This window comes from Arachis stenosperma, chromosome 5 (assembly GCF_014773155.1).
Source record: "Arachis stenosperma cultivar V10309 chromosome 5, arast.V10309.gnm1.PFL2, whole genome shotgun sequence".
Taxonomy (NCBI): domain Eukaryota; kingdom Viridiplantae; phylum Streptophyta; class Magnoliopsida; order Fabales; family Fabaceae; genus Arachis; species Arachis stenosperma.
Window position 1 is genome coordinate 122,969,412 of NC_080381.1, and position 62,784 is coordinate 123,032,195.

At 37.0% G+C, this 62,784-nt stretch overlaps 2 protein-coding genes across 3 annotated transcripts; both read left to right on the top strand.

Annotated features, from left to right (window-relative positions):
* The first annotated feature begins 6,870 nt into the window (after positions 1 to 6,870).
* Positions 6,871 to 23,921, top strand: LOC130982615 (bark storage protein A-like). Its single transcript, XM_057906657.1, has 5 exons — positions 6,871 to 7,200; positions 11,770 to 11,837; positions 11,930 to 12,085; positions 12,762 to 13,022; positions 23,422 to 23,921. Exons 1-5 carry the CDS (start codon positions 6,978 to 6,980, stop codon positions 23,767 to 23,769), a joined length of 1,056 nt encoding a protein of 351 aa, XP_057762640.1. The 5' UTR covers positions 6,871 to 6,977; the 3' UTR covers positions 23,770 to 23,921.
* A 362-nt stretch (positions 23,922 to 24,283) lies between these two features.
* On the top strand, positions 24,284 to 31,944 carry LOC130979395 (putative E3 ubiquitin-protein ligase LIN-1). Of its 2 annotated transcripts, XM_057902827.1 has the most exons (15): positions 24,284 to 25,269; positions 25,472 to 25,897; positions 25,987 to 26,072; positions 26,195 to 27,322; positions 27,405 to 27,549; positions 27,988 to 28,245; positions 28,326 to 28,632; positions 28,819 to 28,943; positions 29,024 to 29,140; positions 29,383 to 29,514; positions 29,602 to 29,724; positions 30,034 to 30,144; positions 30,226 to 30,372; positions 30,775 to 31,029; positions 31,340 to 31,944. In XM_057902827.1, the coding sequence occupies exons 1-15, from the start codon at positions 24,499 to 24,501 to the stop codon at positions 31,355 to 31,357; spliced, it is 4,149 nt and encodes a 1,382-aa protein (XP_057758810.1). In that variant the 5' UTR covers positions 24,284 to 24,498; the 3' UTR covers positions 31,358 to 31,944. The 2 variants fall into 2 exon arrangements, with proteins under 2 accessions (XP_057758810.1, XP_057758811.1); XM_057902828.1 differs by lacking the exon at positions 25,472 to 25,897.
* The last annotated feature ends 30,840 nt before the right edge of the window (positions 31,945 to 62,784 follow it).

The window sequence follows — 62,784 nt, forward strand, 5'->3', positions numbered from 1 at the left end:
TCTCGAAAATTAAGAAAGGCTTCTGAGGGTATGGCCTTGGTGAGGATATCTGCTACTTGTACAGCTCCTGGGATATGGCTCACGTGAATTTGTTTGTTGTTGACATGATCTCTAACAAAGTGGAGGTCTATCTCAAAATGCTTGGATTTGGAGTGAAGTATGGGGTTTGCTGCTAGGAGCACAACACTCAAGTTGTCACAATAAATCATTGGTGCTTCAGAGGCAGGCAGCTTCAACTCAATCATCAAGTTTCTGATCCAGATTAGCTCAGCCACTGTGTCTACCATGCTTCTGTACTCAGCTTCTGTACTTGACCTAGCCACAGCTGTTTACTTTCCTGAGGCCCAAGAGACTAGGTTGGAGCCAAGGAATACACAAGCACTCGTTTCACCATTCTCCAATGAGAGTTCAGAGGAGACTAGACGAATTGTGCCAATTTGTTAATACAATAGCAAATTTCAGGCCTAGTGATGGTAAGGTACTGCAAACTTCCAATGACAGACCTGTATAGACTTGGATCATGAAAGCTTGCTCCTCTAAGGGTTGTGATCTTAGATGTGGAGGGGAGTGGAGTATGACAAGTGACGTTAGGATTTTTGCTAGTAAAGAATTTTGTAAAAATATAGTCGCGTTGTGAGTATAGATTCTAAACCAATAGAAAATCCCTTCGTACAAACGTTTTGGTTGTCACAAGTAACAAACCCCTAAATAAATTGATAACCGAAGTATTTAAACCTCGGGTCGTCTTCTCAAGGAATTGTAGGGAGGTGTGTTCTTATTATTGGTTATGAGTCTTGTAAATTAGGGGTTTTGAAAGTAAGGAAGAAGTACGTTAATTGACAGGTAAAATAAATAAATAACTGTAAAATAAACTTTTGGCAAGATATGAGAAATTGGAAGTCCTATCCTAGTTATCCTTATCGATGGTGATGAGAATTGAGTTTTAATCCCACTTTGTTAACCTCTAACTATGAAGGTAAGTTAAGTGATGAATTAATTTTGATTCCTCATATCCTAGTCTTTCCTTGGGAAGGCTAGAGTTATTGGAGCTTGAATTAATTCTAGAAGAATTTCAATTTTCAGTCAACAATGAGTTTGACAACTCAAGAGTTACCAATTAATCAACCAAAGCCAAAAGGGAAAAATCTAAATTATTTATATAAATAAAAGAAATAAATCATAGATCTGAAAATGCCTCAAATTATATTTAAATAAGAAAATCATAACATGGATGTCATTAAACAAATAAAAGAGACAATAAATAGAAGAACAGTGAACCTGGGATGAAGAAAATGTTCCTAATTTCTAAAAAATCCTAATCCTAAATCCTATCTCTCTCTAAAAACTACATCTAAAACTATGAAAAGTGAATTATGATCTGATCTGAATTGATTCTGCTCCACTCACAGCCTCTAATATGTGTTTTTTGGGCCGAGAATTAGGTCAAAAACAGCCCAGAAGTCACTCCCAGTGCTTTCTGGTCCGTATAGGTCGCGGCAAAGTGACGCGGAGGCGTCGTCCATGCGTTTGCGTGGAATGAGATTCGCAGATGCGAAGCGTCCGCGTGGAGCGCGCATTCGCGTCGTCTATCTGTATGGCCACTATGACAAATTATATATCAAATCGAAGTCCCAGACGTTAGCTTTCCAACGCAACTGAAACCACATCATTTGGACTTCTGTAGCTCAAGTTATGTCCGTTTGAGTGCGAAGAGGTCAGGCTGGACAGCTTAGCAATTTCTTCAACTTCTTGTATTCCTTCCACTTTTGCATGCTTCCTTTCCATCCTCTAAGCCATTCTTGCCCTGTAATCCCTGAAATCACTTAACACACATATCAAGGCATTGAATGATAATAAGAGAGGATTCAAATAAAAGAAAATAAAAGCCAAAGAAGCATGTTTTCAATCATAGCACAAAATCAGGAAGAAAAACGTAAACTCATGCAATTAGTATGAATAAGTGTACGAAAGATTTATAAAATCCACTCAATTTAGCACAATATAAACCATAAAATAGTGGTTTATCAACAAGCTGCACATCCCACCATACCAGCTTTCTTCAAGAGCTCGCCAACATACTTCTATTGTGTGAGAACTAAACCTCCATCTTTTGTCTTGTTACTTGTATTCCAAGAAAATAGTGCAAATCTTCCAGGTCTTTGAGAGCAAACTTTGAATTTAGCTACTGTATTACTTCCTTAACACTCTCAGCTGATTCATTAGTTACAATTATGTCATCTACATATAAAAGGATGTAGGTTTTTATATTGGTAGCATTTCGAATGAACACTGCTACATCTAAATTTGTGGCTATAAATCCAAGCTTTTTAAGGCCATTAGCAAGCTTACAGTACTACTCTCTTGGAGCCTATTTCAGTCCATAGAGAGCTTTGATGAGCTTACATACTAGTGAAGGGTCCCCTTGTTCATAGTCTTGGGGTTGCTTCATGTACACTTCCTCAACTAGATCACCATGTAGAAAGGTATTATTTACATCTAACTGCCTGATTATCCATGACTTTGATAGAGCAACTGACAGTAACATTCTTATAGAAGTAGGCTTCACCACTGGGCTACAGGTTTCTGAGAAATCAGAACCTGGCTTTTGAACAAACTCTTGCGCAATTAGTCTTGCTTTATGCTTTTGCAGGGAGCCATCTGCATTATACTTGATTATGAAGACCCATTTGCTTCCAATGGCATATTTGTTTGGTGGAAGCTTGACTAGCTCCCAGGTATTGTTCTTGATCAAGGCTTCATATTCAAGATCCATTGCTGCCTTCCATTCAGGTACCTTGAGAGCGTGTTTGACACTTCTTGGTTTAACATTTGACAAGAAGAGTTTTGGCTTAACAATTTTAGCTTTGCCTTTGGTTATCATAGGCTGGATGTTTTGTGGAGCTGTTGTGGGGGCAGGTTCAGGTTCACAGCTAGTAAGCACAATTTCAAAGTCATTTATAGGAAAGGGGACTAGTATTGATGATGCTGCTATGGGAGCTTGTGGGCTGGGTGAAGGGTTTAGTGATTGGAGGGTGTTAGTAGTACTGTTATTTACAGGTTTTTGTTGATTTCTTGAAGGCTAGTTTAGGCAGGAGGGAGACTGATGGTGATTGCTTTCAGGTAAGTTTGGTGACAGCTTTGGTAGTTTTGGAATTGTAGGCAATAATAGTTCATTTACTGAGGGTTCTGGGTTAGCTTTGATAGTGTTTTGCTTATAGAGAAATTGATCTTCGAAGAACACAACATTAGGAGTGACTATGACCTTGCCTTGTTGAGTGAGGCACTTGTACCTTTTATGTACTATTCCATAGCCAATAAAGGTGCAAGGGGACGACGTAAAATCTAATTTGTGCTTGTTATATGGTCTTTGATGTGGGAAGCACAGGCAACCAAACACACGCAGGTTTTCATATGAAGGCTTCCTTCCAAATAACTTTTCTGCCGGGGATACACCATTTAGAACTAGTGTTGGGAGGATATTAATCAGCTTTGTAGCAGTGCAAAAAGCTTCTCCCCAGAATTTGGTAGGCATAGAGGCTCCAGCTAGTAGAGTGAGTCCCATCTCTACAATATGCCTGTGCTTTCTCTCTGCTGATCCATTCTGTTGATGGACATGTAGGCAGAAAAACCTATGCAGCACTCCCTTTTCCTGCAGTATCTTTGATAGACTAATGTACTCAACAGCATTATCACTTTGTAACATTTTGAATTTAGTGTTTAATTGCAATTTAACTGTTTGTTGGAAATTTTCAAAAACTGTTTTCAATTGAGCTCTAGATTTGATTAAATAAAGTCAGGTATATTTCAAAAATGCATCAATAAAGTTGACAAAGTACCAGTTTCATTACTATCTAACATAGAAGCAGGCCCCCAAATGTCTGAATACACAAGTTTTAAAAGGTGTTTATACAAGGTTTGTGAAGAGGAAAACGGTAATTGATGAGATTTTTCAATGCAACAAGCTAAGCAATTAATTTTCTCAGGTAAGGCAGCAATTTTACAAGCTTTCAGGCCTTTAGAGACAACCAAATGGTTGGCATGGCCTAATCTAGCATGCCACATCACAAATTTGTTCTTGTTTCTTACTGAAGAGGTATAGGCGGCTAGTATTTGTAGGTTGTAAATATTAGTAAATCTATAAAGACCTTTGTTTATAGTGCCATGAAGCACCACCTCCCCTGTCTCTTTAGTCTTTATACAACACCTATCATTATGGAATTCAAAGAAAATTTGATTGTCACAGCATAATTGATGCACACTCATTAAATTCTTTGTAATTTCAGGCACACACACACAGTTTTCTCATGTGCAGTAATCTAGAGCTTAAATTAGTCTTAAAACATGAATTTCCAACAAAAGAAATTTGCAAACCTATGCCATTGTCGATTACAATCTCCTCTTTGTCACAGCATTCTTCTTTTTCCATCAGATTTTTTGCATCATGTGTCATGTGATGTGTAGCACCTGAGTCAGGATACCAGCTGAAATCTTGCACTGTTGCTAGTGTTGCAGAAGTTTGCTTCAGGTTGAGACACCTGATTATTGCTGTTATTGTAGACTTCTCTTTCATAATCCTCCTCTTAATATTGATCTTCACTGTATCTGTACCAACAGGTTCTTGCAATATGTCCAACTTTGTCGCATAATTGACACTGTGGCCTATTACTATTTTTCCTTGCATTGTACATTCTTTGTCCTCTGCTGTATTGACCCCTTCCATTTGAAAATTGTCCATCATTGTTGAACTGTCCACTACCTGTTCTTTCTTGCATCTGTCTTCCTTCAGAGTAACTCCTACCTCCTTTGAATGTTCAACCTCCTCTTCCTCTGAAACCGCCTCTGAAGCCTCTCCTAACTTGATAATTTTGATCATAGTTCCTGAACTGTGCTATATTAGCTTGCATAAACACCTTAGGTTTTCTAAATTTTGCAAGCATGCTTTCATGAGCAAGCAATAGTGCCTCTAATTCTGCCACAGTAATGCTTTTAGATCTAGCTAGTACTGATGTATATACTGAAGAATACTCCTCAGTCAAGCCATGCAAGATTGCATTAACATGATCACTTTCCTTCACTAATTCACCTACTAAGGCCAATGCATCACTTGTACCTTTGATCATTAAGAAATATTTAGTTACAGATCCTCCAATTTGGAGAGTGTTGAGCTTGTTCTTCAACTGCATCACCTTAGCTTTGATCTATGAGGAGAAATGATCTTCCTATCTTTTCCATACTTGATGTGTATACACGCAACCTACCATTCTTGTAGTGAAAAGTTTGCTCATTGAAGCCAATAACCACGACTTAAGGAGTGCATCTTGCCATTTCCATTGTTGATAATCTGGATTGATTGTTGTGTCTATGCCATTCTCCAAAGCTACGAACTGCTGAGGAATTCCTTTCTCTTTGTGACATGACTTAGCATATCATTTCCTTCTATAGTTGAGATTGCTTGATCCTTCCACTGCAAGAAGTTGTCCTCATCTAGTTTTATGGAGATTGGTGTTGCAACGAAGCCTCGTGCCATTGTTGATTGAACGGCTTGTAGTTACTTGTAGCGTATTGAATGTTGTGAAGCCAATGGCTCTGATACCATAAAAGGTACTAGACTCTAGAGGCAACTTTTAGAAGAAGAGTAAATAGAAAGGAGAGAGTAGAGTTAAGGGTAAATGGAATTTCATTGAATTGAAAAACTTGAGCAGCAAGTTACAGAGAGTGAGAGCATTTATAGATATTTGAAACCTTCTGGCACATGGACTAATTAACTTAGCACTCTGATAACTAACATCTATTTGTAACTAACTGAAAGCTAACTGAGACACACTTCTAAAAGCTTTTGCAAGTACAGCTCAACAGAAAGCATAAAAAAAAAACAAAATAACCGAAAAATAGAATAACTAACTGAAATAAAGAGAGGCAGAACTAGTGAGCCTTCCTTGCTGCTAGCTTAACATGACCTCTAACAATAAAAAAAAATACAAGACCAAGTCAAAAGTTATGATTTTAAATAGAATATATATATATATTATAGGTGAGAAAAACTTAAAAGAAAAAGTATATAATATCACAGTTTTGGTCTTGGAAGTTAGAGCAAAGTATTAGTCTACTCTTGCATAATAATTCTTTCAAGGAATCCTTATGATTATTGATGTCATTTAGTTTAGTGAAGTCCTTAATAATGTTTAGAACAAAAACTTGTGTATCTTACATTCTCATATTTCAATGATTAAGACCGTATATATATACAAAGTAATTATCAATTTTATTTAAAAACTTTCGTGTCCTAATATATATTTCTTTATTTTCAATGGACACTAGCTAGTTAGAGGTCAACTTCTATCACCGTGAAGGAATGGACAATGGAGAGATACAATTCAAATTGTTCACTACGTCATCATTATCAAGTCTTCTCCATTAGGCTGGAGTATTGATAAACCTTGATTAGGACATAGCTTGGGGCGAAAGAAATGATAATACATTATATTTTATTTTTAAAAGATTTGATGATTGGTCTTTGGAAGCTATTGGCTTGCTCCTGTTTTCAAATATAGCCAGTTGGAATTAAGGACACAACGTAACTAATTAAATTAAAAATATTCCCATTTTTTTTTCCATAACCAAAGGCCACGATGCTTTTTGCTTAGTACGTAGTCATAGGTTTATATATATATATACGTGGACACGTGATCAAGTTGTATACTTCTTCTTATACTATATATGCATGAGATAAAATAAACTGGCATTATTAAAATATTATTAGAATTGTTAGCGGTTGAAAATGAAGTTAATAATTAATAAATGAATATTTATGAGGGTAGTTGATAATATTCTATATTTATTAAATTTGTAGTTGGATTATATTTATTTGCTATATTTTCAAAATATATATAGTTAGTTAAAGAGAACTAGGTATCTATAAGGTCATCCATATAAGGTTTGGGGTTATTAGGATTATTAGGAGAAATAGAATTAGAAAAATGGGGTTATTAGGGTTACTATATGGTGTTGTGGTATTGGGAATAATGATGATCTATGTGTATGGTTCAGTTATTCCAGAAGCTACATGGAAAGAAATAATGAATGTGAATAAGGAAGGGACATATATTGGAATAGTGGTTCCAAATGCCTTTGAGCTCAAACCTCTTCTTCAATCACCTAGCTTTGTGCCTCATCACAAGTTTCCTAACCTTGATTTTGCCGGTAACATTTTATAAACTCTTGTTAATTATTTGATATTATTATATGAATTTAATTATTATATACCGATAGTGTAAAATATTTTACATAATAATCATCTAATTATATCCGTTTTTTTAGATAAATATTTACATAATTAAAATAAAAATTAAAAGATAATTATTTTTGTTAACGCTTTGTATTGGATACATATGTAATAAACTGACATTCACGCATCAAAATTAATTCTACTCAATATTGTTATGTGTGCTTTTTAACTATTTTCTTCCTCTTACTTGTTCATGCAAAGTAAAAAGCTGGTTATTGTTCTTGGGAAGTTGGTCTTTTTCATAAGTAAATCCTTAATATCGTCACTTGTTCGTCACTAAAAGTAATACCTCAGGATCGAAAAGTAAAGAAAAAATTGTTCATCATCAGAGAAATTTGTCTCTAGTTATTTTTTTTACTGGATAAGTTTATTTGCCCTTCACTAATTGATCAAACAAGTGATATATTTGTTCTCTTCATACATGTATGAATTTTGTACCATATGACTAGCTAACTTGTTATTCTTTTTCGAATGGTGGGAGTCAAATTTATTGTGTGGCACATGTTTTTCTTTTTTCAAATTATATTTTTATTACACATACATTTTTTAACATATTTTGTACGATATGACTAATATTGTATTATATTTATACTTACATAATTTTAGTATTTGAATTAAATAAATTATATTCATATCTAAATATATAAAAGTTAGCCCATTAATAATTATAAATTAGATAAACACTCAATTTTGTTCAATCAAAACTTAATCCTAATCATTTTTATTATTCTAAAATTTTGTAAAAATTATTCATGTCACAAATTAGTCTGATTTATCTGTTATTTTAAAGAGAGACTAATTTATCTTATAATAATATTTATTATATTTAATAATCATCTCATAATAAAATTTATTAATAATTATTTGTTTAATATACATATATTGAAAATCTTAATGAAAGCGGCAAAAAAATCAATTTGTTGAGAACGTTTAAAAATAATAAAAAATTATTAAAAATAAAAATATTCAATCTAAAATTATTAAAAGTAATTTAAATATTTACTCTTAAGAATTTGTTTGATCTCATTGATTTTTAGGGTGTAGATAATAATAATAATAATAGGGCAAAACACTAAAATAAGCCAAGGGGAAGAAATTTTTACGTAAATCCGCCAAAACAAAATTTAGTTCATGAATCAACCAATGCATGTTTATATGTAGTTTGAATCAATTAGATTCGAACTCAATCTACACATAATTCGAATCATATTGCTTCGAATTATACACAAAACTCACACACACACTAATTCGAATCAACTTGATTCGAATTACACACATACAATAATTCGAATCAAGTTGATTCGAATTACATCCTGATTTATTAAAAAAATTAATAATTTATTAAAAAATTTATTAAAAAATAATAATTTAAAATTAAAAAAATATATATTTTATTTCATGTATTAAAAAAAATCTAACAAAATCTTTAATTACGAGACTTTTTTTTAAATATTAATGAGCTATCAATTCAAATTCCATACAATACTCTTTTGTCCATTTTTAATAGCTCATGAATATTTTTTAATAAATTTTTTTAAATTATATGGTGAGATATTACATGATTCGAATTACGCATGGAAAGTTCAATCACTCTGATTCGAATTATATGGTGAGCAATTCGAATTCTATACAATACTCTTCTGTCCATTCTTGATAGCTCATGAATACTTTTTAATAAATTTATTTTAATTATATCACAAAAAATATTTTATTCTATGCAAAATAATTTAAAAATGGCTTAAAAGATGTTAGGAGTACTATAAAAATTTGCAATGACTTAGGACATTAATAATTTAGAAATTAAAGAAAATATATTTTTATCATGTATTTACCTAAATCACTAGAATATTACAAACTTTTATAGTACTCGTAACATTTTTAAGCCATTTTTTTAAATTATTTTGTATAGAATAAAATATATTTTTTAATTATTTTGGATGGAATAAAATATTTTCTTTAATTTTTAAATTATTATTGACTATCTAGAGTATTTTATTTAAAATTTGTGTACATGCATGTATTTACCTAAATCATTAGAACATTACAAATTTTTATAATATTCCTAATATTTTTTAAGTCATTTTTTAAATTATTTTGCATTATTTTTTTATGGTTTATATAATTAAAATAAATTTATTAAAAAATATTCATGAGCTATCAAGAATGGGCAGAAGAGTATTGTATAGAATTCGAATTGCTCACCGTATAATTCGAATCAGAGTGATTGAACTTCTCATGCATAATTTGAATCATGTAATATCTCACCATATAATTTAAAAAAATTTATTAAAAAATATTCATGAGCTATTAAAAATGGACAAAAGAGTATTTTATGAAATTTGAATTGATAACTCATTGATATTTAAAAAAGTCTCGTAATTAAATATTTTGTTAGATTTTTTTTAATGCATGAAATAAAATATATATTTTTTTAATTTTAAATTAGGGCAAAACACTAAAATAAGCCAAAGGGAAGAAATTTTTACGTAAATCCGCCAAACCAAAATTTTTTTCATGAATCAACCAAAGCATATTTATATGTAGTTCGAATCAATTAGATTCGAACTCAATCTACACATAATTCGAATCATATTGCTTCGAATTATACACAAAACTCACACACACACTAATTCGAATCAACTTGATTCGAATTACACACATACAATAATTCGAATCAAGTTGATTCGAATTACACCCTGATTTATTAAAAAAATTAATAATTTATTAAAAAATTTATTAAAAAATAATAATTTAAAATTAAAAAATATATATTTTATTTCATGTATTAAAAAAAATCTAACAAAATATTTAATTACGAGACTTTTTTTAAATATTAATGAGCTATCAATTCAAATTCCATACAATACTCTTTTGTCCATTTTTAATAGCTCATGAATATTTTTTAATAAATTTTTTTAAATTATATGGTGAGATATTACATGATTCGAATTACGCATGGAAAGTTCAATCACTCTGATTCGAATTATATGGTGAGCAATTCGAATTCTATACAATACTCTTCTGTCCATTCTTGATAGCTCATGAATACTTTTTAATAAATTTATTTTAATTATATAAACCACAAAAAATATTTTATTCTATGCAAAATAATTTAAAAATGGCTTAAAGATGTTAGGAGTACTATAAAAATTTGCAATGACTTAGGACATTAATAATTTAGAAATTAAAGAAAATATATTTTTATCATGTATTTACCTAAATCACTAGAATATTACAAACTTTTATAGTACTCGTACATTTTTAAGCCATTTTTTTAAATTATTTTGTATAGAATAAAATATTTTTTAATTATTTTGGATGGAATAAAATATTTTCTTTAATTTTTAAATTATTATTGACTATCTAGAGTATTTTATTTAAAATTTGTGTACATGCATGTATTTACCTAAATCATTAGAACATTACAAATTTTTATAGTATTCCTAATATTTTTTAAGTCATTTTTTAAATTATTTTGCATTTTTTTGTGGTTTATATAATTAAAATAAATTTATTAAAAAGTATTCATGAGCTATCAAGAATGGACAGAAGAGTATTGTATAGAATTCGAATTGCTCACCATATAATTCGATCAGAGTGATTGAACTTTCCATGCGTAATTCGAATCATGTAATATCTCACCATATAATTTAAAAAAATTTATTAAAAAATATTCATGAGCTATTAAAAATGGACAAAAGAGTATTGTATGGAATTTGAATTGATAGCTCATTAATATTTAAAAAAAGTCTCGTAATTAAATATTTTGTTAGATTTTTTTTAATACATGAAATAAAATATATATTTTTTAATTTTAAATTATTATTTTTTAATAAATTTTTTAATAAATTATTAATTTTTTTAATAAATCAGGGTGTAATTCGAATCAACTTGATTCGAATTATTGTATGTGTGTAATTCGAATCAAGTTGATTCGAATTAGTGTGTGTGAGTTTTGTGTATAATTCGAAGCAATATGATTCGAATTATGTGTAGATTGAGTTCGAATCTAATTGATTCGAACTACATATAAACATGCTTTGGTTGATTCATGAAAAAAATTTTGGTTTGGCGGATTTACGTAAAAATTTCTTCCCCTTGGCTTATTTTAGTGTTTTGCCCTTTAATTATTATTTTTTAATAAATTTTTTAATAAATTATTAATTTTTTTAATAAATCAGGGTGTAATTCGAATCAACTTGATTCGAATTATTTTATGTGTGTAATTCGAATCAAGTTGATTCGAATTAGTGTGTGTGTGAGTTTTGTGTATAATTCGAAGCAATATGATTCGAATTATGTGTAGATTGAGTTCGAATCTAATTGATTCGAACTACATATAAACATGCATTGGTTGATTCATGAACTAAATTTTGGTTTGGCGGATTTACGTAAAAATTTCTTTCCATTGGCTTATTTTAGTGTTTTGCCCGTAATAATAATAATAATAATAATAATAATAATAATAATATATAACAATGCAGGAAAGCGTTTTCGCATTGGTGAATTAGAAAAGAAGAGGGTTGTAGTTGTTATGTCAGGTTTGAGCATGGTAAGCTTCGGTTTAACTTTTGATTTATATTTCCATTTTTTTTTAATTGTTTGTCTAAGTTTTTTTTTTTTTTTTTATTTCTTCTTATGTAGCTTAATTCCGGGCTTTCAACTCAATTGTTGCTTACTCTCTTCAATGTAGAAGGAGTTCTTCATTATGGAATTGCAGGAAATTTGAATCCAAATCTCCAGATTGGAGATGTTACTATTCCTAAGTATTGGGCCCACACAGGACTTTGGAATTGGCAGGTAGACTTATATTACATACTTGAATAATTATATATATATATAATCTCTTAATCATTTTCCTAATTAATAACTATTCTACTAATTTATCTACAAATAAGTAAATGAGACAAAAAATTAAGATATATTTAATATTTTAGAACAAAAAAATTAATCAAGATTTTCCTTGTTTATTAATTAGTAATTAGAGTGATATATCATTATCGTATTTAAAAGTAACTTATAAATAAGTTATTTTATGTTTAGATTTTTAGTTCTAAAAATATTTATTTTAAGAAAAAAGTGATAAAAAAAAATTTATTTGAGAAATAAGTTAATCATCACATGGTAAATAAATTGATCTAAAAGCTTATTATCATCACAATATTTTTTCTTTATAAAATTTAGTAGGGACTCTATTTATTATCCATAACACAATCAATTTAGTCCTAGTTAGTTGTATGTTACTAGTCACCATTATTCAATAGTCAGAGCAATAGAAAAGTTCTAAACTTAGAACTGAAAGCCATGTAAACCAGCCAAAACTATAGTTTATAGTGTAATAAATGAGAATTCTTGGGACAAGTAATTTTTAGTATTTTTTTATTATTATTTAGTTAACATAAATATTAAATTATTTTTAACATTATTCATAATAAATTTGATGTGACTACTAATCTACTATGATATAAGTGAGCAGAGGTTTGGAGATGGTCCTAATGATGAACTTGCTTTGGAAGTCAATGGTGATTACAGTAGAAAATATGGTTATCTTAAATTTTCCAATTACAATAACTACACAAAAGATTCCAATTATTCTAAGCCAGTGAGGAATCTTCTAAACAATGTATGGTATCAAGCAGAGGAAATTTTCCCAGTGAATGGTGTTCCTGAAGTTAGGCAGCATGCTTTCTGGGTTCCAGTTCACAAGAAATACTATCAAATCGCAAAGCAGCTTAAGGTAAAATATAATTTCAAACCCAATTTCACCTTGTAGGAAAATGTAGAATTTTTTTTGCTTAAATTATTCTAGACATGCCTATAATTTTATTTAATTTTTAGTTAGCTATTTCTAGTTTAAAAATGTGTAATGATGTCTTTGTATTGTATACATGTTTTTTAACCTAATCTCTATAGTGCAAATTATTAGAGTATTATTAGAATTGTTAGTAGTTTAGAAATATAGCGGTTGATAATTCTAGGTTTATCTACGATAGTTAGTTATGTCTCTATAAATGACTTTGTATTGTCTTATTATTATGAATATACAATCCATTTACTTAGTCCCTTCTCATGAGTTCTGTTACGATGGGTAACCGGAGATTAGTCCAATGGATGGCGTTCGGCGGCCCAAGTGTATGATGGAGGAGGACTCCGTGTGGGTCCGCAACTCGGGAGGCTCCGTCCGACTTGTGCTCGCGTGTGAATGGGGGGTGGTACCTGCAAAGACACTCCGATGCCTAAGTTAGCAAGGGTGTGAGCAGGTCTTAGAGAGTATTGGACTTAGGAATACCTGAGGTGTGTCAGTGTACTTATAGTGGTGAGCCAATAACCACCGTTGGAGTAGTGCCGTATCTTTAGGATAATAACCGTCCCACTATCTTAGGGAGGTTAAGATATGGCTTTAGGAAGTGGTTAGAGAGATTTTAGGGGCGGTTACTCATTTGAATGGGTGTTTACCTGCCAGCTAATCTCACAACCGACTTCTTCGTACCAAGTCGGGGTGGACACCGACCTCTTGAGTGGAGGTGGGTGCTTTGCTAGGCTTAATCTAATGGATCAGGCCTTTCGATCGGACCTGGGCCCTTAACATTGGGCCAGGGTATGAACAGTGCCCCTACTTGAGCCCAAATCTTTTTAAAGTTTGGGTTCAAGTATTCAACTCGGGTTCGTAGTCGACTTGTTTGAAAGAATACGGATGGTGAGAACCGACGTGATTTTCGCGACTTTTGGTTTCTGACAGTTACGTCAATTCAAGCGTCGTGTCCGTTGAAGGATCATTCAGGGATTGAGGACTTTGGTAACGGTGCAGTCGCATTAATGACTGCCTCGTTTTTACCATTATGCCCCTTAGCCTATTTATAAATACTTTCCCTCTCTTTCCATTTTTCGTTCTGCAATCTTTCAAACTTCTCCTTATCCTGTTTGTGTTGCATTCTTGTGTTTGAAGACTTCAGTTCTCTCCAACCTTCATTTTCGGCTAAAGGTTAGTTCTGCTTTTCCCATGTCATTTTTGTTTGCATGTTTTGTTTGGCGAGTAGATAGGTTGACCCGTAGATTCTAGTTTCGAATCTTTCTTCTTAGTGGCCTTGTTTTTGATTTCTTTTTTCCTTTTTCCTTTTGTAGGTTTTCTGCCACTTTCTTTACATAAAAAATGGCTTCTGTAGACATTCTTTCTCAGTGGGTTGACGATACGGTCCTTGGGGAGGAACCGTTGGTCGACGCTGAGTTCGTCACCCACCTTCGTACTCACCATAGGCTCTGTACTTCGGACGAGGACGAGCCCAAATATGAATTGATAATCCCGGGTCCTGAAGACCGGGTCTGCTTTGGGAGAGTTGATGAGGCGACCCCTCACTTTTTCTTTATGTATGAATGCATGATCACCCGTTGGGTGTTTTCTTCCTTTCTCGGATTTTGAGATATCCGTTCTGCACCACTGTAAGGTTGCCCCTACTCAACTCCATCCCAATTCCTGGGGTTTTTTTGAAGATTTACCAGTTTATAAGCCACGCTCTGGACTTCCCGACTTCCTTGAGAATCTTTTATCTTTTCCATATGACTAAGCCCTTTAGTGGGCTAAACAATAAACAACAATGGGTATCCTTCCGAGCCATTCAAGGTCGGAGGATTTTCACCCTTTTTGACGAATCTTTCCACGACTTCAAAAATTTCTTCTTCAAGGTTCAAGCTGTAGAGGGTCACCACCCCTTTTTTCTGGATGAGCATTCCTCCCCTCGCTTTCCCCTTTACTGGCTGCCAGCCACCCCTTGCGAAAAGATTGGTCTAGATGACCTAGACGAGGTGGAGGCGGCCATTGTAGGGTTTTTCCGAGAAGCGTGGGGGAAGTCCCCATACTTGGATACCAGGAAAATTCTCCAGGGTACACCGACCTTCGTTCAATCTCAAATAGGTAGTGCATGCATTCTTTATTTCCGAGTTGTTTCCGCCGACTTACATTTTGCCGACGAGTTGTTGACTTACATTTTACCGACTTGTAACTCGGTTGTTATTTGTTTTCTTTTGTAGATATGGCAAAAAAGAATGCTCAGGAGGCCTACCAAAGGGTCCGGGAGGCTAAGGCGAAGTCCCGGGCTAGGTCCGGGGTAGTCATCTCTCCTCCCCCTCCACCTCCTAAGAACACTGGCACTCCTACTCAACCTATTATTCTCTCTTCCTCGAGCTTGCCCCGACCACCCCCCTCTGCCCAAATTCTCTCCGAACCCGAGAAGAAGAAGCGCAAGACTTCAGAGTCTGGCTCTTCTTCCTTCGATGGTGGGGTTAAGGCGGATGCTATGGCATTCGTCCGAAAGAACATCTATCCTTTTATACATATGGATGATGTTTCTGTTCGGAACCACCTTACCACCATGGCCGAGGAGAGTTTTAGGACGGCGGGTGTTTGTGGCAAGCTTTTGGACATTTTTGAGAAGGCTCCCCTTAGCTCCTTGGGTGCAACCTCGAGGGTTGAGGAGTTGGAGGGGAGACTTCGTATTTTTGAAAAACATGAAAAGGAGCTGAAAGAGGAGAGAGATAGGTTGAGGAAGGAGAGGGATCACCTGAAGGAGGAGGAGGGTAAGCTACGGGCCCAATGTACCTTGGAGGCTAATCTGAGGAAGACGGCGCAAGACAGCTACCACAGCTTATTTCAAGATATTGTGGCCGTGAGGAAGGACTTGCTGAATTTTCGGAACGCATATGCTGAGTTGGAGGACTCTATCGCCGATGGTGCCGAGGAGTCTTGGAGGATTTTCTTGGAACAAGTCAGAGTTATCGCTCCCGACTTGGACCTTTCTCCGCTCCATCCTGACAAGGTGGTTATTGACGGCGCCATCGTTGATCCTCCCGTCCCCGAGGTCATTTCCGAATCAGACCTGAAGACTCGGGGACAGAGGATTATTGAGTCTCCTCCTCGTCCCCAAGATGCTCCGAGTTCTTCAATCCTCACTCCGACTTCCTCTTTAGCTCCTCCTCCCGGTCTTGGTGGTGTTCTTCCTGGTGATTCCTCTACTCCGTCCAAGAAATGACTTTTTTATTTTTGTGGCTATATGGGGGCCCGGCCTGTGGGTCCCCCCTTTTTTAAACTTCTATTTATTTGCTGGTGGTTGTGAACAATTTGCTTCTGGCCTTTCAAGGCCGTAAACAAAATATTCTGTTTGTTGCCCTTTTTTGGATAAGGGTTTTAAACAAAATAAATGCCTTTTTTGGATAAGGGTTTTCTAATCGAAGTAGGTGCCCTTTTTTGGATAAGGGTTTAAGTTACTTTGCGCGTGCACATGCTTTTCTATTTTGAAATATGTTTGATCTTTTTCGAAAAACCTTCTGCTAGCCTGCATTATTTTCTCGAGCCTTTTTCGTGGAAAGGCTTGTATGCAAGCTTTAAACTTTTCAGGTTGTCATATCTCTTTTGTTATCCTTTACACTCGACTTTGCTTTAGTGAGTTTTTATGACTTAGGTTATTTTTGCGATGCGTTTTTCTTCTACTCGGTGTTATGTTCCTATCTGTGGATCGAAGCTTTCCGAGTTTCTCTACTCGGGATCACTTTCCGACTTATGAGTCGGGTTAGTTCACGAGTTTTTACGATCGACTTGTATAACCTCTTTACACCGACTTGTACCTCGTCGTTTTATCCTGACGACCATCTAGGTCGATTCATGGGATTTTCACGCTTTGTCGAGCTTAAGTCGGCGCGTTTCGTAGAAAGACTTATATAAAAATAGAGAAGGATATTTAAGAGAAATATATTAATGAAAAAGATCTTTATTAATCGGGAAGGTACCTTTTTGCTACTAAGGGTCTTGACAGTATATTTCCCTTAGCCTCTACTGTGATGCCTCGTTAAAAACCCCTCTCCAGAAAAAACCCTTTTTTGGGAAAAAATCATGAAGTTGGGAAAAGAGTACATCAGGGAGTAGAGTTCGCTTCTAGCTGTAGTACCTTTTCATATTACAAGCATGCCACGACCTTGGTAACTCAGTGCCATCCAGGTCGGTTACTTTATAATAACCTTTCCCTAACACTTCTTTGATTTTGTATTGCCCTTTCCAATTGGCGGCGAGCTTTCCTTCTCCTGATTTGTTGACCCCAATGTCGTTTCTAATTAGGACCAGGTCATCTACAGTGAATGTTCTTCGAATGACTTTCTTGTTGTATCTGGTAGTCATCCTTTGCTTTAATGCCGCTTCTCTTATCTGGGCGTTCTCTCGGACTTCGGGAAGCAAGTCGAGCTCCTCTTTGTGCCCCTGTACATTTCCGACCTCATCATGGAGAATTACCCTTGGGCTTTGCTCACTGATTTCTATAGGAATCATGGCTTCTACGCCGTAGACTAGTCGGAAGGGTGTTTCTCCTGTGGCGGATTGGGGGGTCGTCCTATAAGCTCATAGCACTTGGGGGAGCTCGTCAGCCCAAGCTCCCTTTGCTTCCTGTAATCTCTTCTTCAGTCCTGCCAGTATGACTTTGTTAGCTGCCTCGGCTTGCCCATTAGCTTGTGGGTGTTCTACCGAGGTGAACTGGTGTTTGATTTTCATACTGGCTACCAAACTTCTGAAGGAGGCGTCGGTGAACTGAGTCCCATTATCTGTGGTGATGGAATAAGGTATTCCATACCTTGTGATAATGTTTTTGTAGAGGAACCTGCGACTTCTTTGAGCGGTGATAGTAGCTAGTGGTTCTGCTTCTATCCACTTTGTGAAGTAATCTATTCCCACGATCAGGTATTTGACTTGCCCTGGCGCCTGGGGAAAAGGACCTAACAGATCCATTCCCCATTTTGCAAAAGGCCAGGGGGAAGTTATACTGATGAGCTCTTCTGGTGGAGCCACGTGGAAATTTGCATGCATCTGACATGGCTGGCATTTTTTCACAAAGTCTGTTGCATCTTTCTGCAAGGTCGGCCAATAGAATCCTGCTCGGATCACTTTTCTGGCCAATGACCTCGCTCCGAGATGGTTTCCGCAAATCCCACTATGTACTTCCTCCAACACCTCGGTGGTTCTTGAGGTCGGTACGCACTTCAGCAATGGTGCTGATATCCCTCTTCTGTAAAGGACATTTCTCACCAAAGTATAATGTTGTGCTTCCCTTCGGATCTTTTTAGCCTCTTTCTCCTCTTTGGGGAGGATGTCGAATTTTAGGTATTCGACTAAGGGATTCATCCATCCGAGGTTTAGGCCGACTACCTCAAGAACCTCTCGTTCATCTTCTGCTTTTGATACCGAGGGCTCTTGTAGGGTCTCTTGAATCAGGCTTCTGTTGTTCCCTCCGGGTTTGGTACTTGCTAACTTGGACAGGGCGTCAGCTCTGCTATTTAGATCCCGAGTTATGTGTTTGATCTCGGTTTCCGCAAAGTGCCCAAGGTGTTCCAAGGTTTTTTCCAAGTATTTCTTCATATTGGGGTCTTTTGCCTGATATTCCCCACTTATTTGGGAAGTCACCACTTGTGAGTCGCTGTAGATCATCACCTTTGTAGCGCCAACTTCTTCTGCTAATTTTAATCCGGCAATCAAGGCTTCATATTCTGCCTGATTGTTTGAGGCCGGAAATTCAAATTTTAAGGAGACCTCTATCTGGGTCCCTTTTCCATCTACCAATATTATGCCTGCGCCGCTCCCTGTCTTGTTGGAGGATCCGTCTACATAGAGTTCCCATGTAATCGGTTTTTCCTCTTGTTCACCGGCGTATTCCGCAATGAAGTCGGCGAGGCATTGGGCTTTAATTGCCGTCCGAGTTTCGTATCTCAGATCGAACTCGGAGAGTTCTATCGCCCATTGAACCATTCTCCCTGCAACATCCGTCTTTTGAAGGATTTGCTTCATGGGCTGGTTCGTACGGACTCTTATCGTGTGAGCCTGGAAGTAAGGTCTTAGCCTTCTTGAGGCTATTACTAAGGAGTAAGCAAACTTCTCTAGTTTGTGGTACCTTAGTTCAGGACCTTGTAGAACCTTGCTGGTAAAATAGACCGGGTGTTGCCCGACCTCGTCTTCTGTGATCAGGGCTGATGAGACAGCCCTGTTTGCGACGGATAGGTATAGGACGAGGTTTTTTCCCGGTACCGGTCGGGTTAAGATAGGAGGTTGGCTTAAGAATTTTTTGAACTCTTGGAACGCCTCCTCACATTCCGGAGTCCATTCAAACTGGCATCCCTTTCTTAACAGAGAGAATAATGGAAGGGATTTTAGTGCCGATCCTGCCATAAATCTGGAGAGGGCTGCAAGTCGGCCATTGAGCTGTTGAACCTCTCTTAAACAAGTCGGGCTCTTCATTTCTAGGATGGCTCTGCACTTATCGGGATTGGCCTCAATCCCTCTTTGTGTTAGCATGAACCCTAGAAATTTTTCTGCTTCTACTGCGAAGGCGCATTTTGCGGGATTTAGTCTCATCCCATGCAACCTTATGGTGTTGAAGACTTGTGAGAGGTCGGTTAAGAGGTCGACTTCTTGCTTGGTTTTTACTAACATGTCGTCGACGTACACCTCCATTAAGCTCCCTAGATGGGGGGAAAACACTTTGTTCATCAGCCTTTGGTACGTGGCTCCTGCATTCTTTAGTCCGAATGGCATGACCACGTAGCAATAGTTGGCTTTTGGTGTGATGAACGATGTTTTCTCTTGGTCGGGTTCATGCATCGGGATTTGGTTATATCCCGAGTAGGCGTCCATGAATGATAAGTATTGGTACCCTGAGCTGGAGTCCACCAGGGTATCAATACTTGGTAAGGGATAAGGGTCCTTAGGACAGGCCTTATTCAGGTCGGTATAGTCGACGCACATCCTCCATTTACCATTTTGTTTTTTGACTAGCACTACATTGGCTAGCCATGTTGGGTATTTGACCTCTCTGATAAAGCCGGCTTCCAGGAGCGCCTGTACTTGCTCTTCTACTATGGAGGCCCTCTCTGGGCCGAGCTTGCGTCTTCTTTGCTGTACAGGTCGGGACCCTGGGTAAACCGAGAGCCTATGAGACATGAGCTCGGGATCAATCCCGGGCATGTCGGAAGCCTTCCAGGCGAAGAGGTCGGAATTAGCTTTTAGGAGTTCACCCAACCTTTGTTTCAGGGTTTCCCCTAGGTTGGCTCCTATGTAAGTCGTTTTGCCTTCCTCTTTACCGATTTGTATCTCCTCGGTTTTTCCACCCGGCTGGGGTCGTAGCTCTTCTCTTGTCCTTGTCCCACCTAACTCTATGATGTGGACTTCTTTGCCCTTTCCTCTCAGATTCAGGCTTTCGTTGTAGCACTTCCTTGCCAATTTCTGATCTCCCCTCACCGTTGCTATTCCTCCTGGAGTCGGGAATTTCATGCAGAGGTGAGGGGTTGATACCACCGCTCCGAGTCGATTAAGGGTAGTTCTGCCAATTAAGGCATTGTAGGCTGACCCTTCATCGATGACTATAAAGTCTATGCTCAGAGTCCTTGATTTTTCCCCCTTTCCAAAGGTAGTGTGAAGGGGTAAAAATCCCAGTGGCTTTATTGGCGTGTCCCCTAATCCGTATAGGGTGTCGGGGTAAGCTTTCAACTCTTTTTCGTCTAACCCTAGCTTGTCGAAGGCGGGCTTGAAAAGGATGTCCGCCGAGCTTCCTTGATCTACTAGGGTTCTGTGGAGATGGGCATTAGCTAGGATCATAGTTATCACCACGGGATCATCATGCCCGGGTACTATCCCTTGCCCATCTTCTTTTGTAAATGAGATAGTGGGGAGGTCGGGCGTCTCATCCCCGACCTGATAGACTCTCTTCAGATGTCTTTTGCGAGAAGATTTGGTGACTCCACCTCCCGCAAATCCTCCTGAGATCATGTGGATGTGTCTCTCAGGGGTCTGTGGTGGAGGGTCTCTCCTGTCCATATCGTCTCGCTTTCTTTTTCCATGGGTGTCCGACCTCTCCATGAGATATCTGTCAAGCCGACCTTCTCTAGCCAGCTTTTCTATCACATTTTTGAGGTCGTAACAGTCGTTGGTGGAGTGACCATATACTTTATGGTACTCACAGTATTCGCCGCGACTTCCCCCTTTTTTATTTTAATAGGTCTTGGGGGTGGCAGCCTTTCAGTGTTGCAAATTTCTCTGTATACGTCCACTATAGAAGTCTTTAGAGGAGTATAAGAGTGATACTTCCTGGGCCTCTCGAGACCGAGTTCTTCCTTCTTCTTACCTTCCCTTTCTCTCTCCCTAGAGGAGGAAGTAGGTCCAGGTCGTGAACTCAGGTCTCTTAATTTTGCATTCTCTTCCATGTTGATGTACTTCTCGGCCCTTTCTTGTACATCACTTAGAGAAACGGGGTGTCTTTTAGATATAGACTGTGAGAAGGGACCTTCCCTAAGTCCATTGACTAACCCCATTATTACTGCCTCCGTGGGCAGGTCTTGGATCTCTAAACATGCCTTGTTGAACCTTTCCATGTAGGCTCGTAGAGACTCTCCGACCTCCTGTTTTACTCCCAGGAGGCTCGGCGCATGCTTTACTTTGTCTTTCTGAATTGAGAACCTCATCAAGAATTTCCTTGAGAGGTCTTCAAAGCTGGTGATGGATCTCGGGGGGAGGCTATCGAACCACTTCATCGCTGCTTTCGATAAAGTGGTCGGGAAAGCCTTGCATCTCGTAGCGTCGGAGGCATCAGCTAAATACATCCGACTTTTGAAGTTGCTAAGATGATGCTTTGGGTCCGTAGTCCCATCGTAGAGGTCCATATCAGGGCTTTTGAAGTTCGTTGGAACTTTTGCCCTCATTATGTCCTCGCTGAAAGGATCTTCTCCGCCTGGGGGTTGATCTTCTCCTTCGTCGCGGGAGCTCTTGAGAGAGGATTCTAGCTGCAAGAGTTTTCTTTCCAACTCTCTTCGCCGTTCCATCTCTTCCTTAAGGTACCTTTCGGTTTCCTTTTGCCTCTCCCGCTCTTGTTCCAATTGCTCCAGGCGGCTATGGACTAGTCCCATCAATTCTGTTACGTGGGATGGTCCACCCTTTTCTGATTCACGTCCATCTGAGGAGTTTACCTTTGGATTCTTCATTCCAGAGGTACCCTCTCTGTGTTGGTCGTTATCTTGATGTTGGGCTGTGTCTTCATTGTTGTTGCCCAGGCCTAGATTCTCTTGCTCAGAATCTGTTTCAACATGGCCTTCTTCAGGGGATCTTTCTGCCATCAAGGGATGATCTCTCGGGTCCCCGGCAACGGCGCCAATGTTACGATGGGTAACCGGAGATTAGTCCAATGGATGGCGTTCGGCGGCCCAAGTGTATGATGGAGGAGGACTCCGTGTGGGTCCGCAACTCGGGAGGCTCCGTCCGACTTGTGCTCGCGTGTGAATGGGGGGTGGTACCTGCAAAGACACTCCGATGCCTAAGTTAGCAAGGGTGTGAGCAGGTCTTAGAGAGTATTGGACTTAGGAATACCTGAGGTGTGTCAGTGTACTTATAGTGGTGAGCCAATAACCACCGTTGGAGTAGTGCCGTATCTTTAGGATAATAACCGTCCCACTATCTTAGGGAGGTTAAGATATGGCTTTAGGAAGTGGTTAGAGAGATTTTAGGGGCGGTTACTCATTTGAATGGGTGTTTACCTGCCAGCTAATCTCACAACCGACTTCTTCGTACCAAGTCGGGGTGGACACCGACCTCTTGAGTGGAGGTGGGTGCTTTGCTAGGCTTAATCTAATGGATCAGGCCTTTCGATCGGACCTGGGCCCTTAACATTGGGTCAGGGTATGAACAAGTTCTAACATAAACATTGCTAATCATATTTATATAGATTAAAAATTTTGTATTCAAAACCTCTGTATTAGATGATAAATTTGTAGGTTTTCTAAAAAAATATGTACCATATAGAATTTAAATTAGAAAGACTTTTTTAAAAAATGTTTGTATAATGTTAAGATAGTTAGAAATAATTAAAGTTATAGGAATTTGATTGAAAAATTCTACACAATATAAAATTTAATCACAAGATTTTAAATTAATAGAATGTAATTAAAAATTTATTGAGATAACAACTATCTCAAAAATAGTTAATTAAATTTGATTACTGATATATCAACCTAACTATATGCCTAAATTTATTATTATAGAACCCAAAAAAAAAAAACTAAACTTTTCCTCAAATTTTAATCTCTAATTTTGTGTAACTGATTGCTTTGTTTATGATTCACTACAGAATGTTAAATTGAGTGGCTGTGTGAACACAACAACATGCTTGCCAAGAAATCCAAGTGTGGTGAGAGTGAAGAAAGGGATTACTGCCAATGTGTTTGTTGACAACCAAGCTTATAGAGAATTCTTGAACTCCAAATTTGGTGCCACCCCAGTGGACATGGAAACCGCCGCAGTTGCTTTAGTTTGTTTTCAGCAGAGAATACCTTTCATTGCCATTAGAGCACTATCCGATTTAGCTGGTGGCGGTTCTGCATTGTCCAATGAAGCAGCTTTGTTCACCTCTTTAGCTTCCCAAAATGCATTTGATGTTCTTCTCTCATTCATCTCCCTATTGAAAATTAATTCTTAGCTTTGCCTTCCTTTGTTTTTTTTAATTGTTGAATTAGCTTTTCAATTAATCAAAAAGTGTAACCCCTAGTTATTCTCAACGGCTATGGGAATTTTACTATATTATTGTTTAACTTTCTCTTAATAATCTAAAATCAAATCACTCTTGTTTAACTTGCTGGTGAAGGGAACTGTTTGGTTCTTTATAATAATAATAAGAATAATATATGGTGATTAATTACTTTCTTTCCTTTAAATATTTCTGAATTAAAAAATTAAATAAATATCTAAATTAACCTTCAAAAAATTTTAGATCTAACATTTAGATTCTTATATCTTTTAAAAATCTTCAAAAATTATTCTCGTCGAACATATTAGTTCCATTATTATTTTAAAAATGGACTAATTTATCTTATAATAATATTTTTGAGACATAATTATTTTATAGTAGAATTTATTAAGATTGTATTTATCTAACACATATATTAAAAATTTAATTAAATGAACAAATTTTCATACAAAAATATAATTATCAAACATTTTTAGAAAATAAAAATGTATTCGATTTAAAATTTTATGAAAAGTAATTTCGAGGTTTTCTCTAAACAATCTGACTAGAGGGTGCAAATGGTCATTTCACATTGCCGTCCAAACCATTTCGCGCCTTCAAATACCATCAGAATGTTACTGAGTGTACTATACTCAACTGAAATCTTAACCGTTATTTCCGTTAGAACCGTCATCCGCCGCTATGACTACAGCCGTCACGGCCGCCGAGATTCTCCGCCACACCACCGCCTTCCTCTCCGACGTCATTTCCAACCGCGATCTCCGCCACCGCCTAATCTCCATCCTCCACCGAGACACCACCACCGCCGTAATCTCCGACGAATCTGCCGCAAAACTCGCCGCGGATACTCTTGAAACCGCGATCATGCTCTCCAACTTCGCCTCCCGCTCCTGCTCCCTTTCCCTTGCTGAGAAGCTCCTCCTCCCTCTGTCCGACCACCCGCTTCCTTTCTTCCTCCTCTCACTTGTCCACACCCTCCACAACCGCCACCTCGATGCCGCTGTTTCTCTCCTCCGTTTCTTCCGTTCTAACCCTTCCCTCGCCCGATCGGAGATCGCACCGGTCCTCTACGACCGTCTTTTCTCCCTACAGCTACTCTCCGTGTTCCGGTGGCTGCTGGAACGGAGAGCGCAGATCCTCTCATCATCTTCGGTTTCGGAAGACGCTACTCACTCGCTGTCGAAGGTGAGCGAGGAGCAGGCGTCGAAACTGAGGGAGCTGGAGAGAAAGTACGAGGAGATTCTCGATGAGAATTGCAGGGCTGTTGCGGCGCGTTTCGAAGAGGTTTTGGCCAGTGAAAATGCGTCCATTAGTCCGCCATTGCTGGCGAGGAAGAGCTCCGGGGAAGCCGGCGGGGCGGAGAACAATGTGGAGGTGGAGGAGGACGAGGAGGAGCAGTTAGTGATGGAGGAAACAGAAATGATTGCGTTGAAGAGCGGACACTACGATAATGTAAGGATTAATATGCTAATTTTTTTATGACCAACAGATTAATTAAACTGAGACTTCTTTAACATTGAAGGTTTAGAATTTGATCAAAATTTTTTTGAGAGAAGCCAAATTAAACCATTCACTGCTCTATAAACAAGAGACAATTAGGATTCTCTTGAATTTGGTTGATGAGTTTTGAACGATCATTATGTCACTGTTGTAGCCAATATGGAGCGAAAGGGAAGAAGCCTCCATTGAGTTTTTGAGCAGTGGTTCTTGCAGCAATTCCTCCTACGCACCATTTTATCCACGAAGAGTCTCTCCCACAATCCTCAAACCCCAAAACTCTTCACAAAACTTGGCATCACTCGCTGATGAAACCGAGTCTTCATTGGTTGACAAGAGTTTGACTAGTTCCTCCTCAGAATCAGAAGCAGAAAGAGAGATCACTAGTACTTCATGTTCGAAGGGGACCCCGAATCTGGTTAGAACCGGAAACAAATCCTTGAGTACTCCCAAAATCCTTAAACCACAAAAATCTGCAAAATGTTTGAAACCACCAACCTATTTAACAAACTTAGCTGATGAAGCAGAATCTTTGGATAAGAATTTACCTTGTTCATACTCCGAATCTGAAGCAGAAAGTGAGGTAGTGGGGACTAAATTTCTTATATATGATAGCCATTTTAGACTTTTAGTGCTATAAGCTGCTGAACTGGTGAAATTTTGTCCCTGTAGGAAAAGGACGAAAAGATAGCACTACTGGAGCCTCAGAAATTCCAAACCCCAAAACAAACAAAAAATATTTGTTCAGGATCCATGTGGTATGTCATGCTTAATTGTTTCTGCATTTTCTAATTAAAAAAAATTATGGTTATATATACATGTACCTTAATATTCACCTAAAAAGTTTCATTTTCTAAGCTTGCATTTCTCCTGTTTTTAGTTCTCCAGATTATAACATGGAAGACGAACATGTGCCTCCAGAGGACTTTGTCTGTCCATTAACAAGTAACCTATTTGATGATCCTGTGACCCTTGAGACAGGACACACATTTGAGCGCCATGCTATTGAAGAATGGCTTAAAAGGGGAAACTTAACTTGTCCCATCACTCGCAAGAAGCTGCGAAAGACTCGCTTACCGAAAACAAATCTCGTGCTCAAACAAATAATCTCAAGCTGGAAAGAACAAAATCTCAATTCAGTAGTCGAAATGCCATGTGACAGTCCACATGTAGATACCGAGCTGAAAGTGGAGTGTTCAACTTCTGCTAACAGTGTCATATCAGAGGCGACGCTTGACGGAATGATGAGCGAGTTGCGCAATGCAATCAACAAACTGTATATGTCAGAGGTGCTTGCGGAATCTGAAATGGCTGTGCTTCAAATTGAGAAGATTTGGAGAGAACTGAACCTAATAGTTGTTGATATCCATAGTATGCTATCAAAACCTGCTATCATCAATGGATTCATGGGGGTGCTTCTTAAGTCTTTTGATCCAAAGGTGCTGCAAACAGCAGTTTTCTTGTTAACTGAGATGGGTTGCGTAGACAGTAATGTTATTCAGACGCTTAGCCATGTTGACACTGATGTAGAATGGATCAAGACTCTTTTCAAGAAAGGTGTAAAAGAGGCTGTGGTGTTAATGTATCTTCTGAAACCTTCCACTATCATTCTTTCAGATATGGCAGCAGTGGAGGCTCTCATTGCAGTTGTAAATATGAAAGAGGAAGAATTTCTAGAAATGTGTTTGAGTCCCAAAACGGCTGCAGTGCTTTTACTTGCGCAGGTTGTTGGAAGCAGTGAAGAGAGCATTGCATCTTCAGTTGCACAGGCTGTGTTATCCGAAAGAGAAATTGAAGCTATAGTTGGCAGTTTGGGAGCAGAATGGACAGAGGAGAGGGTTGCTGCGGTTGAGATCTTGTTAAAATGCATGCAAGAAGATGGTACTTGCAGGAATATCATTGCTGATAAGGCACAATTATCTACCTTTTTGGAAAGCCTTGTAGGTGCAACTGAGGGAGAACTTTTCAAGATAGTTAAATTTTTATCTGAGTTGGTAAAACTGAATAGGTAAGTTTACATTTTACAAACATGAATTAAGCTGTATTGTTTATGATTGGGGTTTGATTCTCTCGTATATGGTTCTGTCCAGGAGAACATTCAATGAACAAATCCTTCACATTATAAAGGAAGAAGGTCCTTTAAGCACAATGCACACTCTCCTCATTTCTCTGCAGACAGCTCATCAATTCCATTTTCCAGTAGTGGCTGGCCTCTTACTCCAACTTGATCTTCTGGTTTGAATCTGTCTCTTACTGCCTGATCCTGACTATATCCTCTTTGATCCCTTCATCATTGTGCAAGTCACTTTAGAGTTCACTAACTTATAGACTTATTGATAGGAAAAAAATTGGATGTTTTCTGGGATACAATTCTCTGAATGATTGCCTCTAGGTCCGAAATGCTGAATTTGTTAGATAAACCATAAAAATTGAATGTTTTCTGGGATACAATTTCTGAATGATTGCCTCTAGGTCCGAAATGCTCTGAATTCGTTAATAAACCATAAAAATCGAATTTCATCGCAATATGTAAGATGAGGCTCTCCAAGGCCTAAACATGCTCATGTGAGGGGGTATAATAGATATAAAACCTTTTGGGAGAGATGGTTTTGTGATAGATATTTTATTGATAATAGAGAGTTAATATTCACTTCTTGCTCATGGCATTTGCAGGTGGAGCAAACAAAGATGAGCATATACTCTGAGGAGGCAATAGATACTCTTATCTCATGCTTGAGAAAGACTGATTACCCTGCTGTCCAATTAGAAGCTGCCAAGATAATTGCGTCACTGCAAGGGAGATTCAACTATGCCGGAAAGTCTCTTAGCCGAGAAGTCCTTCTTGAACGTGCTGGTCTTGACAGAAGCTACAACAATTTTCTACAGATGGACCAGATCAGCAACTTCAACGAAGGAATTGAAGCATCTATGGTAATGTACAGTTCCAAAGAAACCGTGTTTCTGAATTAATGATAAGAAACGCTATAAGCCTAATTAACCATTATCAACAGAAAGAAGAGAATGCAGCTGAGGACTGGGAAAGAAAAGCTGCATCAGTTCTAGTTAGCCATGACTGTGGTTTACTTTTTGAGGCTTTAGCAGATGGCTTGAAGAGCCAAAATGAAGAACTACGCTCTGCATGCTTTATATCAGCTACATGGCTCATATATATGATCACCATTCTACCAGATACTGGAATACAAGGGGCAGCACGAGTCTTCTTTCTCAAACACTTCATATTCATATTGAAATCTGCCGAGGACACTGAAGACAGAATCCTTGCCATGCTTGCTCTTAAGAGCTTTCTTCATTTTGATGGTAATTCTTGTATATGTTATTTTTGCCTTCTGAATTACTTAATTATACAAAAAATTACAGTATAAAGGTGTCTCTGTATATATATAAGCCTTCCAGTTCCATCTGTTTTGAAATAAATACTCGAATGCCTGGATGTCATTGGTTTAAAGTTTAGGAAATGATTACTGTGCTTCTTTTGAATTTCAGATGGCTTACGTGATCTTACTTCCTATGCGAAGGATATCCTCAAAGCACTGAGAGAATTAGAGGGGTTCTCTCCCATGGCATCAGAAATTATGAAGGTTTTGGTTGAAGAACCTGAATCTAAAGCAGTAAGTTCAATTTGTGCTTGAACCATTTTTAAGATACAGGAATAGAAAATCACACACTTTAACGTCCTTGATTGGAACAGGACATCTGGATTCATAAAGAGGTAACTAAAATAGATTGCAGTGGGAATGGAGAAGTTCTTTCTATCATTTGCTTTGAAGATAAAATCTTTTCAGGGCATTCAGATGGAACTATTAAGGTACTTAAGAGATAAAAGATTGTTCTTGTCTTCTTAATTCTACCGAGTTGGAACAATAGTTGAGTTGTCTCTTTGTGGTCTCACGAGATCATGAGTTCAAATCCTGAAATAAGCCACTGATATAATTATTAGATTAGGTGCCTACATTTTACCTTTGGGTGTGGTCTTTTCCCGAATCTTGTGTTAATGTAGGATGTTTATGCACCAAATTGCCCTTTAATATTTGTTGTGCATGTTTGAAGGTGTGGAAAGTAAAGGAAAGCATAGTCGATCTCTTGCAAGAGATTAAAAGGCATACGAAGGATGTTACAAGCTTGGCAATTTCGGAATCTGGCGACAGATTGTACAGCGGTTCACTTGATAGAACTGTAAAGGTAATATACTTTTAATTTGCAGCAGTAAGTAACTAATTTCAATGACATGCAAAATGCTTAATATGTATGTGATTTCTTGAATATCAGGTCTGGTCCATTGAAATGGCTGCAATACATCATGTACAAGAACATGATATGAAGGACCACATTCATAATTTAGTTGTGACCAATAGTATGTGTTGCTTCAGTCCTCATGGAAGTGGCATCAAGGTACTCAATTAATCATTTGTTTACTCAGCGATGACAAAGTGGCTAATATGTGAGATATGCCATATCCCAAGATAAATGTAACTGATAAATAAATATCATGCTTGACACGTTTGTCGGATCTGCAATTTGTACTACTCCCTCTGGTGTACAATATCCATGACTTAAGTAGATAAACTTTTGTCTAATTTTGGAACAGATTTAGATACTTCACCCAAATAATGGAAATTCTTTGCATGTAGCCCTTCCTCTTACATACTAATAGAATCATCACTGTTATGCACTAAACTACTTTATTTGCTATTTCTTCAGGTTAAGTCATGGAATGGAGAATCTAAGTTGTTAAATTCTAATAAACATGCAAAGTGCTTGGCTCTTGTTCAGGGGAAATTATACTGTGGATGCCATGATAGCAGCATTCAGGTATGAAACTATCAACAGTAGTTATGAATTTTGTGCAAGTCCATTGTGATTCTATTTCAACAGGACATTGTTATATTTCAGGAGATCGATTTAGCCACAGGAAAACTCATCAGCATTCAAAGTGGTTCCAAAAAGTTACTTGGGAAAGCAAATCCTATTCATGCACTGAAACTTCATGGTGAATTCATATACGCTACTAGCTCTTCCTTTGATGGATCTGTCATAAAGGTATTCTTTGATTTTTCAATATAGCACATTAAATATCAACCATCTCATTAACGTTTTTTGTTTTTTTAATTCTCCTTATAAACATTATGGTTTTGTGTGTGCAACAAATTTTTGGATGTTCATATGTTAATATAATTACAACGAAAAAGAAAATAATTTCTTAAGATTCAAGTAGTTTATTATTAATTTAAACTCTTATTTAAAATGATATTTGATTTTATGATTTATGAACACAATTCACGTGATACCCCAAAAATACAGAAGAATTTCTCCTTGAATAATGACTCCATAGAAACATGGTGAATATATTATATATGTAGCATAGAAGATGCTTTGACTAGTTGATCTATGTGTTTTTCACATCTGATAAAATGTTAATTTCTAAAACAAATATATGTACAGATATGGAACACATCCAATAATAATCGTATACATATGGTTGGATCATTGCAAACTTCATTGGAAGTGCGAGCTATGGCAGTAAGCTCAGAACTAATTTATTTGGGGTGTAAGGGAGGAGCTGTGGAAATCTGGGATAGAAAGAAATACAATAGAATTAACACATTGCACACCGGATCCAATTATAGGGTTGTTTGCATGGCTTTGAATAGCACTGAGGATATTTTGGTAATTGGAACCTCGGACGGTCAAATTCAGGTAATGCTGCCGGCTGCCCTTTTTCAATAAAAACTCTAGTTTGAAAAAATTAATTTTTAAGATTGTTCATATATAAAGTTAGCATATCAAAGCTTCCAATAACTGCCACAACAGTTTTTGAAATTACATATAAGCAATCATTTCTATAGAAGGATTGACTACTACTAGTAAATTTAATCCAATTATCACCATGATTTTGGTTAACTAAACGTTTTTCTTTTCTTTTCTTTTCTTTTTTTCTTTCATGCTACTCCCCCGTTTAAGACTTACTATGCAAGTACTAATAAATTAATCTGTGGTAATTCCGCAGGCATGGGGTGTCAAGTAAAGAAGCTAAGGCTCGAAGTTTTGTTAGAGAAGGCAACATAAATTTAAGTTAATATTTAAAGTGGTTTTTAAATTTATAGTTAAACTTTAATGTTGTCTCTAAATTTAAAATTGTCTAAATTTATTCCTAAATTTAACAACGATCGTTCTTAGACGGAAGTCACACTGAAAGCCACGCTGGACTGGTAAAACGTCATTATTTTATTTTTGGCGTTTAAATAGAACATAAATGACGTCGTTTAGGGTATTTTGAAGAATTTTAGTATGTTTGAGGGTAGAAAACCCTCAAGATACCCTAAACAATATTGTTTCTGTTCTATTTAAAAACAAAAAATGTAATGATAATATTTTATCCGTTTAGTGTGGCTTTTATCCAACTACGTCATTATTTCGTCGGCAAAAAATACTTTAAGGATGACCATTGTTAAGTTTAGGAATAAATTTGAGACAATTTTAAGTTTAAAAACAATATTAAAACTCGACTGCAAATTTAAAAACCACTTTGAGAATTAACTCTATAAATCTAGCTTAAATGTGAAATGAAATACATTTAACCTTATGAAGGCTTTCTATTGGAGTATCCTTCATTACAATCGTATATGACTGAAAAATTATATTTTGGTCCAATTTCTTGAAAAATATGTGCTGTAAGGAATCGGTCCTAAATCAAAAGCGTTTTTAAGATGTAGTGAAATTAATTAAGCGAATTAAGAATTTAAATTAAATTAGATTATTTCATAAAAAAAAAGAAAAAGTTATATGGTGATCTTTTCTACTCTTGAGATGTCAACTAATATAAAATGCACATTAGTGAAAACGATTGAAACGAAGAAAATATACTGTGAAAAAGGTTAAAAGACAATATTTTTAGAATAAATGGTCAAATTAATTTCTAAAAAATTATCTATTTTTTAAATTAATTTTTGAAAGATTTTTTAAATTAAATTTATTTTTTAAAAATTTTAAATTAGTCTTATTAGTCTTTTTGCTACTTTTATTGTTAAGGGTGTTAAAGTTTGTTGATGTTATACGTTAAGTAACTTCACAACACACCTAATAATTCTAATTTACTATTAACATGATTAATTTATGAAATTGGATCAAATCAACCTTAAATTGAGAAATTTTAATACACCTCAAGTTTTTTCTTCAATTAGGCTTTAATTTGATCAAATTTATAAATGTATTATGTTAATAGTCAATTGAGATTTCTAAGAGTGTGTTATGATGTTACTTAATATGCTACATTAACAAATTTTGACATCATCAACAAAAATTAACATGACTAGTTTAAAATTTTTAAATCACAAATTTAATTAAAAAAAATCTTTCGGTGACTAATTTAAAAAATAAGTGATATTTTAAGGCTTAATTTAACTATTTACTCAATATTTTTATCAATACTAGTTAATTCTTTAGAGCTAACGTTTTAATTTTATATTATTAGAATTTAGAGTTCAAAATTTATGATTTAGAATTTAATATAAAAAATTTTGTTAGTTATGTATTATGATGCATCGATACTGACACAAACACAGGATACAACACGATACGAGATACGCTGACACGCGAATTTTAAAATTTTAGATGACATGGAAATACGCATACATATAAATATAAAGTATTTTTTAGATAAATCGTAATGATATTTTGATATTTTATTGATATTAAAATATAAATTAAACTTTTTAATTATTTTTAATATCTCATTTTAATTATATCAAGTATTTAAAATATTTTTTGTTACAATAAAAAAAATATATACTATATCTAAATTTATTTTAAGAATAAGATTTAATATACTGACACGTGATGATATTTAGGTATGTCCATACGTATCCGAAAAAAACTTTTTTATTTTTTATTAAAACACGGTTGCAGATACACATGTCGGACAAGTGTTGATAAATATCATATCCAAAATATATCTAATATGTAAATACGACAACTAAACAAAATGTCCGTGTTTCATAGTTCATATTAGCCAGAGATTGGTCTGGCTACCCGACGGATTTCCTAATTTAACTCGATTTATAATTAATTAATTAATTAAATTTAGAATTAAAATTAAATTAGATATTTTCATGAGAATGTATAAATCTGTATATACTGTGGCCTGCCGTTATTTATGAATCTTTACTCGTGAGGTCAACTAATATAAAATTCACCAGGGGGTTTAACGATTCATATGCCGCAAAATATTCTGAAAAAAAAAAAACACATAGATAGATCAAGGAGTATACCATCAAGCATAGCAAATATATCTAAAAAGTAAAAACCACTCCAATCATTTAGATATATTTATCCATCTATCTATCAAATTATTGATTTTCATCCTCCTCAGCCCTCACAACTAGAAAAAAAAAAAAAAAGAAAAATGGCTCCAATTAAAGTAGGTGATTCAATTCCAGATGGCATTCTTAATTACCTGGACGATAAAAACAATGCACAAAGAGTATCCATTCCCTCACTTGCAGGTGTGATCTAAATTTGATGCTTCACCCCTTGTGCTCTCTAATTTTTTTGCTCTCTTGGTTGATGACCTCAAGGTGAAGGTTGCAAACATTGAACTTTGCTCTTTCGGTTATCTCCCTTCTTTATTGGTGAATTTTTAACAAAATATTTATTTATTTATTTTAAAAATATTTTTTAGAAAAATAAAAATAATTCTATGTTTTAATATTTCATACAAAAAAAATTATTTATTAATTATATTTAAATACAATAATATAAAAATATTTTTTGTTTATTTATTACGTAAAAAATATATTTTTAATTTTTTTAAAAAAATATAAATAATAAATTTTAAAAATATTATTTTTTTAATATTTTTATTTTTACTATTTAAAATTTGTAAAAAACACTAAAATTTTTAAATTTTTTTTATCAATTTAATAACACCAAAATAAACATTTATTTATTTTAAATTTGAGAAATTATATGGAACAACTTTTAGATTTGAGAAAGGGACACCAGTGACAAAACATAGGAATGGAGACGCGATGACCATGAATTCGAAATTGACTTAGAATAGAGTCAAAGCCACTAAAAAGATAGAGTTAGTGTACCTAATTTGGAAAAAGAAGTTTTTCTTCTTTGTATTAGGAGAAGAATGATTTGGAAATTTTTTTTATTATTATTAAAAATTGTTAGGATTTGGTTGAATTAGTCCCACATTGCTTAGGATAGCAAAAGGAGTGGGTGGCCTAGGCTATAAATATGAGGCTAAGTTCTCCATTTGTTTTTGCACCAGTCAGAAACACTTTAAGTTTGTATTTGATTTTTTCTTTTCCTCTGTACTCTTTGATTAGAGAGTGTTGTGAGGTGTAGTTAGATATTTGCTTTGAGAGAGTGTGGGTGTACTGGGGTGCCGGTGTTAGAGAGAAAGAAGTCTATGTGTTGTAACAATTTTCACATAGTGATATTCTCTGGTTGTCATTTGACAACGGCCGTGGTTTTTTCTCCGGTAATTGGAGTTTCCACATTAAATTCTTGTGTTGTGATTGTGTCTATTTTATTTCTCCATCAAAGGTATTTTCTCAAGGGGAAATGGTGTCTTATTCCCAACAAGTAGTATCAGAATTTCGGTTCGGTGGGATTTATTCTTAGTATGCTCTGTGGTTGCAGCCTAGTCTGACCTTCCACATCAGAAAAGAATTTTGTCCTGTAGCTTGAGGTTGATCTTTGGTTGCTGTTGTTGTTGCTGGAATGCAGTGCGACACTGTGAGAGTGTAGTTTGGAAAGGTTCTGGCTAAGGAAAGACTTGGTATTTAAGTGTGTCCATTGTGACCCACCTCTCTTTCCTGGGGACCCTCCTAGTGCACGGTCTACAGTTGAGTTATACTATTTCAGTATACGGTTGCAACAATGTCAGGATATTCAAGTGCTGTGAAGCTTGAAATAGAGAAATTTGATGGAAGAATCAATTTTGGCTTGTGGCAAATACAAGTCAAGGATGTGTTGATACAATCAGGTTTGCATAAGGCGTTGAAGACAAGAAGTATCCTCATGGTATTACCACACTGCCATGGATAAGGATAAGTTGTGGCAATCGGGTCCACAATTGCACACGGGCATTGGTTGGCGTTGAGATGTAAGGTGTGTGGCGGAGTTAGGTCGATGGCTGAAGAACTTCCAGGAAAAGCCAATTTGGAAGTTGCACCATGAATTTTCAGCAAGGTTTCGATCTGTACCAAGGTGAAATGCTTGGAGTGGTCTAATTCTAAGTGAGTATACTTTCATGGTGGAGTATGATAGTTCTCTGAACTATGATTGTCGGTATAGACAATGACAGCAAAGAATTGTCGGTGTTGACAATGGAAGTTGAAGATGTGTGACTATTTCAATCAAGGTGGAGATTGTTAGGATTTGGTTGAATTAGTCCCACATTGCTTAGGATAGCAAATGGAGTGGGTGGCCTAGGCTATAAATATGAGGCTAAGTTCTCCATTTGTTTTTGCACCAGTCAGAAACACTTTAAGCTTGTATCTGATTTTTTCTTTTCCTCTGTACTCTTTGATTAGAGAGTGTTGTGGGGTGTAGTTAGATATTTGCTTTGAGAGAGTGTGGGTGTACTGGAGTGCCGGTGTTAGAGAAAAAGAAGTCTATGTGTTGTAACAATTTTCACATAGTGATATTCTCTGGTTGTCATTTGACAACGGCCGTGATTTTTTCTCCGGTAATTGGAGTTTCTACGTTAAATTCTTGTGTTGTGATTGTGTCTATTTTATTTCTCTGTCAAAGGTGTTTTCTCAAGGGGGAATGGTGCCTTATTCCCAACAAAAATTATACAATCACTAATTTTAAATAATAACTCAATTACAAAATATCTTATTATAGTTAAAATATTAATTCTAAATTAAAATAATTCAAGTTACTAATATAGTTAATAATCAAATTAAAATATTATCTAATTAAAAATTGATATATTATAGAAAGTAAATTATAAATTAATTTAGAAAAAAGTTAGATAAAATTTATCTTATCATAATTATATTTGATTTTTTAATTAATGACGACTATTCTAAATAGTAAATACTATACATAATATGCAACTTTCTTTATCTTTAATTTGTTCCTTTGTCAAGTCACCAAAAAATAATACATAATATGCAACTTATTCAAAACTATGAATCATATCCTTTTTATAACTAAATACATTTTTTCATTGTTTGAAATTTGATTTAATTTTATCTATAATATTTGAATAATTAATACAATATGTCGAAATATTAATAGAATTAACTATCCCAATTTGTCAGTTTTATTAATTATTTTTAACAACACTTTAATTATTCTTATTCTAAAAAATATCATTCATTATGCACTATTTTTTTTATACTAAACGGGGCTAAGGTCCAAAGCAAAAAAAAAAAAAAAAAAAAAACTAAACAACAATATTTTTAGAAAACTTCATCCTTCTTTCATCTGCACAAACCAACGGTACCACCATGGCTGGAGCTTCTTCAAACTACCTAATCCCCTTTTCTATAATTTGTACATGCTTAGCCAAAGCGTCAGCACATTAGTTAGCCTCTCTGAAAACATGCCGAATCACCATCATGTGTGGTCTAGTCATAAGCTCTTTTATGGAACGCACCAACGAAGCTCCCACATGATTCTCCACCACGGCACTTTGAAGAAGGTGAACGGCGCAACTAGAATCAGACTCCACCACAAGGTAGGGGATGTTCATTTTCACCGCTAATTTCATACCCACAAAGAACCCCCAAAGTTCTACAATTGTGATTGTACACTTCTCGACGTTCATGCTAAATTCAGCGAGAAACTTACCTCTGAAGTCACGGATGATGCCGCCACTAGCTCCTCTGCTACTTGGTTGTAAGACAGAGCCATCAACATTTAGCTTGGCCTAGCCCTCTTCAGGTGGTTCCCACCTAATCTCCACAGTCCTGATAAGTCTGAGAATTTTGCTACTATGTTCAGTAATGCTGAGAATGTAATTGTAGTTTGCTGCTAGAATTGTAACCATATGTTGAATTGGGGCTTGTTGACTATTTTGATTATTGAAAACAAGCTCATTCCTGCATCTCCAAGCTGTGTTGCAGGTAGTAATAAAGATGATGGTCCATGGTGTACCATTGTGGGGAGGAGTAAACTTTAAAAGATTACTTTCCAGCCATTCCTTGTGGGTCTGGTTGAAGAAGTCGGGCTTCAAGTTACTATTGACAATGCTATTTCAGACGGTGCGGATGAAAGGACAGTCATGCAACACATGGAGCAGAGTCTCATCATCATTTCGGCATCTTGGGCAGCTTCCATCATCGGTAAGTCCTCTCTTTTTTTCTCTTGAAATTTGTCATCAGAGCATCATGAGTAATCAACCAGCTAAAAGACTTGAGCCTTTGTGGGAGTTTTGCTTTCCAAATATGTTTATAGAGTCTGTTGTCTTCTCCTCTATCACTGTAGAAAGTTTCATATGCTGATTTGACAGAAAAATTACCGCTCGGATTAGCTAGCCAGCTGATGAAATCATCTCCAACATAGGGATTGGGTGCTTTAATAGTATGAATAATGTCCGTGACTTCCTCAGGTAGGACCATATTTAATGCTTCCCAGTCCCACTCGCCATCTTCCGTTACATAATCTGCTACTTTCTCATTTAGTTTGTTTTCATCTAACTTGATGAGCGGATAATTTATGCGCTTTTTGGCATTGTTTTTAGGTAGTTTTTAGTAAGTTTAAGCTACTTTTAGGGATGTTTTCATTAGTTTTTATGATAAATTCACATTTCTGGACTTTACTATGAGTTTGTGTGTTTTTCTGTGATTTCAGGTAAATTCTGGCTGAAATTGAGGGACTTGAGCAAAACTCTGAAAAAGGCTGACAAAAAGACTGCTGATGTTGTTGGAATCTGACCTCCCTGCACTCAAAATGTATTTTCTGGAGCTACAGAACTCCAATTGGCGCGCTCTCAACGGCGTTGGAAAGTAGACATCCAGGGCTTTCCAGCAGTATATAATAGTCCATACTTTATTCGGAAATTGACGACGTAACTTGGCGTTGAACGCCAAGTACATGCTGCTGTCTGGAGTTAAACGCCAGAAAAACGTCATGATCCGGAGTTGAACGCCCAAAACACGTCATAACTCGGAGTTCAACTCCAAGAAAAGCCTCAGCTCGTGGATTGATCAAGCTCAGCCCAAGCATACACCAAGTGGGCCCCGGAAGTGGATTTATGCATCAATTACTTACTCATGTAAACCCTAGGAGCTAGTTTATTATAAATAGAACTTTTTACTATCATAATCTCATCCTGGATTGTAATTTGAATCCTGTGATCATGTTTTGGGGGCTAGCCATTCGGCCATGCCTAAACCTTTTACTTATGTATTTTCAACAGTGGAGTTTCTGCACACCATAGATTAAGGGTGTGGAGCTCTGCTGTACCTCAAGTTTCAATACAATTACTATTCCTTTCTATTCAACTCTCTTCTATTCTTATTCCAAGATATACATTGCACTTAACTTTGATGAATGTGATGATCCGTGACACTCATCATCATTCTCACCTATGAACGCGCGTGATTGACAACCACTTCCGTTCTACCTTAGGCCGGACGCATATCTCTTAGATTCCCCAACAGAATCTTCGTGGTATAAGCTAGAAAGATGGCGGCATTCATGAGGATCCGGAAAGTCTAACCTTGTCTGTGGTATTCCGAGTAGGATCCTGGGAATCTGGAAAGTCTACCTTGTCTGTGGTATTCCGAGTAGGATTCCGGTATTGAATGACTGTGACGAGCTTCAAACTCCTGAAGGCTGGGTGTTAGTGACAGACGCAAAAGAATCAATGGATTCTATTCCAACCTGATTGAGAATCGACAGATGATTAGCCGTGCTGTGACAGAGCATTTGGAACGTTTTCACTGAGAGGATGGGATGTAGCTATCAACCAAGGGTGATGCCTCCAGACGATTAGCCGTGCAGTGACAGCGCATAGGACCATTTTTCCGAGAGGATTGAAAGTAGCCATTGATGATAGTGAAGCCCTACATACAGCTTGCCATGGAAAGGAGTAAGAAGGATTGGAAGAGAGAGTAGTGAAGTAGAGTTTCAAGAGGAGCACAGCATCTCCATACACTTATCTGAAATTCCTACTATTAATTTACATAAGTATTTCTATCCCTTTTATTTTCTTTTTATTATTGATTTTCGAAAACCAAAAATATTTAATCTGCCTAACTGAGATTTACAAGGTGACCATAGCTTGCTTCATACCAACAATCTCTGTGGGATCGACCCTTACTCGCGTAAGGTTTATTACTTGGACGACCCAGTACACTTGCTGGTTAGTTGAACGGAGTTGTGAATTCAAATAGAGCCAATTATTAAATTTCATACAAGTACAAAGAGCATGGATCACAATTTCGTCCACCAAGTTTTTGGCGCCGTTGCCGGGGATTGTTCGAGTATGGACAACTGACGGTTCATCTTGTTGCTCAGATTAGGTAATTTTCTTTTCAAAAAATATTTTTCAAAATTTTTCTTTTATTTTTCGTTTTTCCTAAAATATTTTCGAAAAAAAAAATTAATAAAAATCCAAAAAAAATTAGAAAATCATAAAAACAAAAAATATTTTGTGTTTCTTGTTCGAGTCTTGAGTCAATTTTTAAGTTTGGTGTCAATTGCATGCTTTAAAAATTTTTCTTGCATTTTTCGAAAATTCCATGCATTCATAGTGTTCTTCATGATCTTCAAGTTGTTCTTGATAAGTCCTCTTGTTTGATCTTGATGTTTTCTTGTTTTGTGTTATTTGTTGTTTTTCATGTGCATTTTTCGTTTGTTAGAGTCCTTGCATTAAAGATTTCTAAGTTTGGTGTCTTGCATGTTTTCTTTGCATAAAAATTTTTTCAAAATTATGTTCTTGATGTTTATCATGATCTTCAAAGTGTTCTTGGTGTTCATCTTGACATTCATAGCATTCTTGCATGCATTCATTGTTTTGATCTAAAAATTTCATGCATTGAGTATTTTTGTTGTTTTTCTCTCTCATATTTAAAAATTCAAAAATCAAAAAAATATCTTTTCCTTATTTCCCTCCAAATTTTCGAAATTTTGGGTTGACTTGGTCAAAAATTTTTAAAATTAGTTGTTTCTTACAAGTCAAGTCAAAATTTCAATTTTAAAAATCTTATCTTTTTAAAATCTTTTTCAAAAATCATATCTTTTTCATTTTTTTTCTATTTTTTCGAAAATTTCAAAAAAACATTTTTCAAATTATTTTCAAAATCTTTTCCTTATCTTTACATCATATTTTCGAAAATTCACTAATAATTAATGTGATTGGTTCAAAAATTTGAAGTTTGTTACTTTCTTGTTAAGAAAGGTTCAATCTTTAAGTTCTAGAATCTTATCTTGTAGTTTCTTGTTAGTGAAGTAAATAATTTCAAAATTTTTGAATTAAATCTTTTTATCTTTTATCTTATCTTTTCCAAAAATTTTATCTTTTTCAAAATTTGATTTCAAAATATCTTATCTAACTTTTTATCTTCTTATCTTTTTCAAATTTGTTTTCAAATCTTTTTCAATCAACTAACTAACTTTTTGTTTGTTTCTTATCTTTTTCAAAACCACCTAACCACTTTTCCCTCTCTAATTTTCGAAAATATCTCACCCCTTTTTCAAAAGTTCTTTTTAATTAACTAATTGTTTCATGTTTTAAATTTTAATTACATTTTATTTCTAATTTTCGAAAATTACTAACCTCTTTTTCAAAATTATTTTCGAAATTTCCCTTCTCTTTTCTTCTTCTATTTAATTATTTAATTACTAACACTTCTCTTCACTTCTCTTCATCTAAAAATCCGAACCATTCTTCTTCACTCTTCTCCCCTTTCTTCTTCTACTAACATAAAGGAATCTCTATACTATGACATAGAGGATTCCTCTTTCTTTTCTTGTTTCTTCTCTTTCATATGAGCAGGAACAGGGAAAAAAGCACTCTTGTTGAAATTGATCCAGAACCTGAAAGGACTCTGAAGAGGAAATTAAGAGAAGCTAAATTAAATTATTCTAAAGGTAACCTTTCAGAAATTTTCGAACAAGAGAAGGAGATGGCAGCCGAAAATAATAATAATGCAAGGAGAATGCTTGGTGACTTCACAAAGCCAACGTCCAAATTTGATGGAAGAAGCATCTCCATCCCTGCCATTGGAGCCAATAACTTTGAGCTTAAGCCTCAACTAGTTGCCTTAATGCAACAAAACTGCAAGTTTTATGGACTTCCATCTGAAGATCCTTATCAGTTTTTAACTGAGTTCTTGCAAATCTGTGAGACTGTAAAGACAAATGGAGTTGATCCTGAAGTCTACAGACTCATGCTTTTCCCTTTTGCTGTAAGAGACAGAGCTAGAATATGGTTGGATTCACAACCTAAGGATAGCCTGGACTCTTGGGATAAGCTGGTCACAGTCTTCTTGGATAAATTCTTTCCTCCTCAAAAGCTGAGCAAGCTGAGAGTGGATGTTCAAACCTTCAAACAAAAAGATGGTGAATCCCTCTATGAAGCTTGGGAAAGATACAAGCAGCTGACCAAAAGATGTCCATCTGACATGTTTTCAGAATGGACCATATTAGATATATTATATTATGGTCTCTTTGAATTTTCGAAAATGTCATTGGACCATTTTGCAGGAGGATCTATTCACCTGAAGAAAACGCCTGAAGAGGCTCAAGAACTCATTGACATGGTTGCAAACAACCAGTTCATGTACACTTCTGAGAGGAATTCCGTGAATAATGGGATACCTCAGAAGAAAGAAGTTCTTGAAATTGATGCTCTGAATGCCATATTGGCCCAGAACAAAGTGTTGACTCAACAGGTCAACATGATCTCTCAAAATCTGAATGGATGGCAACATGCATCCAACAGTACTAGAGAGGCAGCTTCTGAAGAAGCTTATGATCCTGAGAACCCTGCCATGGCAGAGGTTAATTATATGGGTGAACCTTATAGAAACACCTATAACTCATCATGGAGAAATCATCCAAATTTCTCATGGAAGGATCAACAAAAACCTCAACAAGGTTTTAACAATGGTGGACGCAATAGGCTGAGCAATAGTAAGCCATATCCATCATCTTCTCAGCAACAGACAGAGAATTCTGAACAAAACACTTCTAATTTAGCTAATATAGTCTCTGATCTGTCAAAGGCCACTTTCAGTTTCATGAATGAAACAAGATCCTCCATTAGAAATTTGGAGGCACAAGTGGGCCAGCTGAGTAAGAAAGTCATTGAAACTCCTCCCAGTATTCTCCCAAGCAATACAGAGGAGAATCCAAAAGGAGAGTGCAAGGCCATTGATTTGATCAACATGGCCGAATGCACAAGGGAGGAGGAGGACGAAAATCCTAGTGAGGAAGACCTCCTGGGATGTCCCTCAAGCAAGAAGGAGTTTCCTATTAAGGATCCAAAGGAATCTGAGGCTCATATAGAGACCATAGAGATTCCATTAAATCTCCTTCTGCCATTCATGAGCTCTGAAGATTATTCTTCCTCTGATGAGGATGAAGATGTAACTGAAGAGCAAGTTGCTCAATACTTAGGAGCTATCATGAAGCTGAATGCCAAGTTGTTTGGTAATGAGACTTGGGAAAGTGAACCTCCCTTGCTCATGAATGAACTAGATACTTGGATTCAGAAAATTCTACCTCAAAAGAAACAAGATCCTGGCAAGTTCTTAATACCTTGCACCATAGGCACCATGAGCTTTGAAAAGGCTCTATGTGATCTGGGGTCAGGGATAAATCTTATGCCACTCTCTGTAATGGAGAAGCTGGGGATCATTGAGGTACAACCTGCCTTGTTCTCATTACAATTGGCAGACAAGTCATTGAGACAAGCTTATGGAATGGTAGAGGACGTGTTAGTAAAGGTTAAAGGCCTTTACATCCCTACTGATTTCATAATCTTAGACACTAGGAAGGAAAAGGATGATTGCATCATCCTTGGAAGACCTTTCCTAGCCACAGCAGGAGCTGTGATAGATGTCAACAGAGGCAAATTAGTCCTTCAATTGAATGGGAACTACCTTGTGTTTGAGGCACATGGCCATCCCTCTGTGACAAAAGAGAGTAAGCATGAAGAGCTTCTCTCAGTTCAGAGTCAAGAAGAGCCCCCACAGTCAAACTCTAAGTTTGGTGTTGGGAGGCCACAACCAAACTCTAAGTTTGGTGTTAAGACCCCATATCCAAACTCTAAGTTTGGTGTGGGCAACTGTACAACATTGACCTGATCACCTTGTGGCTCCATGAGAGCCACTGTCAAGCTATTGACATTAAAGAAGCGCTGGTTGGGAGGCAACCCAATTTTATCTAATTTTTATTTTATTATATTTTATTGCTATTTTGTGTTTTATTAGGTACATGATCATGAGGAGTGACAGTTGGAATTTTGACGGTTTAGAATTTCTCAAATAAAATCTCGTCGAAGTATAGTTTCTAAACCAAGCAATAATCCTTTCATACAAAAAGTTGTTTGTCACTAAAACAAACCCCTAAAATTTATAAACCGAAGTATTCAAACCTCGGGTCGTTCTCCCTAGGAATTACAATAAAGTGTCTTGTTATTGGTTTGAGTTGTTTTGGGGTTTTGATAAGAGGCATGAAAGTAAATGGCAATGAAAATAAACTAACAACTATAAAAGGCTCTTGGTAAGGTGTGAGAACTAGAAGTCCTATCCTAGTTATCCTTCTCAATTGTGATGAGAATTGTTCATTGCTACCACTTAGTTAACCCTTACTAAATAAAGGAAAGTCAAGTGGATGAATTGACTTGAGCCACAAGTCCTAGCCAACTCCCAAGGAAAGACTAGCTTTAGTGCACTCCGAACCAATTAGCAATCTCTCCAATTACCAATCAACAAAGGAATTAGATAACTCAAGTATCACTAATTACTCTACCTAGGCCAAGAGGAACAAAATCTAACTAATAGCTATAAGAGACATTTCATCAAACACATAAAAGGCAATAAAAGTAAACAACATAAATTGCAAGAATTAAAGAGAAATCTAACTACAAAGGCAAGAGATCAACAATAGAAAAGCAAAGAAGAACAATTATTATGAATTACCTCTTATTGAATTGAAAGAAAATGGAAGGAACAATACTAGATCTACAACAAAATGTAAGAACAACATAAAGGAAATTACAACAAAAGAATGGAAGAAGAATGAATGTGACAACAAGGAATTGAGAAGATAGAAGTAGAAGAAGATGAATTAAAATCTAGATCTAAGAACTAAACCTAATCCTAATCCTAATCCTAGAGAGAAGTGAGAGCTTCTCTCTCTAGAACTAACTCTAGAACTAAACTAAAACTAATTGGTAACTAACTTCTAAAGTATGAAAAAGTATGAAAGTATGTTGATTTCCCTTCAATCCTTGGCTTAAATAGCATCAGAAATGAGTTGGATTGGGCCCACAAGGCTTCTAAAATCGCTGGCCACATGTTGCTTTAAATGAACTAGGTGGCAGCAACGGCACGTGCGCGTACTTTGCGCGTGCGCGCCACCATACGTATAGCAACTATGGCAAATCTTATATCGTTTCGAAGCCCCGGATGTTAGCTTTCTAACCCAACTAGAACCGCATCATTTGGACCTCTGTAGCTCAAGTTATGGTCGTTTAAGTGCGAAGAGGTCGGCTTGACAGCTTTCCGGTTCTTTCATTTCTTCATGAGTTCTCCAACTTTTCATGCTTCTTTCTTCATTCCCTTGATCCAATCTTTGCCTCCTAAACCTTAAATCACTTAACAAACATATCAAGGCATCTAATGGAATCAAGGAGAATTAGATTTAGCTATTTTAAGACCTAAAAAGCATGTTTTCACTCTTAAGCACAATTAAAGGAGAATATACAAAACCATGCTATTTCATTGAATAAATGTGGGTAAAAGGTGATAAAATCCCCTAAATTCAATACAAGATAAACCGTCAAATTGGGCTTTGTCAACCTCCCCACACTTAAACCAAGCATGTCCTCATGCTTAAGCCAAGAGAAAGCAAAGGGCATCAACATTTATTCAATGTAACCTATCTATATGCATCCTATCTACATGAATGCAACTAGATGCAAAATGGTTGTACCTACTTGGTTAAAAATAAATCAATCCTCCAAGTCATACATGCACAAGTAGGGTCAAGATCATATAACGATTCATGAATCCTACCAATTCAAATATAAAAATTGAAGTTCAAATAGACTTGCAAGAAGAACGCTCATGAAAGCCGGGAATCAAGGAATTGAGCATCGAACCCTCATCGGAAGTGTTTGCACTCTAGTCGCTCGGTGTTTGGGGTTGATTCTCTCAATTCTCCCCTAATCATGCTTTCCAAGATTTGTTTGTTTTCTAACAATCAACAATTATTCAATGCATGCATACATGTATCATGAGGTCTTTTCTTTAGGTTGTAATGGGGCTAGGGTCAAGGTAGGATCATATATGGCTAGTGGACTTAGGATTTGAATCTTTGATTAACTTAAACTTTCCCACCTAACCTATATAATGACCTATACAATTAAGTACTAACCTAACTACCCATTCCTCACTTTTTCACATACTCATGCATTTTCTTTTCATTTCACAACACTTATGCATTGATTCTTATTGAGCTTCACTTTGGGGCATTTTGTCCCCTTTATTACTTTTCTTTTCTCTTTTTTTTTTCTTTTTTTTTCTTTCTTTTTTTCTATATTTTTTTTCTTTTCTTTTCTTTTTTTTTCTTTTTCACTTTTATTTCTCTTTTTTTCAAACTATATACAAGAACATCAATGCATAAGGTCTATACATTTAATCAATACATGAGCATGTACCCAATTCCCCAATATAAAAATACAAAACACAAACACCCTTTTATCCCAACCAATGTCCCAAAGTTTTCCCACTCTTGGATGACACTCACACTCACTAGCCTAAGCCAATCAAAGATCCAAATAAAGGACATTCATTGTTTTCCGCTTTAAGGCTTGTAATGTGCTAAAATAAGAATAAGTGGGTTAAGCGTAGGCTCAAAGTTGGCTAACAAAGGAAGATAAAAGGTAAGGCCATTTGGGTAAGTGGGCTAATGAAATGATGGCCTCAATCATATAAATGCATGAATACACAAAATAATGGACATAAAGAATCAAACAAATCGAAGATTACAATCATAGGAAGAGAATAATGCACACAAGAAGGAAAAATAAGTGGTTATAAGATGTAACCACATCATTAGGCTCAAATCTCACTTGCTTGTGTTCTTAGCTCAAAACCATGTTCCAAAATACATTCTTTCAAGCGAGTTCAACAAAAATTTTTCTTTTTCAAATTGGTAGGTTGCCCTAAAATGGTTTCTTGGAAAAGAAATCATCACTCTAACCAAGTAGTCCTAATAAGAAGAAGGTAGTAAAATATGTACAAATTCTAACTAACATGCAACCTATCATGCAATGCAATAACTAATCTAACAAAGAAAACTAAGAATTGGTGTTGAAAAGGAAATTGTTACCCATGGAGATCGGTCGAACGACCTCCCCACACTTGAAGATTGCACCGTCCTCGGTGCATGCAAAGAAGAGCACGGTGGACGGGTTGTGACAATTGATGAGCTCCTCAAATGGTAGTGCAGATGACTTGTTTGTTGCCCCATTTAAAAGCTTTTCCTTTCCCCCTTCTTGGTAGCCAACCTAAAAGGATAGAAAAAGAAAGAAAGTTAAACCTATAACAAAGATATCAAAGTAATTAGAACATAGGCGGGGGCTAATGCCAAATAAAGGTATGGTTCTCCACTACATGGTAGCTACAACATGTATAGGAGGAAACAATAAGAGAAAATGGCATATCAATGATACTTGATGCAAGAGTAAGGTCAAAGCATGAAGAGCATGATGAGCATCAAGTTCGAACAAGAGAGAGTGGGCCATGAAAGACAATATAAGGTCATATCAATGCACAAAGAACATAAGTGCATAAAAGATTGAGCATTGATTTGAAGAGAAACATCACCCAACAATATGAAACAAGTCAAGAAGCACCAAAGTAATGCAATGAATCCTCAACAATTGAGTAGGAAGATGCAACACCATTATTAAAACGACTAAAAAAAACGAAAACATGCTACAAAAACTAAATAAAAATGGGAAGAGTAGAAGTATGCGAATGTGATAAGCAAAAGAAAATGGAAGATGAGAAAAAAAACTCTTTTTTTTTATTTTTTTACCGACGCGTGCGCGTCATGCGTGCTTACGCGTCGATGTGCATATTGGTTGAAGGACGCGTACGCGTCAGGTGCGCGCACGCGTGCATCGAGTTAGGCCGGAGGCATAATGTCGGCCCAAGTCTGGCACAACTCTTGGGTAGAAGTACCAGGAGTGTGGATCGTGCAATCGACGCGCGCGCGCACAGTGTGCGTGCGCGTGCATTGCCAATTTAAGATCATGTGCGCGTACGCGCCAAGTGCGCGCACGCGTGCATAGACTTGTGCCTTAGGCCCAATGTTCGCACAGTGCAGGCCTAACTCTCGGGTTTTTGGCCGGAGGTGAAATTTTGCATCCACGCGTACGCGTACAGTGCGCGTCCGCGTGGGTGGTCGAAAAATGCTCAGGTGCGCGTACGCGTCATATGCGCGAACGCGTGGATGGTGTTCTGTTTTTTTTTTCAAAAATTTTTGCTATGTTTTTGCACCAATCCAAGCATTCCAAACCTCCAAGCTATTAGCAAAACACCCTAGAACCTTATTCAACATACTATACTACTAACTAAACTCAATAAAACAATAAAAATAAGAAATTAAACTAATTCTACCAATAAAAGATAAAAATGAAAATGAGAATCTACCTACAATGGCAACTCAATTCACTTATTAAAAACTAAAAGAGTATGGAAAGAGTTTACCATGGTGGGGTGTCTCCCACCAAGCACTTTTATTTATTGTCCTTAAGTTGGACTTATGGGGAGCTTCTTATCAAGGTGGCTTGTGCTTGTATTCATCTTGGAACTCCCACCAATGCTTGGTTCTCCATTGTGCCCCAAGATTTCTCATGGATTGAGCCAAGTGTTAATGGAGTTCTTCACAAGCTTGGGGCTCCCAAAGTTGATCCTCTTCTTGTGATCCGGGGTCCCACACTTTGTTTTCACACCCGTCTTGAGGTTGATCATCATTATTAGTCCAACCGGGTGGTGAGTAAGGTGAATTCTCTATGAAGTGCCCAACAATCCTTCTAGACCCATCTATTTGAGCACTACTCCATCCCTTATATCTCATGTTTGATGCATCAACCATAATGAGCCTTGATTTGCAACGCCAACCACGAAACATCTTTCGCTTACGCTTCATCCCACAAAGCATCCTAAGTTGACCATCCGTTTCAAGCAAGCCATACTCAAGTGGGACAATAAAGCTAATAGAAATGAATTTTACCCACTCAAGTGAAGGAGTAGATGACAACCTAGGCAAAGATGCTTCCAACGATCCTGACAAAGCATAACCAACCCTCGTCCTTCTATTTCTAGGGACTTCCACCTCTTCACAAGATCTCTCAATCTCAATCTTTTGTTCAACAATTTTATCTAAACCTTTTCCTTTACTCAAATCATAATAGGGAGGATGAGAAAAATTTACCTCCTCAACGCTTTCAAATCCAACCGGAGAAGGTTCTTCATGCTCAAAGGATTCTTCACCACTAGGACTTGATGCTTGCTCTTCATTGCCATAGGAACTCAATTCTTGCTCTATCCCATCCAAGTCTTCATATGAAATATGCCTTGGAAGGTGTGCACTTTCCTCCCTAGCATCAATTTCAATCATCTTGGAGGGGTTTTCTTCAATTCTATGTTCCCAAGGAGGCTCCACATCTCCTAAGTCTTCTACCATTTCTTCCTTGTCTTCAACAATTAAAGCTTCCTCCAATTGTTCCAATACAAAGCAACTTCCCTCATTTCCCACCGGAGTTTCCAATCTCTCCTTCATGCTATGTTCTTCATTCGATTCTCCACATGTAGCCATGGGAGTTCCTTGAGTGATCAAGCATTGGGAGGCTAATTGATTTGTTACCGCATCCAAGGCGGCCATGAAATTTTGCACATCCCTTTGTATTTCTTCTTGTCCTTGAACAAGAACACCAAGGGTTTCATCCATTAGAGATTGGGGTGGGTGGAAGGGTTCATCATTTTGGGGGAAGGGTTCATAATAGGAAGGTGGTTTTTCTTGGTAGAATTGTGGTGGTTCAATGTTTTCCATTCTTTCCACTTGTTGCACAACACACTCCATGGTTGCTTGAAATTGATCCAATGCTTCCTTGAGATGATCCCTTGACTCTTGTTCCTCTTGGATAATGTGATTAGGATCATGTGGCTCTTGGATCAATGGATATGAGTATTCTTCCATGGGAGGTTGGGGTGGAAAGTAGTATTCATCTTGTGGTTGAAGATTTTCATTTATTGGAGGTGGTTCATCTTGGTAATAATATGGAGGAGGTGGCTCTTGAAAATATTGATGTTGGAATGGTGGTGGCTCCATATGTGGTTCATATGGCTCATATGGTTGTTGGTAGGATGGGTATGGATTAGGGTCATATGAAGGTGGTTGGTGAAAATGGGCTTGTGAGTGTGGTTGAGGGCTATGTTGAGGATATGGTTCATAGGCATATGGTGGTGGTTCTTGAAAGTCACAAGGAGATTCACCATAGCCATTTGATTGATATGCATCAAAAAATGGCTCTTCTTCATAGTGCATTGGTGGAGGTTGTTGCCATGAGGATTGATCATATGCATATGGCTCCTCCCACCTTTGGTTATCCCATCCTTGACACACATTCTCATTATAGTCTTCATTTCCTACAACATAATTAGAACCAAACTCATAGCCAAAGTGAGAATTCATGATGGCAAGAGAGGGCAAAAACAAAAAATAGTAACAAATAAAGAGAACAAACTAAAAACTAACAAAGAAGCAAAAAGCAAACATATTCACAATATTCACATATATACAATAACCAATAACACAACACCATTGCAATTTCCCTGGCAACGGCGCCATTTTGACGGTTGGGATTTTTGACGGTATATAATTTCTCAAATAAAATCTCGTCGAAGTATAGTTTCTAAACCAAGCAATAATCCTTTCATACAAAAAGTTGTTTGTCACTAAAACAAACCCCTAAAATTTATAAACCGAAGTATTCAAACCTCGGGTCGTTCTCCCTAGGAATTACAATAAAGTGTCTTGTTATTGGTTTGAGTTGTTTTGGGGTTTTGATAAGAGGCATGAAAGTAAATGGCAATGAAAATAAACTAACAACTATAAAAGGCTCTTGGTAAGGTGTGAGAACTAGAAGTCCTATCCTAGTTATCCTTCTCAATTGTGATGAGAATTGTTCATTGCTACCACTTAGTTAACCCTTACTAAATAAAGGAAAGTCAAGTGGATGAATTGACTTGAGCCACAAGTCCTAGCCAACTCCCAAGGAAAGACTAGCTTTAGTGCACTCCGAACCAATTAGCAATCTCTCCAATTACCAATCAACAAAGGAATTAGATAACTCAAGTATCACTAATTACTCTACCTAGGCCAAGAGGAACAAAATCTAACTAATAGCTATAAGAGACATTTCATCAAACATAAAGGCAATAAAAGTAAACAACATAAATTGCAAGAATTAAAGAGAAATCTAACTACAAAGGCAAGAGATCAACAATAGAAAAGCAAAGAAGAACAATTATTATGAATTACCTCTTATTGAATTGAAAGAAAATGGAAGGAACAATACTAGATCTACAACAAAATGTAAGAACAACATAAAGGAAATTACAACAAAAGAATGGAAGAAGAATGAATGTGACAACAAGGAATTGAGAAGATAGAAGTAGAAGAAGATGAATTAAAATCTAGATCTAAGAACTAAACCTAATCCTAATCCTAATCCTAGAGAGAAGTGAGAGCTTCTCTCTCTAGAACTAACTCTAGAACTAAACTAAAACTAATTGGTAACTAACTTCTAAAGTATGAAAAAGTATGAAAGTATGTTGATTTTCCTTTAATCCTTGGCTTAAATAGCATCAGAAATGAGTTGGATTGGGCCCACAAGGCTTCTAAAATCGCTGGCCACATGTTGCTTTAAATGAACTAGGTGGCAGCAACGGCGCGTGCGCGTACTTTGCGCGTGCGCGCCACCATACGTATAGCAACTATGGCAAATCTTATATCGTTTCGAAGCCCCGGATGTTAGCTTTCTAACCCAACTGGAACCGCATCATTTGGACCTCTGTAGCTCAAGTTATGGTCGTTTAAGTGCGAAGAGGTCGGCTTGACAGCTTTCCGGTTCTTTCATTTCTTCATGAGTTCTCCAACTTTTCATGCTTCTTTCTTCATTCCCTTGATCCAATCTTTGCCTCCTAAACCTTAAATCACTTAACAAACATATCAAGGCATCTAATGGAATCAAGGAGAATTAGATTTAGCTATTTTAAGACCTAAAAAGCATGTTTTCACTCTTAAGCACAATTAAAGGAGAATATACAAAACCATGCTATTTCATTGAATAAATGTGGGTAAAAGGTGATAAAATCCCCTAAATTCAATACAAGATAAACCGTCAAATTGGGCTTTGTCAAGGAGTCACGAAAAAATCATAAAAATTAAAAACAGAATCAAAAACAGCAGAAGAAAAAATTCGCACCCTGGAGGACGCACAGGCTAGCGTTCAACGCCAGTAAGGTGCATCTGGCCGGCGTTCAACGCCAGAACAGAGCACCATTCTGGCGCTGAACGCCAGAAACAAGCAACATTCTGGCGCTGAACGCCAGGAATGTGCCCAGAGAGGAAAAACTGGCGCTGAACGCCAGTAACAAGCATGAAACTGGCGTTCAACGCCAGAAACATGCTTTACATGGGCGTTGAACGCCCAGAACGTGCACCAATGGGCGTTTAAACGCCAGAATGGTGTGCCAAGGCATTTTACATGCCTATTTGGTGCAAGGATGGAATTCCTTGACACCTCATGACCTGTGGACCCCACAGGATCACCTCAGGATCTGTGGACCCCACAGGATCCCCACCTAACATATTCCCACCTTACCTCCTAATCCTATTTTTGTGATTTTCCTTCCCCATATCACACTTCCCAAAAACCTTCACCAATCACCTCAATTCCTCTTCCCAACTACCCCATTCACCACTCACATCCATCCACTCTTCCCCATAAACCCCACCTACCTTCAAAATTCAAAAACATTTTTTCCACCCATTCCCACCCAAAATGGCCGAACATAACCTCCCCCCTCTCCCTATAAATACCCTTCCATTCTACTTCATTTTCACACAACACAACCCCTTCTTCTCCCACATAGCCGAACCTACTTCTTTCCCTCTCCTCCATCTTTTCTTCTTCTTCTCCTTCTCTTCTTTCTTTTATTGCTCGAGGGCGAGCAATATTTTAAGTTTGGTGTGGTAAAAGCATAAGCTTTTTTTTTGTTTTTCCATTACCAATGGCACCTAAGGCCGGAGTATCCTCCAGAAAAGGAAAAGGGAAGACAAAAGCTTCCACCTCCGAGTCATGGGAGATGGAAAGATCCATCTCTAAGAGCCATCAAGACCACTTCTATGATGTTGTGGCAAAGAAGAAGGTGATCCCTGAGGTCCCTTTCAAGCTCAAGAAAAATGAGTATCCGGAGATCCGACATGAAATCCAAAGAAGAGGTTGGGAAGTCCTAGCCAACTCCATACAACAAGTCAAAATCTTAATGGTTCAAGAGTTCTATGCCAATGCATGGATCACTAGAAACCATGATCAAAGTATGAACCCGAGTCCAAAGAATTATCTCACAATGGTTCGGGGGAAATACTTAGATTTTAGTCCGGAAAATGTGAGGTTGGCGTTTCACTTGCCCATGATGCAAGAAGATGAACGCCCCTACACTAGAAGGGTCAACTTTAATCAAAGGTTGGACCAAGTCCTTATGGACATATGTGTGGAAGGAGCTCAGTGGAAGAGAGACTCCAAAGGCAAGCCAGTCCAACTAAGAAGACTGGACCTCAAGCCTGTGGCTAGGGGATGGTTGGAGTTCATTCAACGCTCCATCATTCCTACTAGCAACCGATCTGAAGTTACTGTGGATCGGGCCATCATGATTCATGGCATCATGATTGGAGAGGAAGTAGAAGTTCATGAGGTCATCTCCAATGAAATCTACAAAATAGCCGACAAGGCCTCACCTATGGCACGGCTAGCTTTTCCTCACCTTATTTGCCATCTATGTTACTCAGCTGGAGTCATCATAGAAGGAGACACCCTCATTGAAGAGGATAAGTGATGAGCGGATAATTTATACGCTTTTTGGCATAGTTTTTATATAGTTTTTAGTAAGTTTGAGCTACTTTTAGGGATGTTTTCCTTAGTTTTTATGTTAAATTCACATTTCTGGACTTTACTATGAGTTTGTGTGTTTTTCTGTGATTTCAGGTAAATTCTGACTGAAATTGAGGGATTTGAGCAAAACTCTGAAAAAGGCTGACAAAAGGACTACTGATGCTGTTGGATTCTGACCTTCCTGCACTAGAAATGGATTTTCTGGAGCTACAGAACTCCAAATGGCGCGCTCTCAACGGCGTTGGAAAGTAGACATCCAGGGCTTTCCAGCAATATATAATAGTCCATACTTTGTTCGAAGATTGACGACGTAACTTGGCGTTAAACACCAAGTTCATGCTGCTGTCTGGAGTAAAACGCCAGAAAAACGTCATGATCCGGAGTTGAACGCCCAAAACACGTCATAACTCAAAGTTCAACGCCAAGAAATGCCTTAGCTCGTGGATTGATCAAGCTCAGCCCAAGCACACACCAAGTGGGCCCCGGAAGTGGATTTATGCATCAATAACTTACTCATGTAAACCCTAGTAGCTAGTCTAGTATATATAGGACATTTATCTATTGTATTAGACATCTTTGGTCTCAGTTTTGTTTTATTCTTCATCTGAGGAGATCATTGATCACGGTTTAGGGGGCTGGCCATTCGGCCATGCCTGGACCTTTTGCTTATGTATTTTCAACGGTGGAGTTTCTGCACACCATAGATTAAGGGTGTGGAGCTCTGCTGTATCTCAAGTATTAATGAAATTCTATCTTCTTTTATTCAAATCTCTCTTATTCTTATTCCAAGATATTCATTCGTACCCAAGAACATGATGAATGTGATGAGTTAGATAACCCTCATTATCATTCTCACTTATGAACGTGCGTGATTGACAACCACTTCCGTTTACATGCAACACAAGCTTGAATGTGTATCTCTTAGATTCCCCAACAGAATCTTCGTGGTATAAGCGAGATGGATGGTGCATTTATGAGGATCCGGAAAGTCCAACCTTGTCTGTGGTGTTCCGAGTAGGATCCTGGGAATCCGGAAAGTCTACCTTGTCTGTGGTGTCCGAGTAGGATTCCGGTAATGAATGACTGTGACGTGCTTCAAACCTGTAACCTGCTGGGCGTAGTGACAACGCAAAAGAATCAATGGATTCTATTCCAGTAGGGGAGGGAACCAACCGGTGATTGGCCGTACTGTGACAGAGTGCGTGAGCATTAGCTTTCACTGCGAGGATGGGATGTAGCTATCAACCATGGGTGATGCCTCCAGACTGGTTAGCTGTGCGAGTGACAGCCGCATAGGATATTTCCCCGAGAGGATGAAAGTAGCCACAGTTGATGGTGAACCCCTATACAAAGCTTGCCATGGAAAGGAGTAAGAAGGATTGAATAGAAGCAGTGGGAGAGCAGGCGTCCGGGAGCTCTACAGCATCTCCATTCCGCTTATCTGAAATTCTACCAATGAATCTACATAAGTATTCTATCCCTTTTATTATTCCCTTTTTATTTAATGATAATCACAATTACTCTTTAATCTCCCTAACTGAGATTTACAAGGTGACCATAGCTTGCTTCATACCAACAATCTCTGTGGATTCGACCCTTACTCACGTAAGGTTATTACTTGGACGACCCAGTACACTTGCTGGTTAGTTGAACGGAGTTGTGAAGAAAATAAACAGTGCCCTAAGAGTAACATCCTTTATAAACAATAACATGTGATCACAATTTCGTCCACCAAGTTTTTGGCGCCGTTGCCGGGGATTGTTCGAGTATGGACACTGACGGTTCATCTTGTTGCTTAGATTAGGTATTTTCTTTTCAAAAATCTTTTTCAAAATTTTTCTTTTCTTTTCGTTTTTTCTCAAAGTATTTCGAAAATTTTAATAAAAATCCAAAAAAAAAATAAATCATAAAAATAAAAAATATTTTGTGTTTCTTGTCTGAATTTTGTGTTTAATTTTTAAGTTTGGTGTCAATTGCATGCTTTAAAAATTTTTCTTGCATTTTTTCGAAAATCCATGTATTCATAGTGTTCTCATGATCTTCAAGTTGTTCTTGATAAGTCTTCTGTGTTTGATCTGATGTTTTCTTGTTTTGTGTCTTTTCTGTTTTTCATGTGCATTTTTGCATTCATATTTTCATGCATTAAAAATTTCTAAGTTTGGTGTCTTGCATGTTTTCTTTGCATCAAAAATTTTTCAAAATATGTTCTTGATGTTCATCATGATCTTCAAAGTGTTCTTGGTGTTCATCTTGACATTCATAGCATTCTTGCATGCATTCATTGTTTTGATCTAAAAATTTCATGCATTGAGCATTTTTGTTGTTTTTCTCTCATAACTAAAAATTCAAAAATAAAAAAATATCTTTTCCTTATTTCCCTCCAAAATTTCGAATTTTGGGATTGACTTGGTCAAAATTTTCAAAATTAGTTGTTTCTTACAAGTCAAGTCAAATTTCATTTTTTAAAAAATCTTATCTTTTCAAAATCTTTTTCAAAAATCATATCTTTTCATTTTTTTATTAATTTCGAAAATGTCAAAAATTATTTTTCAAATATTTTCAAAATCTTTTTCTTATCTTTATATCAAATTTTCAAAAATTAGCTAACAATTAATGTGATTGGTTTCAAAAATTTGAAGTTTGTTACTTTCTTGTTAAGAAAGGTTCAATCTTTAATTCTAGAATCTTATCTTGTAGTTTTTGTTAGTTAAGTAATTTTAAAAATTAAATCTTTTTCAAAATATCTTTTTCAAATATATCTTTTTATCTTTTATCTTATCTTTTTCAAAAATTTTATCTTTTTTCAAAATTTGATTTCAAAATATCTTTTCTAACTTACTATCTTCTTATTTTTTTCATTTTGATTCAAATCTTTTTCAATCAACTAACTAACTTCTTGTTTGTTTCTTATCTTTTTCAAAACCACTTAACTACTTTTCCCTCTTCTATTTTCGAAAATATCTCTCTCTTTTTCAAAAATTCTTTTAATTAATTAATTGTTTCATGTTTTAATTTTAATCACATTTTTATCTCTAATTTTCGAAAATCACTAACTCTTTTTCAAAATTATTTTCGAAATCCCTCTTCTCTTTTCTTCTTTTATTTAATCATTTAATTACTAACACTTCTCTTCACCTATCTTCATCCATAAATCTGAACCCATTCTTCATTCTTCTACCACCTTTCTTTTCTACTAACATAAAGGAATCTCTATACTGTGACATAGAGGATTCCTCTTCTTTTCTTGTTTTCTTCTCTTTCATATGAGCAGGAACAGGGATAAAGGCACTCTTGTTGAAATTGATCCAGAACCTGAAAGGACTCTGAAGAGAAAATTAAAAGAAGCTAAATTACAACAATCCAAAAGAAACCTTCTTGAAATTTTCGAACAAGAGAAAGAGATGGCAGAGGAAAATAATAATAATAATGCAAGGAGAATGCTTGGTGACTTCACAAAACCAACGTCCAAGTTTGATGGAAGAAGCATCTCCATTCCTGCCATTGGAGCCAATAACTTTGAGCTTAAGCCTCAACTAGTTGCTTTAATGCAACAAAACTGCAAGTTTTATGGACTTCCATCTGAAGATCCTTATCAGTTTTTAACTGAGTTCTTGCAGATCTGTGAGACTGTAAAGACGAATGGAGTTGATCCTGAAGTCTACAGACTCATGCTTTCCCTTTTGCTGTAAGAGACAGAGCTAGGGTATGGTTGGATTCACAACCCAAGGATAGCCTGGACTCATGGGATTTGTCACTGCATTCGGATAAATTTTTCCTCCTCAAAAGCTGAGCAAGCTGAGTGGATGTTCAAACCTTCAAACAAAAAGATGGTGAATCCCTCTATGAAGCTTGGGAAAGATACAAGCAGCTGACCAAGAGATTCCATCTGACATGTTTTCAGAATGGACCATATATATTCTATTTGGTCTCTCTGAATTTTCGAAAATGTCATTGGATCATTCTGCAGGTGGATCTATTCACCTGAAGAAAACGCCTGAAGAGGCTCAAGAACTCATTGACATGGTTGCAAAACAACCAGTTTATGTACACCTCTGAAAGGAATTCCGTGAACAATGGGGTACCTCAGAAGAAAGGAGTTCTTGAAATTGATGCTCTGAATGCCATACTGGCTCAGAACAAAGTGTTGACTCACAGGTCAACATGATCTCAAAATCTGAATGGATGCAACATGCATCCAACAGTAATAGAAAGGCAGCTTCAGAGAAGCTTATGATCCTGAGAACCCTGCCATGGCAGAGGTTAATTACTTAGGTGAACCTTATGGAAACACCTATAACTCATCATGGAGAAATCATCCAAATTTCTCCTGGAAGGATCAACAAAAACCTCAACAAGGTTTTAACAATGGTGGACGCAACAGGCTGAACAATAGTAAGCCATATCCATCATCTTCTCAGCAACAGACAGAGAATTTTGAACAAAATAATTCTAATCTAGCCAATATAGTCTCTGATCTGTCAAAGGCCACTTTCAGTTTCATGAATGAAACCAGATCTTCCATCAGAAATCTGGAGGCACAAGTGGGCCAGCTGAGTAAGAAAGTCATTGAAACTCCTCCCAGTACTCTCCCAAGCAATACAGAAGAAAATCCAAAAGGAGAGTGCAAGGCCATTGATTTAATCAAAGTGGCCGAATGTACAAAGGAGGAGGAGGACGAAAATCCTAGTGAGGAAGACTCCTGGGACTTCCTCAAGCAGAAGGAGTTTCCTATTAAGGATCCTGAGGAAATCTGAGGCTCATCTAGAGACCATAGAGATTCCATTAAATCTCCTTCTGCCATCATGAGCTCTGAAGAATATTCATCCTCTGAAGAGAATGAAGATGTAACTGGAGAGCAAGTTGCTCAATATTTAGGAGCTATCATGAAGCTGAATGCCAAGCTGTTTGGTAATGAGACCTGGGAAAGTGAACCTCCCTTGCTCATTAGTGAACTAGATACTTGGATTCAGAGAACTTTACCTTAAAAGAAACAAGATCCTGGCAAGTTCTTAATACCTTGTACCATAGGCACCATGAGCTTTGAAAAAGCTCTATGTGATCTGGGGTCAGGGAATAAATCTTATGCCACTCTCTGTAATGGAGAAGCTGGGGATCATTGAGGTACAACCTGCCTTGTTCTCATTACAATTGGTAGACAAGTCAATGAGACAAGCTTATGGATTAGTAAGGACGTGCTAGTAAAGGTTGAAGGCCTTTACATCCCTACTGATTTCATAATCCTAGACACTAGGAAGGAAGATGATGAAGCATCATCCTAGGAAGACCTTTCCTACCACAGCAGGAGCTGTGATAGATGTCAACAGAGGAGAGTTAGTCCTTCAATTGAATGGGGACTACTTGTGTTTAAAGCACATGCCATCCTCTGTGACAAAAGAGAGTAAGCATGAAGAGCTTCTCTCAGTTCAGAGTCAAGAAAAGAGCCACAGTCAAACTCTAAGTTTGGTGTTGTGAGGCCACAACCAAACTCTAAGTTTTGGTGTCAAGACCCCATATCCAAACTCTAAGTTTGGTGTTGGGAATACCACACTTAAATTGACCTGATCCCTTGTGGCTCCATGAGAGCCACTGTCAAGCTATTGACATTAAAGAAGCGCTTGTTGGGAGGCAACCCATTTTATTTATCTAATTTTATTTTATTTTGTTCTTTGTTATTTTTGTGTTTATTAGGTACATGATCATGAGGAGTCACGAAAAAATCAAAAAAAATTAAAAACAGAGTCAAAAACAGAAGAAAAAAATTTTCACCCTGGAGGACGCACGGGCTGGCGTTCAACGCCCAGAAGGTGCATCTGGCTGGCGTTCAACGCCAGAACAGAGCATCTTTCGGCGCTGAACGCCCAAAACAAGCAACAACCTGGCGTTAAACGCCAGGATGGTGCACGGAGAGGACAATCTGGCGCTGAACGCCAGAAACAAGCTTGAAACGGCGTTCAACGCCAGAAACAAGCATCACATGGGCGTTTAACGCCCAGAACGTGCATCAAAGGGCGTTTGAACGCCAGAATGATGCATAAAGGCATGCTACATGCCTATATGGTGAAGGAATGGTATTTGTTTTCACCTCAGGATCTGTGGACCCCACAGGATCCCCACCTCAGGATCTTGGACCCCACAGGATCCCCACCTAACATATTCCCACCTTACTTCCCAATCCTAGTTTTTGTGATGTGATTCCCCATGTCACAACTCCCAACATCTTCTTCATCAATCACCTCAATTCCTCTTCCCAATTACCCCATTCACCATTCACATCACCCCCTATTCCCCATACACCCCACCTACCTCCATAAAATTCAAATTCAATTTCCCACCCATTCCCACCCAAATTGGCCGAACCTATACCCTCCCCTCTCCCTATAAATACCCTTCTTTCTTTTACATTTTCACAACACAAACCACATTCTCCTACATAGCCGAACCCTCTCCTCTCCTCTCTCTACCATATTTTCTTCTTCTTCTTCTACTCTTCTTTTCTTTTTTTGCTTGGGGACAAGCAAATTTTAAGTTTGGTGTGGTAAAAGCCTAAGCTTTTTGTTTCTCTCACCATCAATGGCACCCAAGACCGGAGTTTCCTCAAGAAAAGGGAAAGGGAAAGCAAAAGCTTCCACTTCCGAGTCATGGGAGAAAGAGAGATTCATCTCCAAAGCCATCAAGACCACTTCTATGATGTCGTGGCAAAGAAGAAGGTGATCCTGAGGTCCCTTTCAAGCTCAAAAAGAATGAGTATCCGGAGATCCGACATGAAATTCAAAGAAGAGGTTGGGAAGTCTTGGCCAACCCCATGCAACAAGTTGGATTATTGATGGTTCAAGAGTTCTATGCCATGCATGGATCACTAGGAACCATGACCAAAGTATGAACCCAAGCCCAAAGAATTATCTCACAATGGTTAGGGGAAATACTTGGATTTTAGTCCGGAAAATGTGAGGTTGGCGTTTCACTTACCCATGATGCAAGGTGATGATGCCCCTACACAAGAAGGGTCACTTTAACCAAGGTTGGACCAAGTCCTTATGGACATATGTGGAAGGCGCCCAATGGAGAGTAGACTCCAAAGGCAAACCAGTCCAACTAAGAAGACTGGACCTCAAGCCTGTAGCTAGAGGATGGTTGGAGTTCATTCAATGATCCATCATCCTACAAGCAACCGATATGAAGTTACTGTGGATCGGGCCATCATGGTTCATAGCATCATGATTGGAGAGGTGGAAGTTCATGAAGTTATCTCCAATGAACTCTACAAAATAGCTGACAGCCTTCATACATGGCACGGCTAGCCTTCCCCCACCTTATATGCCATCTATGTTACTCAGCTGAGTTATCATAGAAGGAGATGTCTCCATTGAAGAAGACAAGCCCATCACCAAGAAAAAGATGGAGCAAACAGAGAAGTTCCTCACGGCCCTCAAGGAGAACATGAAGAAGTCCATCATCAACCAATGCCTCAAGGAATGCACTTTCCTCCCACAACTATTGGGAGCAACTCAACACCTCCTTAGAAGATTTGAGCCATAATGTGGAACAATTAAGGGTGAACATCATGAGCACTCCATCATTCTCCAAGAAATAAGAGAAGATCAAAGAGCAATGAGGGAGGAGCAACAAAGGCAAGGAAGGACATAGAGAGTTTGAAGAACATTATGGTCCTTCAAGAAGAAGACGCCACTAAGGTGGATTCATTCCTTGTTCTTTATTTTCTTTCTGTTTTCGGTTTTTAATGCTATATTTATCTATGTTTTTGTGTCTCTATTTCATGATCATTAGTGTGTAAACCATGCCTTAAAGCTATGAATAAAATCCATTAGTTCTTCACCTCTCTTAAAAGAAAAATGTTTTAATTCAAAAGAACAAGAAGTACATAGTTTTCGAAATTATTATTGAATTTAATTTAATTATATTGATGTGGTGGCAATAATTTTTGTTTTCTGAATGAATGATTGAACAGTGCATATGTCTTTTGATCTTGTTGTTTATGAGTGTTTAAAATTGTTGGTTCTTGAAAGAATGAGGAACAAAGAGAAATGTTATTGATGATCTGAAAAATATCATGAAATTGATTCTTGAAGCAAGAAAAAGCAGTGAAAAAGAAAGCTTATTCAAAAAAAAAAAAAAAAAGAGAAGAGGCGAAAATTCTAAAAGCAAGGATCCAAGGCTTTGAGCATCAATGGATAGGAGGGCCCAAGGAAATAAAATCCAGGCCTAAGCGGCTAAATCAAGCTGTCCCTAACCATGTGCTTGTGTCATGAAGGTCCAAGTGAAAAGCTTGAGACTGAGTGGTTAAAGTCGTGATCCAAAGCAAAGAGTGTGCTTAAGAGCTCTGGACACCACTAATTGGGGACTTTAGCAAAGCTAAGTCACAATCTGAAAAGGTTCACCCAGTTATGTGTCTGTGGCTTGTGTATCCGGTGGTAATACTGAAGACAAGTGCTTAGGGCCACAGCCAAGACTCATGAGTAGCTGTGTTCAAGAATCAACATGCTTAACTAAGAAAGTCAATAACACTATCCCAAATTCTAAATTCCCCCAGAGACGCCAATACCTCTAAACTACAAAGGAAAAAGTGAGATGCCAAAACTGTTCAGAAGCAAAAGCTACAAGTCCCGCTCATGTAATTAAATTAATATTCATTGATATTTTGGACTTTATAGTATATTCTCTTCTTTTATCCTATTTGATTTTCAGTTGCTTGGGGACAAGCAACAATTTAAGTTTGGTGTTGTGATGAGCGGATAATTTATACGCTTTTTGGCATAGTTTTTATATAGTTTTTAGTAAGTTTGAGCTACTTTTAGGGATGTTTTCCTTAGTTTTTATGTTAAATTCACATTTCTGGACTTTACTATGAGTTTGTGTGTTTTTCTGTGATTTCAGGTAAATTCTGACTGAAATTGAGGGATTTGAGCAAAACTCTGAAAAAGGCTGACAAAAGGACTACTGATGCTGTTGATTCTGACCTCCCTGCACGAAATGGATTTTCTGGAGCTACAGAACTCCAAATGGCGCGCTCTCAACGGCTTTGGAAAGTAGACATCCAGGGC

What these genes read in the sequence shown, in the direction of transcription:
- LOC130982615 (XM_057906657.1), top strand. Translation starts at nt 6,978, where the DNA reads ATGGGGTTATTAGGGTTACTATATGGTGTTGTGGTATTGGGAATAATG. An exon ending in CAGGACTTTGGAATTGGCAG is followed by an intron (nt 12,086 to 12,761) that starts GTAGACTTATAT and finishes ATAAGTGAGCAG; the next exon opens with AGGTTTGGAGATGGTCCTAA. An exon ending in AAATCGCAAAGCAGCTTAAG is followed by an intron (nt 13,023 to 23,421) that starts GTAAAATATAAT and finishes GATTCACTACAG; the next exon opens with AATGTTAAATTGAGTGGCTG.
- LOC130979395 (XM_057902827.1), top strand. Translation starts at nt 24,499, where the DNA reads ATGACTACAGCCGTCACGGCCGCCGAGATTCTCCGCCACACCACCGCC. An exon ending in GAGTTGGTAAAACTGAATAG is followed by an intron (nt 27,323 to 27,404) that starts GTAAGTTTACAT and finishes GGTTCTGTCCAG; the next exon opens with GAGAACATTCAATGAACAAA. An exon ending in AAGAACCTGAATCTAAAGCA is followed by an intron (nt 28,944 to 29,023) that starts GTAAGTTCAATT and finishes TGATTGGAACAG; the next exon opens with GACATCTGGATTCATAAAGA.